The sequence below is a fragment of the Lolium perenne genome, chromosome 2 (assembly GCF_019359855.2).
Source record: "Lolium perenne isolate Kyuss_39 chromosome 2, Kyuss_2.0, whole genome shotgun sequence".
In the NCBI taxonomy this organism is placed as follows: Eukaryota; Viridiplantae; Streptophyta; class Magnoliopsida; order Poales; family Poaceae; genus Lolium; species Lolium perenne.
This window is the reverse complement of record NC_067245.2, coordinates 254,364,442-254,436,530: the sequence shown is the minus strand read 5'-3', so window position 1 is coordinate 254,436,530 and position 72,089 is coordinate 254,364,442. Positions and strand designations below refer to the sequence as shown.

The following is a 72,089-nucleotide window of genomic DNA, read 5'->3' as shown; positions in this document are numbered from 1 at the left end:
TTGTTGAACTTTGTGAAATGCAAAAGTATAAGGATATAGATGGGGATATTATAAAACTGAAATTGTTTCCTTTCTCCCTAAGAGGAAGAGCTAAAGATTGGTTGCTATCTTTGCCTAAAAATAGTATTGATTCATGGACTAAATGTAAAGATGCTTTCATTGGAAAATATTATCCTCCTGCTAAAATTATATCTTTGAGAAGTAGCATTATGAATTTTAAGCAATTGGATAATGAACATGTTGCCCAAGCATGGGAGAGAATGAAATCTTTGGTAAAGAATTGCCCTACCCATGGACTAACTACTTGGATGATAATCCAAACCTTTTATGTAGGATTAAATTTTCTTCAAGGAACCTATTGGATTCAGCTGCTGGAGGTACTTTTATGTCCATCACTTTGGGTGCTGCAACAAAGCTTCTTGATGATATGATGATCAACTACTCTGAATGGCACACTGAAAGAACTCCTCAAGGTAAGAAGGTAAATTCTGTTGAAGAAACCTCTTCTTTGAGTGATAAGATTGATGTTATTATGTCTATGCTTGTTAATGGTAAATCTCATGTTGATCCTAGTAATGTTCCTTTAGCTTCATTGGTTGCTCAAGAAGAGCATGTTGATGTGAACTTCATTAAAAATAATAATTTCAACAACAATTCTTATATGAATAATTTTCGTAACAACAACTATAGGTCATATCCTTCCAATAGTGGTAGTGGTTATGGTAATTCTTATGGTAGATCTGTTTTGCCTAGTGAGGAAAAGATGCTGGAAATTGAAAGAGCTACTATAAGAGCTATATGCAATCACAATATGAGCAAAATCAATTGTTTACTAAAACTATGAATGAACAATCTGCCTTATTGAAAAATATAGGGAATCAACTTGAGAATTTGAATATGGTAATTTCTGGTTTACAAACTAAGCTTTCAAATGCTGAAAATCGAATTTCATACATGTCTGAGTCACAAGCTTCTTGAATTAATAAAATGGCTGCTAAAACTGAGGATAATGATAATAAAATTCTTGCTAAAGCAAATGCTATCCAAGTTCGAATTAATGACAATATTAGAATGTTGGCTGAATTGCATGCTAGGTGGGAAAGAGAAGAAAAACTTGCTAAAGAGAACAATATAGCTAAAGTTTGGACTATTACCACCACTAGTAAAGTTGATGCTTCACATGTTGCTAAATCTTCTACTATCAATGGTAAAATGATTGGTGTTGGCAATGTTTCTACTTCTACTACAAAGCGTGCAAAATTGCCTGAAACTGCTGAAACTGTTTGTGATAAAAGTGCTAAAATTTTTCAAAGTGTTGTGGACAATGGTTCCATTGCTGTAGAACATAATGGTTTTGATTTTGATAATTTTCATATTTCCGAAGTTATTAAGTTCTTGCAAAAACTTGCTAGAAGTCCTAATGCTAGTGCTATAAACTTGGCCTTTACAAAACATATTACAAATGCTCTCATTAAAGCTAGGGAAGAGGAATTAAAACTTGAAGCTTCTATCCCTAGGAAGTTGGAAGATGGTTGGGAGCCCATCATTAAAATGAAGGTCAATGATTTTGATTGTAATGCTTTATGTGATCTTGGTGCAAGTATTTCTGTTATGCCTAAGAAACTTTATGATATGCTTGACTTGCCACCTCTGGAATGTTGTTATTTGGATGTTAATCTTGCGGATAATTCTATAAAGAAACCTTTGGGGAGAATTGACAATGTTCACATTATGGTTAACAATAACCTTGTCCCCGTTGATTTTGTTGTTTTGGATATTGAATGCAATGCATCTTGTCCTATTGTTTTGCGAAGACCCTTTCTTCGAACCGTTGGTGCTATTATTGATATGAAAGAAGGAAATATTAAGTATCAATTCCCTCTTAAGAAAGGTATGGAACACTTCCCTAGAAAGAGAATGAAGATGCCTTTTGATTCTATTATTAGAACAAATTATGATGTTGATGCTTCTTCTCTTGATGTTACTTGATTTACACTTTCTACGCCTAGCTGAAAGGCGTTAAAGAAAAGCGCTTATGGGAGACAACCCATTATTTTATTTCTGCAACTTTTGTTTTATATTTGAGTCAAGGTGCTTGTTACTACTGTAGCAATACCTTTGTATCTTTATTTTATTGCATTGTTGTGCCAAGTAAAGTCTTTGATATAAAAGTTGATACTAGATTTGGATTTCTGCGCAGAAACAGGTTTTTAGCTATCACGAATTTGAGTTGATCTCTCTGTAGGAAACTCGTAAAATGCTGAAAACATTCATGCGTGATCCTCAGATATGTACGCGACTTTCATTCAACTGGAGCTTTTCCATCTGAGCTCGTTAAGTGCCTCGAATTTTTTTTGTCTTTACGGACTGTTCTGTTTTGACAGATTCTGCCTTTTATTTCACATTGTCTCTTTTATTGTGTTTGAGTGGATTTATTTGCTCCATTAAATTTCAGTAGCCTTGGTTAATGTCCAAAAGTGTTGGGAATGATTGTGTCCTTGCTGAACATGTGAATTTTTGATTATGCACTAACCCTCTAATGAGATTGCTTTGAGTCTGGTGTGAAGGAAGTTTTCAAGGATCAAGAGAGGAGGATGATATGATATGATCAAGAAGAGTGAAAAGTCTAAGCTTGGGGATGCCCCCGTGGTTCATCCCTGCATATTTCAAGAAGACTCAAGCGTCTAAGCTTGGGGATGCCCAAGGCATCCCCTTCTTCATCAACAACTTATCAGGTCACCTCTAGTGAAACTATATTTTAATTCCGTCACATCTTATGTACTTTACTTGGAGCGTCTGTGTGCTTTTATTTTCGTTTTATTATTTTCATTCTCTGAATAAAATCGGATCCTAAACATCCTTGTATTGGAGAGAGACACCATCCGCTTTTTCATATGAACACTCGTGTTCTTCGTTTTTCATGTTCATGGCGAAAGCTGAAAGCCGCAGCACTTATTGTTATTTGGTTGGAACCAGAAAATGCTTCATGTGGTAATAATTTGATACTTGGAAATTGTTTTGAGCTCTCAAGTAGATCATGTTTAAGCTCTTGCATCATGTAGTTTAAATCTATTAGTGGAGAACTATTGTAGAGCTTGTTGAAATTTGGTTTGCATGATTGGTCTCTCTAAGGTCTAGATATTTTCTGGTAAAAGTGTTTGAACAACAAGGAAGACAGTGTAGAGTCTTATAATGCTTGCAATATGTTCTTATGTAAGTTTTGCTGTACCGGTTTATACTTGTGTTTGCTTCAAACAACCTTGCTAGCCAAAGCCTTGTACTGAGAGGGAATGCTTCTCGTGCATCCAAAACCTTGAGACAAAACCTATGCCATTTGTGTCCACCATAACTACCTACTATGTGGTATTTTTCCGCCATTCCAAAGTAAATTGCTTGCGTGCTACCTTTTTAAAAAAATTCATTCCCTGTCTTTGCAATACATAGCTCATGGGAAAGTAGCCTAAAAAACTATTGTGGTAATGAATATGTCGCTTATGTATCTTAGTTCTTATAAGTAGCTTGTTGAGCGGTAACCATGTTTCTGGGGACGCCATCAACCTGTCACACCTTTGTTGAATATCATGTGAGTTGCTATGCATGTTCGTCTTGTCTGAAGTAAGGGAGATTTGCCACGAGTTAAATGGTTTGAGTATGCATGTTATTAGAGAAGAACATTGGGCCGCCAACCAAAGCCATGTATCATGGTGGAAGTTTCAGCTTGGACATTAATCCTCAGAATCTCTTATGAGAATATTATTGTTGTTGAATGCTTAAAGCATAAAAGAGGAGTCCATTATCTGTTTTCTATGTTGTCCCGGTATGGATGTCCTTAAGTTGAGATCTATCAAAATCGAGAAATCAAATGCGATTTATCTCCTTGGACCTTTGTACAGGTGGCATAGAGGTACCCCTTTGTGACACTTGGTTGAAACATATGTAATGCAATGATAATCCATGGAAGTCCGAGCTAATTAGGACAAGGTGCGGGCACTATTAGTATTCGATGCATGAGGCTTGCAACTTATAGGAAGTTTTATGCATAACCCATATGAATTATTACTACCGTTGACACAATTGTTTCCATGTTTTCAAAATAAAAATCTCTAGCACATGAGTAATCTCTGCTTCCCTCTGCGAAGGGCCTTTCTTTTACTTTGTGTTGAGTCAGTTTACCTACTCCTTTGTATCTTAGAAGCAAACACTTGTGCCGACTGTGTGCATTGATTCTTACATGTTTACTTATTGCACTCATCATATTACTTTGTGTTGACAATTATCCATGAGATATACATGTTGAAAGTTGAAAGCAACTGCTGAAACTTAAATCTTCCTTTGTGTTGCTTCAAAACCTCTTATTAAGAATCTATTGCTTTATGAGTTAACTCTTATGCAAGACTTTTTGATGCTTGTCTTGAAAGTACTATTCATGAAAAGTTTTTGCTATATGATTCAGTTGTTTAGTCATTATCTTTTTGTTACCAAAACTATATACCATTGCTTTGGGTCACTTCATTCATCTCATATGCTTTACAAATTGTGTTCATCAAGATTATGTTGGTAGCATGCCACTTCAGAAATTATTCATTTTATCGTTTACCTACTCGAGGGCGAGTAGGAACTAAGCTTGGGAATGCTTGATACGTCTCCAACGTATCTATAATTTCTTATGTTCCATGCTTGTTTTATGACAATACCTACATGTTTTACTCACACTTTATAATGTTTTTATGCATCTTCCGGGACTAACCTATTAACAAGATGCCGCAGTGCCAGTTCCTGTTTTCTACTGTTTTTGGTTTCAGAAATCCTACACCGGAAATATTCTCGGAATTGGACAAAACAAAAGCCCACGGTCTTATTTTCCACGGAGTCTTCCAGAACACCGAAGAGGAGACGAAGAGGGGCCACGAGGTGGCCACATCATAGGGGGGTGCGGCCCCACCCCTGGCCACCCCGCCATATGGGGTGGGCCCCTCGGGCGTCCCCCGACTCTGCTTCTCCGCCTATATAATCCTTCCGTCGCGAAAACCCTATCACCGAGAGCCACGATACGAGAAAAGTTCCAGAGACGCCGCCGCCGTCAACCCTACCTCGGGGGTTCAGAAGATCGCCTCCGGCACCCTGCCGGAGAGGGGAATCATCACCGGAGGGCTCTACATCACCATGCCCGCCTCCGGACTGATGCGTGAGTAGTTCATCCTTGGACTATGGGTCCATAGCAGTAGCTAGATGGTTGTCTTCTCCTCTTGTGCTATCATGTTTAGATCTTGTGAGCTGCCTATCATGATCGAGATCATCTATTTGTAATTCTACATGTTGTGTTTGTTGGGATCCGATGAATATGGAATACTATGTCAAGTTGATTATTGATCTATCATATATGTGTTGTTTATGATCTTGCATGCTCTCCGTTGCTAGTAGAGGCTTTGGCCAAGTTGATACTTGTAACTCCAAGAGGGAGTATTTATGCTCGATAGTGGGTTCATGTCTCCATTGAATCTGGGGGAGTGACAGCAACCCCTAAGGTTGTGGATGTGTTGTTGCCACTAGGGATAAAACATCAATGCTTTGTCTAAGGATATTTGTATTGTTTACATTACGCACAATACTTAATGCAATTGTCTGTTGTTTGCAACTTAATACTGGAAGGGGTGCGGATGCTAACCTGAAGGTGAACTTTTTAGGCATAGATGCATGTTGGATGGCGGTCTATGTTCTTTGTCGTAATGCCCTAAGTAAATCTCATAGTAGTCATCATGATATGTATGTGCATTGTTATGCCCTCTCTATTTGTCAATTGCCCAACTGTAATTTGTACACCCAACATGCTATTTATCTTATTGGAGAGACACCACTAGTGAACTGTGGACCCCGGTCCATTCTTTTACATCTGAAATACAATCTACTGCAATCATTGTTCTCTTTTGTTTTCTGCAAGCAAACATAAATCTCCACACCATACGTTTAATCCTTTGTTTTCAGCAAGACGGTGAGATTGACAACCTCACTGTTAAGTTGGGGCAAAGTAGTTTGATTGTGTTGTGCAGGTTCCACGTTGGCGCCAGAATCACTGGTGTTGCGCCGCACTACACTCCTCCACCAACAACCTTCACGTGGCCTTCATCTCCTACTGGTTCGATAACCTTGGTTTCTTACTGAGGGAAAACTCGCTGTTGTGCTCATCATACCTTCCTCTTGGGGTTCCCAACGGACGTGTGCTTTACCGTCACAAGCAGGCTTTTCTGGCGCTGTTACACCCCAGAGATTTCTAACTCCCTACACGCCAGCACCTATCATGATCAAGATCATCTTTATGTAATGCTACATGTTGTGTTTGTTGGGATCCGATGAATATTAAATACTATGGTTGAGATTGATTATATACTTGTCATATGTTATTTGTGATCTTGCATGCTCTCCGTTGCTAGTAGATGCTCTGGTCAAGTATGTGCTTGAGACTCCAAGAGGGAGTATTTATGCTCGATAGTGGGTTCAAGCCTCTAGTAATCTGAGAGAGTGACAATAACTTCTAAGGTTGTAGATGTGTTGTTGCTACTAGGGAGAAAACAACAATGTTTTGTCTAAGGATAATTCTATTGTTTACTTTACACACTTTGCTTTATGCAATAATCTGTTGCTTGCAACTTAATACTGAAAGGGGTGCGGACGCTAACCGGAAGGTGGATTATTAGTCATAGACGCAGTTGGATTATGGTCTATGTACTATGTTGTAATGCCCAAATGAATCTCATAGTAATCATCTTGTCATGTATGGTCTTTATTCTGTCAATTGCCCAGCTGTAACTGATTTACCCAACATGTTATTTATCTTTATGGAGAGACACCTCTAGTGAACTATGGACCCCGGTACTTTCTTTTACACTGATAAATTCATCTACTGGAAACACTGTTATGTTTACTTACTGCAAGCAATGTTCACTTTATTTCACTGCAAACAAACATCTCTTTGCACACTATACGGTTAATCCTTTGTTTTCAGCAAAATCGGTGAGACTGACAACCTCACTGTAAGTTGGGGAAAATTATTCTGGTTATGTTGTGTGCAGGTCCCACGTTGTTGCTGACGCCGGTAGTGCGCCTTGCCAAAAGTTAGCTAGCAACACCTTCAGAAGTGATTTCTTTCTCATACTGGTCGATTAAACCTTGGTTTCTTACTGAGGGAAAACTTGCTTCTGTGCTCATCATACCTTCCTCTTGGGGTTCTGATGCGTGCAATTAACACACGTCCGTTGGGAACCCCAAGAGGAAGGTATGATGCAGACAGTAGCAAGTTTTCCCTCAGAAAGAAACCAAGGTTTATCGAACCAGGAGGAGCCAAGAAGCACGTTGAAGGTTGATGGCGGCGAAGTGTAGTGCGGCGCAATGATGCGTGCAATTAACACACGTCCATTGGGAACCCCAAGAGGAAGGTGTGATGCAGACAGTAGCAAGTTTTCCCTCAGAAAGAAACCAAGGTTTATCGAACCAGGAGGAGCCAAGAAGCACGTTGAAGGTTGATGGCGGCGAAGTATAGTGCAGCGCAACACCAGGGATTCCGGCGCCAACGTGGAACCTGCACAACACAACCAAAGTACTTTGCCCCAACGAAACAGTGAGGTTGTCAATCTCACCGGCTTGCTGTAACAAAGGATTAGATGTATAGTGTGGATGATGATTGTTTGCAGAAAATAGTAAAGAACAAGTATTGCAGTAGATTGTATTCGATGTAAAGAATAGGACCGGGGTCCACAGTTCACTAGAGGTGTCTCTCCCATAAGATAAATAGCATGTTGGGTGAACAAATTACAGTCGGGCAATTGACAAATAGAGAGGACATGACAATGCACATACATGATATGATAAGTATAGTGAAATTTAATTGGGCATTACGACAAAGTACATAGACCGCTATCCAGCATGCATCTATGCCTAAAAAGTCCACCTTCAGGTTATCATCCGAACCCCTTCCAGTATTAAGTTGTAAACAACAAACAATTGCATTAAGTATGGTGCGTAATGTAATCAATAACTACATCCTCGGACATAGCATCAATGTTTTATCCCTAGTGGCAACAGCACATCCACAACCTTAGAGCTTTCACATCACTGTCCTGCATTTAATGGAGGCATGAACCCACTATCGAGCATAAATACTCCCTCTTGGAGTTAAGAGCAAAAACTTGGCCAGAGCCTCTACTAATAACGGAGAGCATGCAAGATCATAAACAACACATAGGTAATAGATTGATAATCAACATAACATAGTATTCTCTATCCATCGGATCCCGACAAACACAACATATAGCATTACAGATAGATGATCTTGATCATGTTAGGCAGCTCACAAGATCCAACAATGAAGCACATAAGGAGAAGACGACCATCTAGCTACTGCTATGGACCCATAATCCAGGGGTGAACTACCTACTCATCACTCCGGAGGCGACCATGGCGGTGAAGAGTCCTCCGGGAGATGATTCCCCTCTCCGGCAGGGTGCCGGAGGCGATCTCCTGAATCCCCCGAGATGGGATTGGCGGCGGCGGCGTCTCAGTAAGGTTTTCCGTATCGTGGCTCTCGGTACTGGGGGTTTCGCGACGGAGGCTTTAAGTAGACGGAAGGGCGGAGTCGGGAGAGTCACGGGGGCTCCACACGCTAGGGCCGCGCGGGCCCCCCTTGGGCCGCGCCGCCCTAGTGTGGCGGCGCCCCGTGGCCCCACTTCATCTCCCCTCCGGTCTTCTGGAAGCTTCGTGTAAAAATAGGCCCCTGGGCGTTGATTTCATCCAATTCCGAGAATATTTCCTTTGTAGGATTTCTGAAACCAAAAATAGCAACTGGATCTTCGGCATCTCGTTAATAGGTTAGTGCCGGAAAATGCATAAATACGACATAAAGTATGCATAAAACATGTAGATATCATCAATAATGTGGCATGGAACATAAGAAATTATCGATACGTCGGAGACGTATCAACATCACCAAGCTTAGTTCCTGCTCGTCCCGAGCAGGTAAACGATAACAAAGATAATTTCTGGAGTGACATGCCATCATAACCTTGATCATACTATTGTAAGCATATGTAATGAATGCAGCGATCAAAACAATGGTAATGACATGAGTAAACAAATGAATCATAAAGCAAAGACTTTTCATGAATAGTACTTCAAGACAAGCATCAATAAGTCTTGCATAAGAGTTAACTCATAAAGCAATAAATCAAAGTAAAGGTATTGAAGCAACACAAAGGAAGATTAAGTTTCAGCGGTTGCTTTCAACTTATAACATGTATATCTCATGGATAGTGTCAATGTGAAGTAATATAACAAGTGCAATATGCAAGTATGTAGGAATCAATGCACAGTTCACACAGGTGTTTTCTTCTTGAGGTGGAGAGAAATAGGTGAACTAACTCAACATAAAAGTAAAAGAAAGGTCCTTCAAAGAGGAAAGCATCGATTGCTATATTTGTGCTAGAGCTTTTATTTTGAAAACATGGAACAATTTTGTCAACGGTACTAATAAAGCATATGTATCATGTAAATTATATCTTACAAGTTGCAAGCCTCATGCATAGTATACTAGTAGTGCCCGCACCTTGTCCTAATTAGCTCGGATTAACACGGATTATCATTGCATAACATATGTTTCAACCAAGTGTCACAAAGGGGTACCTCTATGCCGCCTGTACAAGGGTATAAGGAGAAAGTTCGCATTGGATTTCTCGCTTTTGATCATTCTTCAACTTAGACACCCATACCGGGACAACATAGACAACAGATAATGGACTCCTCTTTTAATGCTTAAGCATTCAACAACAGATAATATTCTCATAAGAGATTGAGGTTTTATGTCCAAACTGAAACTTCCACCATGATTCATGGCTTTAGTTAGCGGCCCAATGTTCTTCTCTAACAGTATGCATACTCAAACCATTTGATTGTGAAAACCGCCCTTACTTCAGACAAGATGAACATGCATAGCAACTCACATGATATTCAACAAAGGTAAAAAGTTGATGGCGTCCCCAGAAAACATGGTTACCGCTCAACAAGCAACTTACTAAGAGATAAAGTGCATAAGTACATATTCAATACCACAATAGTTTTTAAGGCTATTTTGTCCCATGAGCTATATATTGCAAAGGCGAATGATGGAAATTTAAAGGTAGCACTCAAGCAATTTACTTTGGAATGGCGGAGAAATACCATGTAGTAGGTAGGTATGGTGGACACAAATGGCATAGTGGTTGGCTCAAGGATTTTTGGATGCATGAGAAGTATTCTCTCTCGATACAAGGTTTAGGCTAGCAAGGTTATTTGAAACAAACACAAGGATGAACCGGTGCAGCAAAACTCACATAAAAGACATATTGTGAACATTATAAGACTCTACACCGTCTTCCTTGTTGTTCAAAACTCAATACTAGAAATTATCTAGACTTTAGAGAGACCAAATATGCAAACCAAATTTTAGCAAGCTCTATGTATTTCTTCATTAATGGGTGCAAAGTATATGATGCAAGAGCTTAAACATGAGCACAACAATTGCCAAGTATCAAATTATTCAAGACATTTTAGAATTACTACATGTAGCATTTCCCGATTCCAACCATATAACAATTTAACGAAGAAGATTCAACCTTCGCCATGAATACTATGAGTAAAGCCTAAGGACATATTTGTCCATATGCAACAGCGGAGCGTGTCTCTCTCCCACACAATGAATGCTAGGATCCATTTTATTCAAACAAAAACAAAAACAAGAACAAACCGACGCTCCAAGCAAAGCACATAAGATGTGATGGAATAAAAATATAGTTTCAGGGGAGGAACCTGATAATGTTGTCGATGAAGAAGGGGATGCCTTGGGCATCCCCAAGCTTAGACGCTTGAGTCTTCTTAAAATATGCAGGGGTGAACCACCGGGGCATCCCCAAGCTTAGAGCTTTCACTCTCCTTGATCATATTGCATCATTTCCCTCTCTTGATCCTTGAAAACTTCCTCCACACCAAACTCAAAACAACTCATTAGAGGGTTAGTGCACAATAAAAATTTACATGTTCAGAGGTGAAATAATCATTCTTAACACTTCTGGACATTGCACAAAGCTACTGGACATTAATGGATCAAAGAAATTCATCCAACATAGCAAAAGAGGCAATGCGAAATAAAAGGCAGAATCTATCAAAACAGAACAGTTCGTAAAGACGAATTTTAAAGTGGAACCAGACTTGCTCAGATGAAAATTCCCAAATTGAATGAAAGTTGCGTACATATCTGAGGATCACTCACATAAATTGGCATAATTTTCTGTGTTACCTACAGAGAATTAGGCCCAGATTCGTGACAGCAAAGAAATCTGTTTCTGCGCAGTAATCCAAATCTAGTATGAACCTTACTATCAACGACTTTACTTGGCACAACAATGCACACAACTAAGATAAGGAGAGGTTGCTACAGTAGTAAACAACTTCCAAGACTCAAATATAAAATAAAAGTACTGTAGTAAAAACATGGGTTGTCTCCCATAAGCGCTTTTCTTTAACGCCTTTCAGCTAGGCGCAGAAAGTGTGTATCAAGTGTTATCAAGAGATGAAGCATCGACATCATAATTTGTTCTAATAATAGAATCAAAAGGTAACTTCATTCTATTTCTCAATGTTAAGGAAATCGGTAATCGTTAACTGCTCGGCCGGCTTGGGAGTAGAGATTAATCGGAATTCGGACGATTAACTGATTTAATCGGTCGGCTATTAATCGGTGCAACCTACACAAATTATCACTTAAAACAATTTATATAAGAAAAATAATAGTATATGAGCCTCTATATGTCTCTCCCTATTTCTCTAAAGCCTAAAATCCTAGAAAAACTTGTACACTTCTCCTACATGACCTAATCTTTAAGGCCGGGAGTGAATTAGGATCCACTGGCCGAAGCCGCGTTCCTTCCTTCCACTTCTTCTCCTCTGACCACCTACCTAGGGTACGACCCCTCTTACACCTCAACCACCTAACATATTGAAGGCATCCTGCATTTCCTGGACAAGCTCCTCATGGTGATCGAACTCCTATATCTGAGGTCTGGGAAACTATGAGTAACTGGTCTAGGAGGGCAAGAAACTATTTGGCAACAGTGGAACTGAAGCTACTGGAGGCTGCAATCAAGCGGGAGCTTCGTAAAATCTACTTTATTGGGGAGGGGTAGCGCCTGTATTAGCGATATGCATTGAAAATGTTGTAACTTTTTTGACCAAGTGTGGTAGTTAATCGGGAAAATACCTAGTAATCGGACTTTCGGACTGATTAATCGGGCTAAAGGATTAACGCAAGAGATTAATGGTAATCGACACGGTCAAACCCCTAGTAGCGATTAATCGGCCTAGTAATCGTTGAATCGGCCTAGTTTTTGAACAGTGCTATTTCTAGGGAAGTGTTCCATACCTTTCTTGAGAGGAAATTGATATTTAATATTACCTTCCTTCATGTCAATGATAGCTCCAACAGTTCGAAGAAAAGGTCTTCCCAATATAATGGGACAAGATGCATTGCATTCAATATCCAAGACAACAAAATCAACGGGGACAAGGTTATTGTTAACCATAATACGAACATTATCAACTCTCCCCAAAGGTTTTTTTGTAGCATTATCAACAAGATTAACATCCAAATAACAGTTTTTCAATGGTGGCAAGTCAAGCATATTATAAATTTTCTTAGGCATAACAGAAATACTTGCACCAAGATCACATAAAGCATTACAATCAAAGTCATTGACCTTCATCTTAATGATGGGCTCCCAACCATCTTCTAACTTTCTAGGAATAGAGGTTTCGAGTTTTAATTTCTCCTCTCTAGCTTTGATGAGAGCATTTGTAATATGTTTTGTAAAGGCCAAATTTATAGCACTAGCATTGGGACTTTTAGCAAGCTTTTGTAAGAACTTTATAACTTCAGAGATGTGGCAATCATCAAAGTCTAAACCATTATGATCTACAGCAATGGGATCATCATCCCCAATGTTGGAAAAAATTTCAGCAGTTTTATCACAGGCAGTTTCAGCAGTTTTAGCAGTTTCCGGCAGTTTTGCAGGCTTTGCATTAGAAGTAGAAACATTGCCAACACCAATTCTTTTACCATTATTGGTAGGAGTTGCTGCAACATGTGGAGCATTAACATTACTAGTGGTGGTAATAGTCCAAACTTTAGCTACATTATTCTCTTTAGCAAGTTTTTCATTTTCTTCTCTTTCCCACCTAGCATGCAATTCAGCCATTAATCTTATATTCTCATTAACTCTAACTTGGATGGCATTTGCTGTAGTAGCAATTTTATTTTCAATATCCTTATTAGGCATAACTTTCAATTTCAAAAGATCAACATCAGAGGCAAGACTATCAACCTTAGAAGCAAGAATATCAATTTTATTGAGCTTTTCCTCACCAGATTTGTTAAAAGCAGTTTGTGTACTAATAAATTCTTTAAGCATAGCTTCAAGTTCAGGGGGTGTGTTTCTATTATTGTTGTAAGAATTCCCATAAAGAATTACCATAACCGTTACCATTATTATAAGGATATGGTCTATAGTTATTACTAGAATTGTTCCGATAAGCATTGTTGTTGAAATTATTATTTTTAATGAAGTTTACATCAACATGTTCTTCTTGAGAAACCAATGAAGCTAATGGAACATTATTAGGATCAACATTAGTCCTATCATTCACAAGCATATACATAATAGCATCAATCTTATCACTCAAGGAAGAGGTTTCTTCGACAGAATTTACCTTCTTACCTTGTGAAGCTCTTTCCGTGTGCCATTCAGAGTAATTAATCATCATATTATCAAGAAGCTTTGTTGCTTCACCAAGAGTGATGGACATAAAGGTACCTCCAGCAGCTGAATCCAATAGGTTCCGCGAAGAAAAGTTCAGTCCTGCATAAAAGGTTTGGATGATCATCCAAGTAGTCAGTCCATGGGTTGGGCAATTCTTCACCAAAGATTTCATTCTCTCCCATGCTTGAGCAACATGTTCATTATCTAATTGTTTAAAATTCATTATGCTACTCCTCAAATATATAATTTTAGCGGTAGGATAATATCTACCAATAAAAGCATCCTTACATTTAGTCCATGAATCAATACTATTTCTAGGCAGAGATAGCAACCAATCTTTAGCTCTTCCTCTTAATGAGAAAGGAAACAATTTTAATTTTATAATGTCACCATCTACATCCTTATACTTTTGCATTTCACATAGTTCAACGAAATTATTGAGATGGGCAGCAGCATCATCAGAACTAACACCAGAAAATTGCTCTCGCATAACAAGATTCGATAAAAAGCGAGTTTAATTTCAAAGAATTCTGCTGTAGTAGCAGGTGGAGCAATAGGTGTGCATAGGAAATCATTATTATTAGTGTTTCTGAAGTCACACAACTTAGTGTTTTCAGGAGTATTCATTTTAACAGTAGCAAACTAGATAAAGTAAATGCAAGTAACTAATTTTTGTGTGTTTTCGATATAGAGTGCAAGACAGTAAATAAAGTAAAACTAGCAACTAATTTTTTTGTGTTTTGATATAATGCAGCAAACAAAGTAGTAAATAAAGTAAAGCAAGACAAAAACAAAGTAAAGAGATTGGATTGTGGAGACTCCCCTTGCAGCGTGTCTTGATCTCCCCGGCAACGGCGCCAGAAAATGTGCTTGATGCGTGCAATCGATACGTCCGTTGGGAACCCCAAGAGGAGGTGTGATGCAGACAGTAGCAAGTTTTCGCTCAGAAAGAAACCAAGGTTTATCGAACCAGGAGGAGCCAAGAAGCACGTTGAAGGTTGATGGCGGCGAAGTATAGTGTGGCGCAACACCAGGGATTCCGGCGCCAACGTGGAACCTGCACAACACAACCAAAGTACTTTGCCCCAACGAAACAGTGAGGTTGTCAATCTCACCGGCTTGCTGTAACAAAGGATTAGATGTATAGTGTGGATGATGATTGTTTGCAGAAAATAGTAAAGAACAAGTATTGCAGTAGATTGTATTCGATGTAAAGAATAGGACCGGGGTCCACAGTTCACTAGAGGTGTCTCTCCCATAAGATAAATAGCATGTTGGGTGAACAAATTACAGTCGGGCAATTGACAAATAGAGAGGGCATGACAATGCACATACATGATATGATAAGTATAGTGAAATTTAATTGGGCATTACGACAAAGTACATAGACCGCTATCCAGCATGCATCTATGCCTAAAAAGTCCACCTTCAGGTTATCATCCGAACCCCTTCCAGTATTAAGTTGCAAACAACAGACAATTGCATTAAGTATGGTGCATAATGTAATCAATAACTACATCCTCGGACATAGCATCAATGTTTTATCCCTAGTGGCAACAGCACATCCACAACCTTAGAACTTTCTGTCACTGTCCCAGATTTAATGGAGGCATGAACCCACTATCGAGCATAAATACTCCCTCTTGGAGTTAAGAGCAAAAACTTGGCCAGAGCCTCTACTAATAACGGAGAGCATGCAAGATCATAAACAACACATAGGTAATAGATTGATAATCAACATAACATAGTATTCTCTATCCATCGGATCCCGACAAACACAACATATAGCATTACAGATAGATGATCTTGACCATGTTAGGCAGCTCACAAGATCCAACAATGAAGCACATAAGGAGAAGACGACCATCTAGCTACTGCTATGGACCCATAGTCCAGGGGTGAACTACTCACTCATCACTCCGGAGGCGATCATGGCGGTGAAGAGTCCTCCGGGAGATGATTCCCCTCTCCGGCAGGGTGCCGGAGGCGATCTCCTGAATCCCCCGAGATGGGATTGGCGGCGGCGGCGTCTCAGTAAGGTTTTCCGTATCGTGGCTCTCGGTACTGGGGGTTTCGCGACGGAGGCTTTAAGTAGGCGGAAGGGCGGAGTCGGGAGAGTCACGGGGAACCCACACAGCAGGGCCGCGCGGCCAGGGCCCAGGCCGCGCCGCCCTGGCGTGTCGTCGCCCCGTGGCCCCACTTCGTCTCCCCTCCGGTCTTCTGGAAGCTTCGTGCAAAAATAGGACCCTGGGCGTTGATTTCGTCCAATTCCGAGAATATTTCCTTCGTAGCATTTCTGAAACCAAAAACAGCAGAAAACAGCAACTGGCTCTTCGGCATCTCGTTAATAGGTTAGTGCCGGAAAATGCATAAATACGACATAAAGTATGCATAAAACATGTAGATATCATCAATAATGTGGCATGGAACATAAGAAATTATCGATACGTCGGAGACGTATCACGCAACACCAGGGATTCCGGCGCCAACGTGGAACCTGCACAACACAACCAAAGTACTTTGCCCCAACGTAACAGTGAGGTTGTCAATCTCACCGGCTTGCTGTGAACAAAGGATTAACCGTATTGTGTGGAAGATGATTGTTTGCGAAGAACAGTAAAGAACAAGTATTGCAGTAGATTGTATTTCAGATGTAAATAATAGACCGGGGTCCACAGTTCACTAGCGGTGTCTCTCCCATAAGATAAATAGCATGTTGGGTGAACAAATTACAGTTGGGCAATTGACAAATAAAGAAGGCATAACAATGCACATACAAATATCATGATGAGTACTATGAGATTTAATCAGGGCATTACGACAAAGTACATAGACCGCCATCCAGCATGCATCTATGCCTAAAAAGTCCACTTTCAGGTTATCATCCGAACCCCTTCCGGTATTAAGTTGCAAGCAACAGACAATTGCATTAAGTATGGTGCGTAATGTAATCAACACAAATATCCTTAGACAAAGCATCGATGTTTTATCCCTAGTGGCAACAGCACATCCACAACCTTAGAACTTTCTGTCACCTTGTCCCGCATTTAATGGAGGCATGAACCCACTATCGAGCATAAATACTCCCTCTTGGAGTCACAAGTATCAACTTGGCCAGAGCCTCTACTAGCAACGGAGAGCATGCAAGAACATAAACAACATATATGATAGATTGATAATCAACTTGACATAGTATTCAATATTCATCGGATCCCAACAAACACAACATGTAGGATTACAAAGAAACGATCTTGATCATGATAGGCAGCTCACAAGATCGAGCATGATAGCACAATTAGGAGAAGACGACCATCTAGCTACTGCTATGGACCCATGGTCCAGGGGTGGACTACTCACACATCGATCCGGAGGCGATCATGGCGATGAAGAGACCTCCGGGAGATGATTCCCCTCTCCGGCAGGGTGCCGGAGGCGATCTCCTGAATCCCCCGAGATGGGATTGGCGGCGGCGGCGTCTCTGTAAGGTTTTCCGTATCGTGGCTCTCGGTACTGGGGGTTTCGCGACGGAGGCTTTAAGTAGGCAGAAGGGCAGGTCAGGGGGCCACACGAGGGCCCCACACAACAGGCCGGCGAGGCCAAGGCTTGGGCCGCACCGCCTGACGAGGGAATACCTCGGCAATGCCTACGTATTGTAGACTAGGGTTTCGGGAGAGAGCGACGATGGAGATTCCGGGGACGAGATTAGGCACACGACGTACCCAGCTTCGGGTCCCCTCGATGGAGGATCCCTACGTGCTGCTAGCAATCCAGTATATGAGCATATGTATGTTTACAGGGTGCCGCCGTAGCGGAGCTATGTTGTCTATATTCTGTCTATCTGTTGTCCTCTCTATCTCGGGTGCCCTGGCTAGCTTTATATATGCAACCAGCCTAAGGTTTTACAAGAGTCCTAGTCGACTACTTCTTCGGGTTGCCTTGTTGGGCCTTCTCCATATTTGGTCTTCTCCATATTGGGCCGAGCCAGGTATACTAATAATGGGTACCCGAAGGGTATGCCCATGTCAGTAGCCCCCGAGTTTATAGGGAAGTCGAAGACTTGCGTAGAAACTCCAAGCATAATCATCTCCGAAGTCGAAGAAATACAAGGCGAGGTCCATGTCGTAGATCTTGTGTAGCGTAGATGATGTCGACGATTCTTGAAATTATCGGGTGCGCGGCAGCGCTCCCGATGGGAGTAGCCCCCGAGTCTATGGGCAAGTGCTTGCACTTGGGCATAGACTCAAGTTGTACTACTCAATGAAGAACTTAACTATATTTCTGGAAGACTTGATGAAATCCATGTGCTCCCGATGGGAGTAGGCTCCACTCGAGTCGTAGAATCGAGTTGAGTCTACAAACCTTAATTGCCATAGATGCTGTCGAAGTTATCTTTCTATCGGGTGCGCGACCAGCGCTCCCGATGGGAGTAGCCCCCGAGGCTACAGCCAAGTGTTTGCACTTGGGTGTAGGCTCAACTTGCTTTTAATCGACACCACAATTTTTCCTCTTTCTTGTATCTTATCGGGAGGGTGAACAATACTCTCGATAAGAGTAGCCCCCGAGCCTATGAGCAAGTGCTTGCACTTGGGCATAGACTCAAGTTGTACTACTCGATAAACAACTTGGCGCAGCCCCTCTTTTTATCAACTCCAGGCCGTTGCTATTTTTATTTGACATCCATATCTATATTGTACAGGGATACTGGTAATTGGGGCTAGTTCATCTGACGGATCAGGTACTAGTTAACTGCTCTAGTGGCAATCCGCAAAAACCTACTTTAAGATCACGTCCCTGGACATGATCTCGGGATACTGGTGTTAACTCGACAGGTGCCGCTTAAGGTCTTACCATTCTGTCGAGTCCCAGTCATGTTTTATCGGGTATCTAACGCGTCCGTTAGGATTTTTCTTCGTATCTGTTGATACGGATAAAAGTAGCAGAGCGCAGTCTTCGGCGATGCCACGCCCAGCAGAACGGATCTGGGGTCTTACCTTCGCAAATTTGCGGCATTCAGAAATTGATCGCAACTTTGGCGTTCTGAGAATATATTGTCGAGTGCCTTGTTCGGCTGATGCAATGACCCATTTTGCGAGTTCTTCTATATTTTTCTCTCGGGCTTGATGAGACACCCGAATATATTGGTTCTTCTATATTGTCGTCAAGCACATCGCCGATGCTCTTGCTCAGAACAAATGACGAGTCAATGGACCCGAAGATTTGTCCATCCTCTTTTTTTTTTTTTCTACTCCTCTTTTTTTTTTTTTTTTTTTTTTTTTGTTTCTCCTTGATGATAATTTCGTCGAGTTCCTCCCTCAGGAAAATTTCTTCGGGTCCTATTTGAGGACAATTCTTCGGCACCTCCTTGAGTATAATTCTTCGGCACCTCCTTGAATAAAATTTCATTGGGTTCTCTTTTGAAGAAAATTTCGTCGGGTTCTCTCACAATTTTATCGGGTTCCTCCCTGAAGAAGATTTTGTCGGGTGCTATTTTGATTTCGTCGGGTTCCTCCCTGAAGAAGATTTTGTCGGGTTCTCTCTTGAAGAAAATTTCGTCGGGTGCTCTTTTATATACTTTGAAATTTGCTATCTCCTGCACAAATAAACAAACTTTTTCTATCTTTTCATTGACTCTCTTTTTCGCATGCGGTGTTAGATGCTCGGATTTGATGATATGTAAAGTGAATATATGCCGTGCAGCCCCCGAGTGTCGGGTGCGACGAAAGTAAACGATAATCAACTTTGTGCAAAATAAAAGAACACTTAGCTTTTGGACACGACGAAGTCGGTGCATGATGAAGTCTTTGAGTGTAGATAAGGAATCTAGCCAAAGTAGAAACCACCAAATAGCAAAAGTGGATGCCGCGAAATTGTTGATGAAGAAATAGCCGAGCCCCCGAGCACTGCTGGGGTGATGTCATGATTGTTGCTTAGACGCCGTGTCACAGTTGTTACTCGGGGCGAAGTCGTAGTTGAGCCCCCGAGTATTATCCATGTCGCCGAAAGAAGGCCATTAAGGATGAAATACTGAAGATGAAGTCCAAGATGAAGTACTTGAGATGAATCCATATTAAAGATTACATCATCATATATTGAAGATGAATCCGCTGATATCATAGAGGATGAATCTATTGACCCGAAGAATCCAGTAATAACCATAAAGGATGAATCCATTGAGCCGGAGAAAATAGTTCCAGTAATAACCATAGAAGATGAATCCATTGACCCGGAAACGCATCGGGTAATATTATATTAGAGGAAACCAATGGTAACCTTATAAGATGAATCCGACGAAGACAAAATCTAGTAAGCCGAAGAAGATGAATCCATGGAGCCGAAGAATATAATTTCAATAAGCCGAAGAAAATAAATCCACTGCCGAAGAAGATAAATCCACTAAGCCGAAGAAAATAAGTCCACTAAGCCGAAGAGAATAATTCCACTGAACTGGAGAAAATAATTCCACTGAACCGGAGAAGATATATCCATAGCCGAAGAAAATAAATTCACCAAGTAACCGGGTATATTTGTAGTAACGAAGTAATGGCGCAGCACCGGATGTCGGGTAAATTTGCTGTAATGATGGAATGTTGCATCCCCCGAGTATTCGGGTGTGGCGAAAATAATAATTAACTCTCGGAAGAGGAACACTTAGCTTTTTTATCGGGTGCGGCGGAGTCGATGTGAAAGCAGGTCGTCCGACAGATGCAGTCGAAGTGGTGGACGTAGTAGATGTGGCGGATCCTCGATGGATGAGCCCCCGTAGTGAGCGCCATGGCGAACGGGGTCGACGCAACAGCGGAAGTCGAAGTTTTTGTTACGACCTGCAGTTATATTGTAGTGCGCAAAAAACTGTGCGCAAATAATAATACAAGCCAAAAAATATTCACCGTGTAAGTCGTAAAAATAGTAAGATAGCACCTAATTATTTTTGTCGCATGTCGGCGAGATTTTGATGGCGTGTACATGCTGGCGATTCGCTACTTGATTTTCGCCAGGTTCCAGGCTGAGATTGAGTCGCGTAGCGTTGGAGACACGATCTGCTCTTCTGCCGACACGGTTGCTTCAATGTGATCAGTTATGCACCCGACGATTTGACAAATCAAGTGAGTAGATCGGTAGTACTAGTAAAAAAGCTAGACAAACTTATGCGATGCAACGTCTAGTCATGCATGCCTGCTGATCTTCTTTGCAAGTAATATTTAAATCAAAAGAAGCAAAGAAGAAACTGCTTAGCTGATTTGGATTGCTCGTAATGTAGTAGAAAAACCTTCCCCTCCTCGGGACTTGATGCCTTCTCTTGAAATTATCCGACGTCCTCTTTTTTTCTTTTCCTTTGCAGATCCTTGTTAGATGCGTCTACTACTGCTGTCGTTGGACGCATTTATTTGGCACCCGATAGAACCAAAAGCACGTACGCTTTTGGCTTTGGTCCCGACGAGTTGAATAGATATGATCTGGTCTCGAACGACGAATTCCAAGGTCTTCCGCTTAGATGCGATCTGGATGTTTGTTGATGACAACGGATCCCGCCCGGATAACGAAATCCAGTCGCCGCGATTCCCACAGACGGCGCCAATTGACGAGGGAATACCTCGGCAATGCCTACGTATTGTAGACTAGGGTTTCGGGAGAGAGCGACGATGGAGATTCCGGGGACGAGATTAGGCACACGACGTACCCAGCTTCGGGTCCCCTCGGTGGAGGATCCCTACGTGCTGCTAGCAATCCAGTATATGAGCATATGTATGTTTACAGGGTGCCGCCGTAGCGGAGCTATGTTGTCTATATTCTGTCTATCTGTTGTCCTCTCTATCTCGGGTGCCCTGGCTAGCTTTATATATGCAACCAGCCTAAGGTTTTACAAGAGTCCTAGTCGACTACTTCTTCGGGTTGCCTTGTTGGGCCTTCTCCATATTTGGTCTTCTCCATATTGGGCCGAGCCAGATATACTAATAATGGGTACCCGAAGGGTATGCCCATGTCACCGCCCTAGTGTGGCGCCACCTCGTGGCCCCACTTCTTATCCTCTTCGGTCTTCTGGAAGCTTCGTGGAAAAATAGGCCCCTGGGCGTTGATTTCGTCCAATTCCGAGAATATTTCCTTACTAGGATTTCTGAAACCAAAAACAGCAGAAACAAAGAATCGGCTCTTCGGCATCTCGTCAATAGGTTAGTGCCGGAAAATGCATAAATATGACATATAATGTGTATAAAACATGTGAGTATCATCATAAAAGTAGCATGGAACATAAGAAATTATAGATACGTTTGGGACGTATTAAGCATCCCCAAGCTTAGTTCCTACTCGCCCTCGAGTAGGTAAACGATAACAAAGATAATTTCTGAAGTGACATGCTATCATAATCTTGATCATACTATTGTAAAGCACATGAGATGAATGCAGCGATTCGAAGCAATGATGAAGATAATGAGTAAACAAATGAATCATATAGCAAAGACTTTTCATGAATAATACTTTCAAGATAAGCATCAATAAGACTTGCATAACAGTTAACTCATAAGCAATAAATTCAAAGTAAAGGCATTGAAGCAACACAAAGGAAGATATAAGTTTCAGCGGTTGCTTTCAACTTCAACATGTATATCTCATGGATAATTGTCAACACAAAGTAATATAACAAGTGCAATAGGTAAACATGTAAGAATCAATGCACACAGTTTACACAAGTGTTTGCTTCTAAGATAGAAAGAATAGGTAAACTGACTCAACAATAAAGTAGAAGAAAGGCCCTTCGCAGAGGGAAGCATTGATTACTATATTTGTGCTAGAGCTTTTCATTTTGAAAACAAGCAACAATTTTGTCAACGGTAGTAATAAAGCATATGAGTTATGTATAAGACATCTTATAAGTTGCAAGCCTCATGCATAGTATACTAATAGTGCTCGCACCTTGTCCTAATTAGCTTGGGTTAACACGGATTATCATTGCATGACATATGTTTCAACCAAGTGTCACAAAGGGGTACCTCTATGCCGCCTGTACAAGGGTCTAAGGAGAAGGTTCGCATTGGATTTCTCGCTTTTGATCATTCTTCACTTAGACACCCATACCGGGACAACATAGACAACAGATAATGGACTCCTCTTTTAATGTTAAGCATTCAACAACAGTTAATATTCTCATAAGAGATTGAGGTTTTATGTCCAAACTGAAACTTCCACCATGATTCATGGCTTTAGTTAGCGGCCCAATGTTCTTCTCTAACAATATGCATACTCAAACCATTTGATTGTGAAAACCGCCCTTACTTCAGACAAGACGAACATGCATAGCAACTCACATGATATTCAACAAAGGTAAAAAGTTGATGGCGTCCCCAGAAAACATGGTTACCGCTCAACAAGCAACTTACTAAGAAATAAGACACATAAGTACATATTCTTCACCACGATAGTTTTTAAGCTATTTTGTCCCATGAGCTATGTATTGTAAAGGTAAATAATAGAAATTTTAAAGGTAGCACTCAAGTAATGTACTTTGGAATGGCGGAGAAATACCATGTGGTAGGTAGGTATGGTGGACACAAATGGCATAGTATTTGGCTCAAGGATTTGGATGCATGAGAAGAATTCCTCTCAATACAAGGCTAGGCTAGCAAGGTTGTTTGAAGCAAACTCAAGTATAAAACGGTGCAGCAAGACTCACAAATAAACATATTGTAAGCATTATAAGACTTTACATCGTCTCCTTGTTGTTCAAACACCTCAACCAGAAAATATCTAGACTTAGAGAGACCAATCGTGCAAACCAAATTTTAACAAGCTCTATGTAGTTATTCATTAATAGGTGCAAAGTACATGATGCAAGAGCTTCAACATGATCTATATGAGCACAACAATTTCCAAGTATCATATTATTCAAGACATTATACCATTTACCACATGCGGCATTTTCCGTTTCCAACCATATATCAATGAATGAGGTAGTTCAACTTTCGCAATGAACATTAAAGATAAAGCTAAGAACACATGTGTTCATACGAAACAGCAGAGCGTAATATCTCCAATATAAAGAATGCTAGGATCCGACTTTATTCAAACAAAACAAAAACTAAAGCAAACAGACGCTCCAAGCAAAGCACATAAGATGTGACTGAATAAAAATATAGTTTCATTAGAGGAACCTGATAAGTTGTCGATGAAGAAGGGGATGCCTTGGGCATCCCCAAGCTTAGACGCTTGAGTCTTCTTAAAATATGCAGGGATGAACCACGGGGGCATCCCCAAGCTTTGACTTTTCACTTGATCATATTGTATCATCCTCCTCTCTTGACCCTTGAAAACTTCCTCCACACCAAACTCGAAACAAACTCATTAGAGGGTCAGTGCATAATTCATATATTCAGAGGTGACATAATCATTCTTAATACTTCTAGACATTGCACAAAGCTACTGAAAGTTAATGGAACAAATAAATCCATCAAACATAGCAAAACAGGCAATGCGAAATAAAAGGCAGAATCTGTCAAAACGGAACAGTCCATAAAGACGAATTTTAAAATGGCACCAGACTTGCTCAGATGAAAATGCCCAAATTGAATGAAAGTTGCGTACATATCTGAGGATCACGCACGTAAATTGGAAGATTTTTCTGAGTTACCTACAGAGAATTCTTCCCAGATTCGTGACAGCAAGAAATCTATTTCTGCGCAGTAATCCAAATCTACTATTGACTTTACTATCAAAGACTTTACTTGGCACAACAATGCAATAAAATAAAGATAAGGAGAGGTTGCTACAGTAGTAACAACTTCCAAGACTCAAATATAAAACAAAGTACTGTAGTAAAATCATGGGTTGTCTCCCATAAGCGCTTTTCTTTAACGCCTTTCAGCTAGGCGCAGAAAGTGTGAATCAAGTGTTATCAAGAGATGAAGCATCAACATCATAATTTGTTCTAATAATAGAATCATAAGGTAACTTCATTCTCTTTCTAGGGAAGTGTTCCATACCTTTCTTGAGAGAAAATTGATATTTAATATTACCTTCCTTCATATCAATGGTAGCACCAACAGTTCGAAGAAAAGGTCTTCCCAATATAATGGGACAAGATGCATTGCATTCAATATCCAAGACAACAAAATCAATGGGTACAAGGTTATTGTTAACCATAATACGAACATTATCAATCCTCCCCAAAGGTTTCTTTTTAGCATTATCAGCGAGATTAACATCGAAATAACAATTTTTCAATGGTGGCAAGTCAAGCATATCATAGACTTTCTTAGGCATAACGGAAATACTTGCACCAAGATCACATAAAGCATTACAATCAAAATCATTGACCCTCATCTTAATGATGGGCTCCCAACCATCTTCTAACTTCCTAGGAATAGAAGTTTCAAGTTTTAGTTTATCTTCTCTAGCTTTTATGAGAGCATTTGTAATATGTTTTGTAAAGGCCAAATTTATAGCACTAGCATTGGGACTTCTAGCAAGTTTTTGTAAGAACTTTATAACTTCAGAGATGTGACAATCATCAAAGGCAACATATCCTGTGCATCCGTGATATCTGTGTATCCGTGTATCCCTGAGATGCTAGCTAGACGATTAAATCAAGCGGCTCATATTAGCCAGACTAAAGTTTGCATTTAACCGCCCCTCTCCATGTCTCCACCCTGTCCACAATATTAGATTTTTAGAAAACGCCCTCGACGCTGGACTAGATCGTGGCCTCGTTAATGCAATCTCAAGTTCTCGGCGGCAGCCGGTGAACCTCGGCGAACACGGAGCGCATCTCTTCTCCAAATGCATTCGCCGGTGAACCTCTGCGAACACGCCTGCGCCTCCGGATGCATTCGCCGCTTGTCTACGTCGCCTTGCAACCGGTATCGTCGCAGGCCTCGCCTTTGGGGCGAGAGAGCTCTCTAGGGCGTGGTCGCCACCAACGCGTTGGAAAGGCGCCGTCCTCTCGGCTCTCGGTGAGATGGTCCGGCGGTTCCTCCATCTAAAACTATGAAGGATCTCCACGAGATGGTCGCCACCAAATGGAGACACACTAGACGTTGGTGTTGCTGCCTTGTCGGCCGCCGTCTTGAGGAAGGACGAAGCAGTGGAGGTATTTGGGGAAGATGATTCCAGAACTGAAACGACGGAGCAGTGCATAGGACTGAGGGGTTTTTCACAAATTAGCAGGGCTAGCGTAACTTGGCTGCGGGCATGTATCTGCAAATTGGCATTATTTCGGATCGCTGGCGTTGAGTGCAGATCGACTGGCTGAGATTGTTGGGATGCATAGATACAAAAGGTTATCGGATTCACAGGATATGTTGCCATCATCAAAATCTAAATCATTATGAGCTACAGCAATGGGATCATTGTCCCCAATGTTGGAAAAAATTTCAGCAGTTTTATCACAAGCAGTTTCAGCAGTTTTAGCAATTTCAGGTAATTTTGCACGCTTTGCACTAGGAGTAGAAACATTGCCAACACCAATTATTTTACCATTGATAGTAGGAGGTGTAGCAACATGTGAATCATTATCATTAGTAGTGGTGGTAATAGTCCAAACTTTAGCTACATTATTCTCTTTAGCTAGTTTTTCATTTTCTTCTCTATCCCACCTAGCACGTAATTCAGCCATTAATCTTATATTCTCATTAATTCTAACTTGGATGGCATTTGCTGTAGTAGTAATCTTATTATCAATGTCCTTATTGGGCATAACTTTCAATTTTAAAAGATCAACATCAGAGGCAAGTCTATCAACCTTAGAAGCAAGAATATCAATTTTATCAAGCTTTTCCTCAACAGATTTGTTAAAAGTAGTTTGTGTACTAATAAATTCTTTAAGCATGGCTTCAAGACCAGGGGGTACACTCCTATTATTGTTGTAAGAATTCCCATAAGAATTACCATAACCATTACCATTAGCAGAAGGATATGGCCTATAGTTGTTACCAGAATTGTTCCTATAAGCATTGTTGTTGAAATTATTATTTTTAATGAAATTCACATCAACATTTTCTTCTTGAGCAACCAATGAAGCTAAAGGAACATTATTTGGATCAACATTAGATCTACCATTCACAAGCATAGACATAATCACATCAATCTTATCACTCAAGGAGGAGGTTTCTTCAACAGAATTTACCTTCTTACCTTGTGGAGCTCTTTCCGTGTGCCATTCAGAGTAATTTATCATCATATCATCAAGAAGCTTTGTAGCCGCCCCCAAGGTGATGGACATAAAGGTACCTCCAGCAGCTGAATCCAATAGGTTCCGCGAAGAAAAATTTAGTCCTGCATAGAAGGTTTGGATGATCATCCAAGTAGTCAGTCCATGGGTTGGGTAATTCTTTACCAAAGATTTCATTCTCTCCCATGCTTGAGCAACATGTTCATTATCTAATTGCTTAAAATTCATTATGCTACTTCTCAAAGATATAATTTTAGCGGGAGGATAATATCTACCAATAAAAGCATCCTTACATTTAGTCCATGAATCAATACTATTCTTAGGCAAAGATAGCAACCAATCTTTAGCTCTTCCTCTTAATGAGAAAGGAAACAATTTCAATTTTATAATATCACCATCTACATCCTTATACTTTTGCATTTCACACAGTTCAACAAAATTATTAAGATGGGCAGCAGCATCATCAGAACTAACACCAGAAAATTGCTCTCTCATGACAAGATTCAGTAAGGCAGGTTTAATTTCAAAGAATTCTGCTGTAGTAGCAGGTGGAGCAATAGGTGTGCATAGGAAATCATTATTATTAGTGTTTGTGAAGTCACACAACTTAGTGTTTTTAGGAGTATTCATTTTAACAGTAGTAGATAAAGCAAACTAGATAAAATAAATGCAAGTAACTAATATTTTTGTGTTTTTGATATGGAGAACAAGACAGTAAATAAAGTAAAGCTAGCAACTAATTTTTTTGTGTTTTGTTTAAGTGCAGCAAACAAAGTAGTAAATAAAATAAAGCAAGACAAAAACAAAGTAAAGAGATTGGAAGTGGAGACTCCCCTTGCAGCGTGTCTTGATCTCCCCGGCAACGGCGCCAGAAAAAGAGCTTGATGCGTGCAATTAACACACGTCCGTTGGGAACCCCAAGAGGAAGGTGTGATGCAGATAGTAGCAAGTTTTCCCTCAGAAAGAAACCAAGGTTTATCGAACCAGGAGGAGCCAAGAAGCACGTTGAAGGTTGATGGCGGCGAAGTGTAGTGCGGCGCAACACCAGGGATTCCGGCGCCAACGTGGAACCTGCACAACACAACCAAAGTACTTTGCCCCAACGTAACAGTGAGGTTGTCAATCTCACCGGCTTGCTGTGAACAAAGGATTAACCGTATTGTGTGGAAGATGATTGTTTGCGAAGAACAGTAAAGAACAAGTATTGCAGTAGATTGTATTTCAGATGTAAAGAATAGACCGGGGTCCACAGTTCACTAGCGGTGTCTCTCCCATAAGATAAATAGCATGTTGGGTGAACAAATTACAGTTGGGCAATTGACAAATAAAGAAGGCATAACAATGCACATACAAATATCATGATGAGTACTATGAGATTTAATCAGGGCATTACGACAAAGTACATAGACCGCCATCCAGCATGCATCTATGCCTAAAAAGTCCACTTTCAGGTTATCATCCGAACCCCTTCCGGTATTAAGTTGCAAGCAACAGACAATTGCATTAAGTATGGTGCGTAATGTAATCAACACAAATATCCTTAGACAAAGCATCGATGTTTTATCCCTAGTGGCAACAGGACATCCACAACCTTAGAACTTTCTGTCACTGTCCCAGATTTAATGGAGGCATGAACCCACTATCGAGCATAAATACTCTCTCTTGGAGTCACAAGTATCAACTTGGCCAGAGCCTCTACTAGCAACGGAGAGCATGCAAGAACATAAACAACATATATGATAGATTGATAATCAACTTGACATAGTATTCAATATTCATCGGATCCCAACAAACACAACATGTAGGATTACAATGAAACGATCTTGATCATGATAGGCAGCTCACAAGATCGAGCATGATAGCACAATTAGGAGAAGACGACCATCTAGCTACTGCTATGGACCCATGGTCCAGGGGTGGACTACTCACACATCGATCCGGAGGCGATCATGGCGATGAAGAGACCTCCGGGAGATGATTCCCCTCTCCGGCAGGGTGCCGGAGGCGATCTCCTGAATCCCCCGAGATGGGATTGGCGGCGGCGGCGTCTCTGTAAGGTTTTCCGTATCGTGGCTCTCGGTACTTGGGGTTTCGCGACGGAGGCTTTAAGTAGGCGGAAGGGCAGGTCAGGGGGCCACACGAGGGCCCCACACAACAGGCCGGCGCGGCCAAGGCTTGGGCCGCGCTGCCCTAGTGTGGCGCCACCTCGTGGCCCCACTTCTTATCCTCTTCGGTCTTCTGGAAGCTTCGTGGAAAAATAGGCCCCTGGGCGTTGATTTCGTCCAATTCCGAGAATATTTCCTTACTAGGATTTCTGAAACCAAAAACAGCAGAAAACAAAGAATCGGCTCTTCGGCATCTCGTCAATAGGTTAGTGCCGGAAAATGCATAAATATGACATATAATGTGTATAAAACATGTGAGTATCATCATAAAAGTAGCATGGAACATAAGAAATTATAGATACGTTTGGGACGTATCAGGTTCCCCGACGGTGTGCTTTGCACTCATCACAGAGCGTCGCAGAGAGACAGAAACACGAAAACAGAGGCTGCTGCAGAGAAGATTGGAGGGGAAACTCTGTCGGGATCACCGCCGTGGGGATCTCCACCTTCTCCAACGTCTTCATCATCATTAGCATGATCAAGGGGGAGTAGTCCACCTCTGTACTATGGGTTTGTGGCAGTATCTTGATCTATTTCTCTCATGTTCTTCATAGTTCTTAGTGCCATATGAGTTGCTCACATGATTATGCCATATTTATAATACCTATGTGGTGGATCCTTATTCTATGATATTGTGCTATGAGATATGGTCAAATTATATGTAAGATGTATTGATAGATGCATATTATGTACCATGTTCTTAAATATGTGTTCTGATCCAACGTCTATGTAAGAGCATGTGTGGGATGATGTGTGTATTAGATGGAGCAGCATTGTTTTAATGATTGAATAGTGACAACAAATTCATGATCTATTATGGCTTTGCCTTTTCTTTTGCTACCTCACTTGGGATAAAGTGAATGCATGTTTTATGTTGGTCACGTGATAAAAGTGATGATCTTGTTTGGTCAAGGTAGCATATTTCATATTCAAACATCATGTCAAAGTACTTATGGCTATACTCTGTTAATTTTCTTAATAAAAGATTGCATTGAGTTTTCCCTTTCTTGTGGGTATAAGAGAGATGTGTTACATCATCTCTATGTTAGGACGGGATGCCCATATGAATGCGTATATTACTCATATTAGTGTTTTGCATCATCATATATCATTAATGAATTACTATTTGTCCGCTACAACTTAAAAGAGAGAATAGTCAAGTGAACCCATGAACCCCGATTCACTTTTTATCATAAAGAAACACCTTTATATTGCTTTTATCTTGTTTTCTATTTGCTGCACTATTTTAATTCAAAAATACAAAAATATTTACTTTTCTTATTTGCATCTCAAACACCAAAAACAATCAACCCCTACAGTTATTACTTAGTTACTATATTTTATCTATTTTTAATCTTGTGCTTGACAACCACACGGTGGAGTTAGGGACACAAGGCTTTATTTTACTTTGCAGGATTGCTAGAAGAGGAGAGAAGAGAATACTCTTTGCTTAGTTCCCCAAGTGTTCGATTTAAACCCTCGAGTCACCCTTGTGGGGAAAATACTCAGCTGACACAACACTCTGCACTTGGAGTCCCAACATATCAAGATCTGTTTGGCGTTGTTGCTGGGGAGTAATCAAGACACTTCATCAAGGTCACCCGTCATCACATGCATATGAAACATCTCATAAGTGAAAGTTACCATCCGGAATGTTTAACCCACCAGGCCAAGACAAGACTTCAGCAACAATGCTTGCATCATGAGCAGATTCTTCCCAGCTAGCTAGCACATATGTTTCCATGTATCCTATAGACGGAGCTGTCGGCACCCTATATGTGACATGAGTACCATCAATCTATCCAATACAATCATATCAAGAAACGAACATAGAGTCATGACGAAGCCAACATAGTAGTCGTATGATGAAAGAAACTAGAAAATTAGTGCTCACCCTGGGATATGACCACCATTTTTAGTTTTTCTTGATCTTGGTAGGTGTGCGGCCAATTGGTGGTTTGATCAACACTTGCTTGAAGTAGCGAGAAACAATCAACATGAATCTCCTGAATGTGCTATAGATCACTCTAAGCCTCTGGTTATGACCCACAACATGAAAAAAACATGGCGGCTTGGTGTTCCATAGAGGTGTGGATGTTATCTTCAAGTAGGCCCCTATCCTTGAAAGTTTTGACAAGTGCAAAGAAAGGGGCCCTTCTCATCTGAAGCATTTGGACAAACTCTACATCGTTGGGTTGTAGGATCCAAGCCCGACCGCTCTCTTATGCAACATCATGCCTGAATGAAAGCATCGAGTGTTAATGCCTAATGGATAAGCTCGATCTGGTTGTTCTAATCAAAGAGCTTTAACATGAGCAATGGCTAAATCGACCCTACACACTGCTACGAAATCAAATTACGGTGAGGCAGATAGTATAGGAGGACAATGTGTCCTACCTCCACCACGCCACACGAGGGAGACGAGTCGAGGTCGGAAAAGAAGGAGAAGAGCCAGTGCCTTTACTGCACACGACGACGTGGATCCAATGACGGAGACGAAGAAGACGAGCTCATCCAGAGAATGACGAGGGTAAGATGTCGGAGTAGAATGAATCTGTCGACAGGCAGATCTCCTCTTTCCCTCCATCTCCAGTATCGAAAAGGGGGATGGGGATTTTGGTTGTTTGGAGGGACGCGAGCTACAGACATGCCCTTACAACATCTCCAATAGATAATCCATAATATGGGAGGTGACGGAAAAACTAACTTTTACAACACCTGAGCCTAAAAAACCCTCACTAACACGTGATTTATAAGTTTGAGGTGATGTAAATTTTTTAGGGCTGCCACGGTGATTTAACCGTCGCCGGGTAATTTTGGCTAGTTCTCCGCTTCCCCATACCGCCGCTCACCGGCCCCCTCCACCGTTGGCCATTCCGCTGCCGATTATCATCTAAACCCAACACTGAATCGGTGATGTAAAAGTTGTACATCGCCTATTTTGGTACTCCCTCCGTCTCGTTTAACAGGCATGCACGCAGTTGAAGACAAACATTGATCATTGATTTGATCTACAAAATATAAATTTTATGTCTACAAAATATATATCATTAAATTTGTATGCAAAAAGTCTTTACAATGATATAATTTTTGTGACATATATTTCATATTTAAATAATATCAAAGTAATTTCTTAAACCACGTGCGTGCCTATTAAACCTAGACGGAGTGAGTAGTTTCCTTTGATAAGGATGAAATGGACGCGGAAATGGTGAATGGAACCTGGGTGCGCGCGCACCCATTTACGAAAAGTTCAAAAAAATGCTGTTTAAAAGTTTCAAAAAAATGTGAAGTAAATTTTTGCATGTATATATTATGTTGATACTTACTCGTGTGTGTTTTCATGGAAAAATACTATCGTGTGTGACCTACACAAAAATGACAAAATGCAAATTCCTATTCCTGTGAATAGTAGAATTTCTATTCACTATTCTTATTTGGACATTTTGTCATTTTTATGCAGGCCACACACAATGGTATTTTTTCGTGAAAACTCACACGAGTAAGTATCAACATAATATGTACATGCAAAATTTTACTTCACATTTTTTTGAAACTTTTAAATATCATTTTTTTGAACTTTTCGTAAATGGGTGCGCGCGCACCCAGGTTCCAAACGTCCGGGTCGGAAATGGACGGCGCTATCTTGACGAACTTTCAAACGCTTTGAATACCCTTCTCTTGTGCACGGTGCGTTAGTGTTGTGCTTATCCTGATAAGTGTAGTCAGAGTGGTACGCTAGTACAGTACGTACTACAACTCCTAGCCCATAATAATAACTAATACGGCCCCCTTGTTTCCAGAAGTGGCATCAAATACTAACTTGGATACAGAGTACTCGAGCTTAAATGTACGATCTTACGGATATCTTTCTTCTCCGTACGAAGATATGCACAGCAGAGCGGTACTTAAGGCCGTGTTTCCCTAAATGGCATCAAATAACACGGAAGCAGAGTACATATGTGAGCCAAAAGTAGCAATCAAATGTACGATCCTACGGATATCCCTTTTCATTCGTCGCCAGATCTCGTGTGGACCGTGTGAATATGCTCGCATGTGAGCAACCATGGTACTACTACGAGTTTGATCCACGATCTTTTTCATCCATCCCATGGAAGAAATCAAGAACAAAAAACTGTTTGGGAAAAGTTCTGCAGGTGAAGGGGAGTAGTTTTCTTCAGAGAAACGAACTGAAGTTGATCTCTTTTTCTTCTTGCGCGTAGAACTGAACTTCATCAACAGCACTAGTTTCAGGCAACCTTGCATTTCACTGAACTTAGATCACGAAGCTGAAACTTACAGGTAAACATGCATGACATCGTACTACTGAGTACTGACGACGAAGGTAAATACAGAAGAGGCCATAACACAGACAGGGACATGACGACTAGGACAAACAGAGGGGAAACATGCGTCATACTTGAGCAGAAACAAAACCCGGCGTGCATGCATACACGCCGACAGCTACACTAGTCATCTACTACCGCCACATGCGTCCATGTCCGGTACAACCGGAGCGCCTCCTCGCGCCGCCGTCCCCCGCTGGGTCGTCACGCGGCGCTCAACGGAGGACGCGATTGCAGAGACGCGATACATCGGACGGCTGAACGGGCTTCAGCAGGAAGTCCTCCGCTCCTTCCTCCATGCACCTGAGTGACAGATCATAAACGTGGAGGAAATGAGCTGCTGCTATCACTGAACCGGGCTGGGTGTTTGGGCATGCATGGACGATAATGATACTGACCTGGTGATCCTTGTAGGCACGTTCTCCGAGGACATGATCACCACGGGGATCCCCTTGAGCTTGGACGACTCCTGCATGCATGAAGCACATTTACATCATCGATCGTCTCAAACAGGAACAGATAACTACGGAAGATTTCGGCATACATGTAGTACGATTGATTATGGATTTTGACAAGGAGAAATGGTTGCATTGTGTCATGTAGTTTTACCTTGACCTTCTTGAGGAGCTCGTAGCCTGTCATCTCCGGCATCCAGTAGTCTGTGATTATCATGCTCACATTCGCTTCCTGCAACCCAAGAACAAACGTTATGGGCAACACATGCAAAACACTCGCACACAATCGGAAGGGGAGGAGTAAATTAAGGTTCAAGAAAATAACACATACGGAGCCGAGAAGCTCGAGCGCCCTCTTCCCGCTGTCCACGGCGGTCACTGCACACAGCACATCTCTCGTCACAAAACCACGGCAACACAAGAAGAGAAAGGAGGGCTGCCATCTTGTTGATGATTACTCACCGCGAAACTTGGAGCTGCGGAGGATGCCGGAGATGACGGCGCGGTCCACCGAGCTGTCGTCCACAGCAAGGACGTGCGGCAGCGCCGCCGCCGCCGCCGCGCTCCCCTCGCCGCCAAGGCCCTTGCAGCTCATCATCTCTACTACCTAGTACTGTTACCACTCTCGTCTCGTACGTGGAGAGGCTTTTCTGGGAAGTGGCTGGAGATGGCGACTGCTGTGAGCTCAGATGAGGGCGACGACCTCTATATATAGCCCCGGGCACAGGAGATGGATAGAGCTGGGGCAGCGGAAAAAAGGAGAAGACGAGGAGGACGACGTGGGTGGAGCCCGAGGGATATCTCGGCGGCAGAAGGAAGAGAGTGAATCCAAGATACGGGTCGGATCGGATGCGGCGGGGTCGTGACGTCCCCAGGGCGTGACGCACGCACGGCGTGGGCGCAGCGGATCCGGCACCGCCGCGAGCTAGCAGAGCGGCAGCTGTCTGGCACCACGACGGCCGGATATGGACGCAACGCAGCGACAGCGAACAAAATCTTTTGTTGCTGCAAACAGGAGTGCTGCCATTTACTCCTTTCTCGACTAGCTCACCGGCGGCACACACCGTATCTCCTTCTTTAATGAGCTGCTTACAATCCTCCCTTTCCTCTCTTCATCTCCATGCATTTTACTACTACTCCCTTGGAGCGTAAACAATCGCTGTACAGGTGGCGAGCCGTGTTAATTAATTTACTGAATGCAACACCGACGCATGCACGAGAACATTTGAAGCGGCAGTTGATTATTCGGTTTATTTCGAGATACGCCATGATCTTACGGCTAGCTGGCGATAGCCTAACCATGCTTCTGCTACAACGATGGTGTATATGTGAGCATCAAAGAGTCGATTCGCGCCACAATTTACTTCCAAAGTGGAGTTGATATAGTGCATCTTCCAATTCTTGGATGGTAATAATTGGAATAATCGCATGCATGTGAAGGTATTACAAAATTAAATAGACCACCCATCTAAATATAATCAATTTTGGTTTAGAGTGGAGATTGCAAACTGAGCTTGGCTCTCGTGGTTAGATTTCTTCTGGTGGAACCAGCCCGTCCACGTTGAAGTTCTAGGCTTGACACTGGGGTTGCATTGCCTGGATTTATTGTAGGATTTAACCGACACTATTCTTTTCGTGATAGGTGGTATGTCCGTTAGTATCGAGGCGTCCATGATGAATTCGTCAATCTCAAAATATATCGTATCAGTCTGTCGGAGGTGTTCATAGGGTACTGTGTGCGTGGGTGCTTTCATAAGGATGAGTATAAGTGTGTGTTTGTGAGTGGTTGCTTGTACTGTGTTCTCAATTTTTTTAAATTGGAGTGGATATTTAGTCCACCTCGCACTAGTGATCCTTTTTTTATAAAAAAAAAAAGAGAAAACTTGCTTTTAAGTTTCACAAAAAATTGGAAAAAAATCAGAATATGTAAACTATAAATGTGTAAACTACCAATTGGAAATAATGTGTACTATGAGCTACACAAAATGTGAATCTAGTATCACACTTTTCAATCTCCAAAAAATAAAAAATTGTCATTTTTCTACATCCCACAATAAAATTAATTTCATGTTGCGATTTTGCATGCTTGTAGGGTATTGAAAAACTCCACAACTATTTGATCCACCTCGCAAGTGATCATTTTTCTAAAGGAAAAAAACTTATTTCTTAGTATCAAAAAAATTGACAAAATATCAGCAAATGTATATTATAAACGTGTAAACCATCAATTGGAGATAATATGCACTATGAGCTACACAAAAATGACAAAATTACAATCTAACATCAGATTTTCGAATCTCCAAAAAATAATAGATTTTGTCATTTTTCTGTAGCGCATAATAAAATGAATTTCACATTGCGATTTTGCATGCTTTTAGGGAATTGACAAAGTCTAAAGTTATTTGGTCCACCTCGCACTAGTGATCCTTTTTTTAAAAGAAAAAACTTATTTCTGAGTTTCAATTTTTTTTTTGAAAAAAATATCAGCAAATGTGTATATTATAAACGTATAAACTTTCAATTGGAAATAATGTGTATTCTGAGCTCTACACATAATTGACAAAATGTGCATCTAGTATCACATTTTCGAATCTCCAAAAGATAATAGATTTTGTAGTTTTTTCTATAGCCCATAATACAAATGAATTTTGCATGGTTCTAGGGTATATATTTTACAAATTCCATAGTTATTTGGTCCACCTCGCACTAGTTATCCTTTTCCTAAAGGAAAAAAGTTATTACTGTGTTTAAAAAAATTGGAAAAGATATCAACATATGTATACTATGAACGTGTAAACTATCAACTGAAATAATGTGTATTATGAGCTACACAAAAATGAAAAAATGTGGATCTAGTATAACATTTTCAAATCTCTATAAAATGAATTTTGCATTGCGATTTTACATGCTTTAAGGGTATATCATTGACAAAGTCCAGAGTTATTTGTTCCACCTCACATTAGTGATCATTTTTTTAAAGCATAAGAATTATTTCCGAGTTTCAAAAAAAATAAAATAAAATCAGAAAATGTATACTATAAACGTGTAAACAATTAATTGGAAATAATGTGTACTATGAGCTACAAAAAATGACAAAATATTGACTTAGTATCACATTTTTTATTCTCCAAAAAATAATAGATTTTGTCATTTTTCTATAGCCCGTAATAAAATGAATTTCACATTGCGATTTTGCTTGCTTGTAGGGTATATCATTGACAAAGATCATAATTGTTTCCAAAAAAATAAAATTTTAAATATGATTTTTTATTTTTTATATAGAGGGATCTCTTGAGCTCACATGCAACGAACTTTTCGATTTAGCTGGATGAAAAGAAGGAAAAAAAACATCTATTTTAAGCCCAGAACTCGTAGAGTTTCGGCAAAATTAACCCCGAACTTCAAATTCCTGTTGTTTGTATCCTAAGCTATTTAATCTCGGTCAAAATTGAACCTTGAAGGTTTTCAGGATTTTTTCAGGTGTGCTAAATAGTTCCAGGGTTTCATTTAGACCAGGATTGAATAGTTCAAGATTCAAGCGACACAGATTTAAAGTTTAGGGTTCAGCGTTTGAACTTTAAAGTAGACTTTTTTTATCCTGAATAGAAATCAAAAGCATGCAGCTACAGTGTGTCCATATGGGTCACTCTCCTGAAAATGTACTCAACCGGCATAACACGTCCAGGTTTTACTTCCTGTCTAGGCTATTTTCGGGTGGCATGCATCACGCCTATGCATTCCGGAATTGCCAGCAGAACCCCCCAGAGACACTCCTGTACTCCTCCGTTCGTCGTCACCATCCCGTCCGGAGAATAGCCCCGCGACTGCGCGCCATTAAACTTGACATCTCTTGCACCGGATTTGGCCATCCGATTTATGGTCTCTCTCTTGTCTGACGCGTGACCGCTCCGCTGCGACGACCGGCCGCCTGGCTACACGCTACGGCACGCAGGCATGGGGCCGATAGATCGTCTGCCATGGCGATCTTGGGGAGATTGTGGGCGAGTTCCGAGGAAGATCTTCCCCGCCACTCGCCATCTCCATCTATCATGACGTATGCTCAACCGCCTATACCAGCACAGTAGCTCTCTCTGCCGACGGGACGCTGGACAGTGGACGCGAGTGATGTAGAGCTGCTTTTCTTTGGTCAAAGAGTGAGGGCATCTCCAGCGGCGCGATGCATTTCGGACGTCGAAACGGACGCGTCGTGTCCGTTTGCGTCGGGCGAAATAGTCGAAATCGTCCGGGCGTCCGTTTGCGTCGGGGTGGCTCTAGCGGCGCGACGCATAATTTTTTTTCCATTCACGCAACCATAATTTACATTAATAAAAAAACATAAAAAAGCCATAAAGGCGTGCTAAAAGTTGCTGCTGCCTACTGGTCATCGTCGCTGACGAGGTTAATGAACTCCGGCGTCGGCCATGGAAGCTCGTACGCCGGCGGTGGAGGAGGTACCGCCGCATGGGTAGGAGGCTGTGGCCATGGATCCCACGCCGCAGCAGCAGGCGAAGCGCGGTCGTTGGAGCGTGTCGGCGTTGCCGGAGGAGTCGCCGGCCTCCCCTGCGCGAGCGCTGACTCCCGCAGCTGGATTGCGAGCTCCTCCCACAAAGCGAGCTCGTTGAGCTCGTCCTGCGCGCTGTTGGCCAGTGCCATGGCAATGGCCTCATCCTCGGAAAGGTCCGGCGGCTGGGTCTCCGGATCCCACGCCGGCCCGCCGTCGTCGTGGTCGTAGTCGACCATGTCGACGTCCTCGTCCGCGTCCTCGTCCTCGTCCGCGTCCTCCTGGTCGTTCTCTTCTTCTTCTGCGGCGATCTCTCGCTCGAAGAAGTCCACGTCGCCGAGGTAGCCAGCGTGGCGGCGCGCGTCGAACTCCCACGTCCCGAATGAAATCCAGTTGTAGGAGTTCAGCGCGTACGCCTGATCCTCCCGCAGATCCGGCGGCAAGATCGCTCGGCGGTGGCGCACCTCGTCCCGCCGCTCTCGGCCCTCGCGCGGCACGGGTGGGACCGGCACGCGCCGCGAGTTCAGGTACCAGCCCCCTCCCGGCAAGTTCGCGTCCGACCATGGCACAGGCCGGTTTTCCTCCCATAGCTGCCGCGCGAGGTCAACTCGGACGTACCGGCCGACTCGTGCCTTTTTGCCGGAACGCGAGCCGCTAGCCTCCTGGTCGTTCTTCGTCTTGCGGAACGGCCAGCATTTCTTTCCCATGGCGTCGGTGGGGTGGATACTGTGGGATTTGGCAATGGTTTGGTCGTGGAAATGGCCGCCGGCAGCGTCGATTTAAAAGGCTTCGACGCCATATCGCCTTCAATGGCCTGCCAGTGCAACGTCTACTAGCTGCGCACGCTCGCGGAAGCCGAGGCACGCCATTAACACGGCCCTGAAAAGGCTGCAGCGCGCCGCCCGGAAGTAATGCCGCGGAAGACGAAGCAGTTGTGCTGCTGCCAAGCGGGTCCGTGCGAGGACCGAGCGGACACTTTGCGCGTCCGCGCAGCGTCCGCAGAGACGCAAACCTAACGCATATTTGGGCCAGGTTTGCGTCTCTGCGGACGGCCCGGTCACTTTGCGTCGCGCCGTTGGAGGTGGTGCACGACGCATTTTCGGTCACGGCGGACACAAACGGTCGCTCACCGTCGCGTCGCTAGGAAATCGAGTCATGGCGGCGACAGGAGAGAACTGCCCTTGCAAAGTTGCAATAGTGCTGCTGGCAGATGGTGTATACGGGCAGGCCTAGAGCTCGTAGACACACTTGATGGAGCATCTTCAGGATTGCACGAGTAATTTCGCGCTTTGGCACAGTCGCAGGTATAATGGCTATGCACTGCTCAGCTCTGATTCGTGCTGGTGAACGGTGCAAATGCGTTGACTTTTGGAGTTTGACTTTTTACTCTGTGAGGCAGGCCCTCTCTAGACGGGTCTGCGTGAGGCAGGCCCCCTCTAGACGGCGATCGTACACGATCTGACTCTCGAGGCAATGCTCAATTGCTGACGCGCGCGCGCGGCTAGTCTTTTGCGTCGTGCAGTGGATTTTGCCTCAACAAGTCCAATCCATCCTTCTTTTTTTAACCTGGATGACTGATGGACTGACGGGTCAGCACGCCTCGCCGCTCATAGATCGTGCAAGCCAGAGGAGCATCACCACGCCAACTAAAACAACTCTATTCGACCCGTCACTTCGCAGCTGGCCTGTAACTCCTGCTTCCACTTGGACCATACTATACTACCAAGTTTGCCAAATTACTGAACATAATAAGAACAAAGAACTACCACAGTTTTGGCAAAACTAAAAACGCCCAAGAAATAAAAAAAAAAACACTTTTGATACATTCTGGTGGGGGCTTAGCGTGTGTTTGGCTCGATGGACAATTATGTATGCGATGGATGATCGGATTTTTGTGGATGGACAATCCATTACTTCATATCAGGGCATCTCAAGTGGCCCGACGTAAAACGGACGCGAAAAGTGACCACATGCGCTCGTTTGTGTTGGCTCGCGGACACCGAGATGGTCGCTATGCCACGGTTCGGGGGCAGCCCAACGGCCTGACGCATTTTAGTTTAATTTTTTCATTGCTTTTGACGGGTGCGCAATTTAAAACATTGCAAAATAAGGAAACCTAACTAGTCGGTTGTGATGGTCCTTGCCTTCTTCGCTGCGAAAAAAGAACACCCAATCACCTAAACTTGTCTTTTCGACCGTCCGAGCCTTTTTCACTGCGATAGAAGATCATCCAAAAACTTGCACTCGTGAAAAACTAAACAGACAAAAAATCTGACTTGAAAAGGAAAGAGTAGGGAAAAATGAAAGAAAAATAGGGGAAAACGCATGAAAAATACCACAGAAAGAAAAATAGAAAAGAAAGATGGAATAAAGCACGTAGAGAAGCAAAAGGCAAAGAATATGTGACGTGCCCATACACTCAGCGAACGAAAAGAAAACACAAAGTAGGAGAGCACCGGACAGCTAGCTAGATTAGACCAAACAAGGGAGGTCATGTCCACCGATCTGGTGGGCATGAAAGGACCACCGCACACCCCAGCGCGGGGATGTTGGGCCAGCCCAATTTGTTTTTCCTTTTTTTCTCTTGTTTTTTCTTTCCATTTCTTCTATGTTACTTTTTAAATTTGAATAATTTTGAATCTGAACAAATTATGAATCTGAACAATTTTTTAATATGAATATTTCCAAATTTGAACAATTTTTAATTTGAACATTTTCAGATATGAAAGTTTTTTCACATTTGAAGATTTTTCAAAATCTGAATTTTTTTATTTTTTGAAAATATGAATATTTTTCAAATTTGAAATTTTTTTAAGATTGAATGTTTTCATAAAACAAAAATAAAAACATTGAACAAGTGAAAATATGTATGTTTTTTGAACATTTTAAAAATCTGACATTTTCCAAAATTTAACATTTTTATATCTTGAAAAAGGTAACATAAAGAGCAAAGCAAACAAAAACAAAAAAGGACAAAAAAACAAAAAGCAAAAAGCAAAAAACGGACAGTACCTAAGGGCGTGTTTGGCAGGCTGTGAGGGCCTTTTTTGCATGGGCTGAGACGTGGAACGGACCGTTTGGTTACATGCAAGCCGCCGTGCATTTGCACGAACCGTGTTTTAAAGCACCCTGATGGTGCTCGTCGTAACGCATACTTCACACTATTGGGGAACCCCAAGAGGAGGTATGATGAGCACAACAATAAGTTTTTTCTCAGTAAGAAACCAAGGTTTAATCAACCAGTAGGAGAAATGCATGACTTCTGAAGGTGTTGCTAGCTGACTAGTGGCAGAGCGCACTACCGGCGTCAGCAACAACGTGAAACCTGCACACAACACAACCAAAATACTTTGCCCTTTACAGTGAGGTTCTCAATCTCACCGATTTTAGTGAACACAAAGGATTAAACGTATCGAGTAAAAATATATGTTTGTAGTTATTAAAGAGAACAGTGCTTGCAGAAAGTAAACAGAACATGATTGCAGTAGATAAATTTGTCAGTGTAAAAGAAAGAACTGGGGTCCACATTTCACTAGAGGTGTCTCTCCATAAAGATAAATAACATGCTGGGTGAACAAATTACAGCTGGGCAATTGATAGAATACCGGCTATACATGAAAAAATGATTACTATGAGATTCGTTTCGGCATTATGACATAATACATAGACTGTAATCCAACTGCGTCTATGACTAATAATCCATCTTCCGGTTATCGTCCGAACCCCTTGCAGTATTAAGTTGCAATCAACAGAGTATTGCATTAAGTAATGTGTGTAAAGTAAACAATAGAATTACTCTCGGATAAAAATTGTTGTTTTCTCCCTAGTAGCAATAGCGCATCTACAATTAATCTTAGAAGTTATTGTTACTGTTCCAGAAAACTAGAGGCATGAACCTACTATCAAGTATAAATACTCTCTCTTGGAGTCATAAGCATTTAATTACTTGGCCAAAGTATCTACTAGCAACGGATAGCATGCAAAATCACAAATAACATATGACAAAAATATATAATCGATCTTAACATAGTATTCAATATTCATCGGATCCCAGCAAACACAACATGTAGCATTACATAAGGATGATCTTGATCATGTAGGGCAGCTCACAAGATCTAAACATGAGGCACAAATTAGAGAAGACAATCATCTAGCTACTGCTATGGACCCATAGTCCAGGGATGAACTACTCACGCATCACTTTGGAGGCGAGCATGGCGGTGTAGATGCCTCCGGCGATGATCTCCCCCTCCGAGAGGGTGCCAGGAAGAGCTTTAGAACCCTCCCTAGTTAGGGTCTGCGATGGCAGCCGCGACGGAACTTTTCGTGGATGGAGGCTCGGGCGTTTAGGTTTTTCTCGAGATCGTGAATAAATAGGCGGAAGGGCGAGGTCGATGGAGGCCAGGGGGGTCCACACCACCCCTTGGCGTGGGCCCAGGCTTGGCCGCGCCAAGGCATGACATGGCCCCCTGTGGCTCCTCTTCGACCCCACTATGGACTCTATCTTCGTTACGGAAAATATTGACTTCAGCTTTTGGTTCGTCCAATTTCGAGAAGATTTCCTGTACAACTTTTCTGAATTACAAAACAGCAGAAAACAAGGAACTAACACTATTGCATCTTGTTAATAGGTTAGTGCCAGAAAATGTATAAAAATGCAACGAAGTATGATCAAAACATATACAAATTGGTGTAAAACAAGCATGGAGCATAAAAAAATTGTAGATACGTTTGCAACATATCAGCATCCCCAAGCTTAACTCATGCTTGTCCTCATAGTAGGTAAGTGATAACAAAATAACTTTTGAGGTGACATGAAGCCAACACAATTTTGATCAAGCATTTTAAAGCATTGTAAGCTGGGATCAAAGTACTCTAAACATAGGCATGATAGATATAATTCTAACAATAGAACTTAGCAACTATGTTATAACATGAGAAGTAACTCAACAAAGGATCATGAATAATTGTGCATTCAAAGCAATGTTTGTTTACGAGCATAGAGAAAGCATAGCAAAGTGGTACTCAACATGTCCTTTATGGAGTAGCAAAATATAAATTCTAGGACACCTTTAGAGTTCAAAGGGTGACTAGATACAAGTAATTTAAGAACAAACAATGTCATAATCATGAATCAATCAATAATAATTTTGGGACTGTGCACATTATACTCAGAATGATAACTATGCTCTCTTAATTGGTGCATAAGTAGAAGATGAAGACTCAACATAAAAGTAAAAGAAAGACTCTTTGCAGAGTAAACAAGATTAACAAGTTTTACAAAACTTCCAAAAAGTATGGTACTCATTAGCTTTGAGCTCTCACTGCCCCTATCAAAAGCATCTTTAATGGTTAAAGTTAATGTGAGGGCAAATATGAGTTATATGCTTAACAAATCACAAGTTGAAAATTTCATGCCCCTTGAATATGAGTACCTAAACCTCATGCTACTCAACTTAGGTCCCAAATAAGTTCTTATCATTGTAAGTATACATGTATCATTGATAACGCCAACGGGGTATCTCCTGCCCCATGATATGGAAGTACTCCTGCATAGGAGCAATCCCATGCCAAAATAACAAGACAACCAGACAATGAGCATTTTAGCAATCCATTTATTTACTATGGGTATAGCTTTTTATTAAAGATGCTTCATAGAATGCCCACTATGGTTCGCTGTAAATTTCCACCATGAATGATGCACGGGTTAGATTAGCGGCCCAGGTGTTTCTCTAACATATATGCAAACTCCATGGACTTACAAGTTTCCATTTTATTTTGCACCGCTAGGCATCCATAAACAAAAGAACATGACATCAACTAAATATGAATAATTGCAATGTCGAAAGCGTTCCCCATGAAAGTATGATTGTGGTAACTCCCAACTCGCAATTTACAAACATATAAATAAAAGCATGATGAATATACTTGGAATAGCAATAATGCTAATAGGTAGATATGGTGGACACAATTGGCAAACTTTGGTTTTTAGTGGTTGGATGCATGAGTAGAGTTCATACTCAGTACAAGCGGAGGCTAGCAAAAGACTGGGAGCGACCAATTAAAAGAGCGATAATGGCCATAATCATGCATAGTGACAAAACATTATTAATCAAAACATAAAGTGATATTAGAAGTCAAAAACTAAATGATCATAGAGGTTTTAGTTGACTGGTTGTAGTCATAACATGATATAAACATGTGCCAGGTCAACCCAATAAAGCATCAAAGGAGAATACCACAACATTATGTTTTGTATGAATGGAAACAACACGTGATTCTTTCAATGGCACATTATGCAGTCTCAGATATTTGAGACAAGTCATGCTACAACAATAAATACTAAGCATATGACAAGCATAACATCCAACATGACATGCCAAAGTCTAGACAAGCTTCCTTTTACATCACTATAAGCATGAAACATTTTACTCGTCTCCAACACCAATCTACTTATTTGAAATATCTCTCAGAGATGAAAAATAATATGGACCAGAGAGATAATCATACATAAATAAAGAATACTGACAAGCTTTGAACAAAATTTGAGTGAAAAAACTAGAGCTAAACGACGTACTAGCAAACTAGAACACTCGCAGAACAATAAGAGCAAAAACTAGAGCGTTCTATGTAATTAAAACGAAGCGTGTCTCTCTCCAAAAAAAATATGTCATGATCCAACCATACGCTACAACAAACGAAACAAAACTAAAAACAAAAACAAAGATGCTCCAAGAACAACACATAGCGTATGAAGCAATAAAAAATATAGCGCATAGAAAAATGACCTGTTGCTTTGTTGATGAAGAGGGGATGCCTTAGGCATACCAAGCTTTGACGCTTGTACCTCTTGGATATTTCATGGGGTTACATGGGCATCCTCAAGTTTGAGATTTTTTCTATTCTTCATCTCATTACATCATTCTCGTCTCCCTACACTTGAAAATTTCTTTCATACAATTCTTTATTAGCAGCATTAGTATAATCAATATAACAAATTCATTTGGGTTCAGTTATAACATATATCAAACATGTATTGAAGCATTAGATACTGTAGCAACCTCTTCAAAAACTTCTTTGATCAAAATAACTCAAAAAGAAAGAGATTAAGAGGCAAATGCAAATAGTGGCAAAAATCTTTCAAAACAGAACAACAGGTAAAGATCGATTTTTTATAAAATCTTCTGTTGCTCAAATCGAAAAGTGGTCATCTAAAGAAAGTTAGATAATAACCTGGGGCATATGCTCAAAAATTCACAGCTCAAAATTCCGCTCTGGCTGTGAATACGAATTTTTATGGTGACAACACAGAATCTGTTTTCAGGACAACACACTACAAGAAAAGTTGCCATGGCCGACGAAGTTGAAGTCGCGCCGTGGTTGCTGGTGTACCATGGCCGACGATTTTGGGTCCCTCCGTGGTGCATGTCAAAACTTTTTTTTTCTCGTTTTTGAGGCCACCTAGCCCGACGAAAGCGGCCAAAACGTCGCGTATGGTGGCCCGGGACGTGGTGCATCTCGAAATCTCGGGTTCGCCGGCCGAGTCAACGCAAATCCGCACCGCCGAGGGATGTAGGGCCCAGATGGCAGCCTCTCTGGCATTGTTTTTTTTCTCGATCGCGCCATCTCGTTCAACGTTCTCCGATCGAGCCGTTTACGATGCAGGATCATGGGTCCCGCATGTCATCCTCTATGAACCAAAATTCTTTCTATTCTTGGATTTTTTTTGACCCCCTGATTTCTGGCTACTTCCTTTTTCTTTTGATCCCTTGCCGCCTTGGAAACGTTGAGACCGCTGCTGCTAAATGGGACCCGCATGTCATCCTCTATGTGCAATCAACTTTCTTTTCTTGGAGGTTTTTTTGGCACCTCATATTTGGTCACTTGCCTTTTTTTCGATCCCCTGCCGCCTCTCAAACGGTGATACCGCTGCTGCTAAATGGGACCCGCATGTCATCCTCTATGTACTATAAAACTTTCTTTTCTTGGATTTTTTTTGGCACCTCATATTTGGTCACTTGCCTTTTTCTTTCGATCCCCTGCCGCCTCTCAAACGGTGATACCGCTGCTGCTAAATGGGACCCGCATGTCATCCTCTATGTACTATAAAACTTTCTTTTCTTGAATTATTTTTGGCTCCTGATATTTGGTCACTTGCCTTTTTCTTTTGATCCCCTGCCGCCTCTCAAACAGTGAGACCGCTGCAGCTAAATGGGACCCGCATGTCATCCTCTATGAGCAATCAACTTTCTTTTCTTGGAGTTTTTTTTGGCACCTCATATTTGGGCACTTGCCTTTTTCTTTCGATCTCATGCCACGTTTGAAACGTTGAGGAACCTGCAGGCTCATGGGACCCGCATGTCATCCTCTATGTACTATAAAAGTTCATTTTCTTGGTTTTTTTCACCCTCTGATTTTTGGCAATTTATATTTTCTTTTGAACCCTCGCCGCCTCTCAAACGGTGATACCGCTTGCTAAATGGGACCCGCATGTCATCCTCTATGTACTATAAAACTTTCTTTTCTTGAATTATTTTTGGCTCCTCATATTTGGTCACTTGCCTTTTTCTTTCGATCTCATGCCACGTTTGAAACGTTGAGGAACCCATGGCTCATGGGACCCGCATGTCATCCTCTATGTGCTATAAAAGTTTATTTTCTTTATTTTTTTTCACCCTCTAATTTTTGGCTATTTCCTTTTTCTTTTGATCCCATGCCGCCTTGGAAACGTTGGGTAAGCTGCTGACTCATGGGACCCGCATGTCATCCTCTATGTACAATCAACTTTCTTTTTCTTTTGATCTCAAGCCGCATTTGAAACGTTGAGACCGCTGCTGCTAAATGGGACCCGCATGTCATCCTCTACGTACAATAAAGTTTCTTTTTTTGGATTATCTTTGGCTCCTGATATTTTGTCACTTGCATTTTTCTTTCGATCTCATGCCGCCTTTGAAACGTTGAGTAAGCTGCTGGCTCATGGGTCCCGCATGTCATCCTCTACGAACAATAAAAGTTTCCTTTCTTGGAGTTATTTTTTACCCCTAATTTCTGGCTATTTGCCTTTTTCTTTTGATCTCCTGCCCCCTCTGAAACGATGAGGACGCTGTTGGCAGGTCGGTCCCACATGTCATCCTCTATGAACAATAAAAGTTTCCTTTGATGGATTTATTTTGAACCCCTAATTAATTTCTAGATATTTCCCCTGCCGCCTTGGAATCGTTGAGGATGCTGCTGCCTCATGGGTCCCGCATGTCATCCTCTTAGAACGGTAAATGTTTATTTTCTTGGATTTTGTTGACCAAACGATTTTTGGCTTATTTTTTCTTTCGATCACGTGCAGCCTTTAAAACTTTGAGTACGCTGCTGGCTCACGGGTCCCACATGTCAACCTCTATGAACAATAAACGCTGAGGATGCTGCTGCCTCATGGGTCCCGCATGTCATCCTCTCAGAACGAAAATGTTTCTTTTCTTGGATTTTTTACCAACAGATTTATGGTTTATTTTTTCTTTCCATCCCCTGCCGCCTTTAAAACGTTGACGACGCTGTTGGCTCATGGGTCCCCGATGTCAGACTCCCCGTACAAGAAACATATGATATCTTGATTATTTTGCAGACAATAAACAATGTATTGCGCTCTGAGCTATTTCAAACGGATAATTAAATCTTTATTTTTACATAAACAAACTTATATGTTGAATCTCCTTGTTTTTTTGTCTTTGCGAAGCATAGGACTTTCCTGTTTTTTTAGAAAATTCGGAACTTTCCTGTTTTGGAGTGGGCTAAAATTGTACGAGTCAAAAGGCCAAGCAGGATAGTTCGAAGGCCCAGATGTCCAGATGCAGCCCAATTGAAATCTTTCTTCTTGGATTTTTTTCACCCCCTTATTTCTGGCTACTTTATTTTTCTTTTGGTTCTGTGCCGCCTTGGAAACGTTGAGACCGCTGCTGCAAAATGGGACCCGCATGTCATCCTCTACGTACAATAAAATTTCTTTTCTTGGATTATTTTTGGCTCCTGATATTTGGTCACTTGCCTTTTTCTTTCGATCCCGTGCAGCCTCTCAAACGGTGATACCACTGCTGCTAATTGGGACCCGCATGTCATCCTCTATGTACAATCAAGTTTCTTTTTTTGAATTATTTTTGGCTCCTGATATTTGGTCACTTGCCTTTTTCTTTCGATCTCATGCCACGTTTGAAACGTTGAGGAACCTGGCTCATGGGACCCGCCAGACATCCTCTATGGACTATAACAGTTCAGTTTCTTTGTTTTTGTTCACCCTCTGAATTTTGGCTATTTCCTTTTTCTTTGGATCCCCCGCCGCCTTGGAAACGTTGAGTAAGCTGCTAGCTCATGGGACCCGCATGTCATCCTCTATGTCCATCAACTTTATTTTCTTGGATTTTTTTGACCCCTAATTTCCGGCTACTTTCTTTTTCTTTTGATCTCAAGCCGCATTTGAAACGTTGGGACTCGCTGCAAAATGGGACCCGCATGTCATCCTCTATGTAAATAAAGTTTCTTTTCTTGGATTATCTTGGGCTCCTGATATTTTGTCACTTGCCTTTTTCTTTCGATCTCATGCCGCCTTTGAAACGTTAAGTAAGCTGCTGGCTCATGGGTCCCGCATGTCATCCTCTACGAACAATAAAAGTTTCCTTTCTTGGAGTTATTTTTACCCCTAATTTCTGGCTATTTGCCTTTTTCTTTTGATCTCCTGCCCCCTTTGAAACGATGAGGACGTCATATGTTGGCGGTCGGTCCCACATGTCATCCTCTATGAACAATAAAACTTTCCTTTGATGGATTTATTTTGAACCCCTAATTAATTTCTGGCTATTTCCTTTTTTTTCTTTGATCCCCTGCCGCCTTGGAAACGTTGAGGATGCTGCTGCCTCATCGGTCCCGCATGTCATCCTCTCAGAACGATAAATGTTTTATTTTCTTGGATTTTTTTACCAACTGATATTTGGTTTATTTTTATTTTCGATCCCCTGCCGCCTTTGAAACGTTGACGACGCTGCTGGCTCATGGGTCCCTGATGTCAGCCTCCCCGTACAAGAAACATGTGATATCTTGATTATTTTGCAGACAATAAACAGTGTATTTCGCTCTGAGCTATTGCAAACGGATAAATTAAATCTTTATTTTTACAACTTATATCTTGAATCTCCTTGTTTTTTGTTTTGGCGAAGCATAGGACTTTCCTGTTTTTTTTGAGAAAAATCCGAACTTTCATGTTCTGGAGTGGGCTGAAATTGTACGAGTCAAAAGGCCCAGAAGGATAGTTCGAAGGCCCAGATGTCCAGATGCAGCCCAATTGAAATCTTTCTTTTCTTGGATTTTTTTCACCCCCTGATTTCTAGCTACTTCATTTTTCTTTTGGTCCTGTGCCGCCTTGGAAACGTTGAGACCGCTGCTGCAAAATGGGACCCACATGTCATCCTCTATGTACAATAAAGTTTCTTTTCTTGGATTATTTTTGGCTCCTGATATTTGGTCACTTGCCTTTTTCTTTCGATCTCATGCCACGTTTGAAACGTTGAGGAATCTGCTGACTCATGGGACCCGCATGTCATCCTCTATGTACAATCAATTTTCTTTTCTTGGAGTTTTTTTACCCCCTAATTTCTGGCTACTTTCTTTTTCTTTTGATCTCAAGCCGCATTTGAAACGTTGGGACAGCATGTCATCCTCTATGTACAATAAAAGTTTCTTTTCTTGGATTATTTTTCACCCTCTGATTTTTGGTCACTTGCCTTTTTCTTTCGATCTCATGCCGCCCTTGAAAACGTTGAGGAACCTGCTGGCCCATGGGACCCGCATGTCATCCTCTATGTACTACAAAAGTTTCTTTTCTTGGATTTTTTTACCCTCTGATCTTTGGCTATTTCCTTTTTCTTTTCATCCCCTACCGCCTTGGAAACGTTAGTAAGTCGCTTCGGTGGGACCCGCATGTCATCCTCTATGTACAATCAAGTCTCTTTTCTTGGATTTTTACCCCCTTATTTTTGTCACTTGCCTTTTTCTTTCGATCTCATGCAGCCTCTCGAAACGTTGAGGAAGCTGCTGGCTCATGGGACCCACATGTCATCCTTGATACTATAAAAGTTTCTTTTCTTGGATTTTTTCACCCTCTTATTTTTGGCTGTTTCCTTTTTCTTTTGATCCCTGCCGCCTTGGAAACATTGATTAAGTCACGACACAAGGGGCCCGCATGTCATCCTCTATGTACAATCAACTTGCAAGATCTTGGGGCGGAAGAGCTTGTATAAGTGGGACCCATATGTCATCCTCTATGTACAATAAAAGTTTATTTTTCTTGGATTATTTTTTGCTCCTGGTATTTGGTCTCTTTCCTTTTTCTTTCGATCTCATGCCGCCTCTGAAACGTTGAGTAAGGTGCTGGGTCATGGGACCCGCATGCCATCCTCTATGTACAATCAACTATCTTTTCTGGGAGTTTTTTTTACCCCTAATTTATGGCTCCTCTTTTTCTTTTGATCTCAAGCCGCATTTGAAACGTTGACACCGCTTCTGCAAAATGGGACCCGCATGTCATCTTTTATGTACAATAAATTTTCTTTTCTTGGATTATTTTTGGCTCCTGATAATTGGACACTTCTCTTTTTCTTTCGATCTCATGCCCCTTTGAAACGTTGAGGAAGCTGCTAGCGCATGGGTCCCGCATGTCATACTCTATGAACAATAAAAGTTTCCTTCCTTGGAGTTATTTTGACCGCTAATTTCTGGCTACTTCCTTTTTCTTTTGATCCCCTGCCGCCTTGGAAACGTTGAGTAAGCTGCTGACACAAGGGGTCCGCATGTCATCCTCTATGTACAATCAACTTGCAAGATCATGGAGCGAAAGAGCTTGTATAAGTGGGACCCATATGTCATCCTCTATGTACAATAAAAGTTTCTTTTCTTGGATTATTTTTTGCTCATGATATTTGGTCACTTTCCTTTTTCTTTCTATCTCATGCCGCCACTGAAACGTTGAGTAAGGTGCTGGCTCATGGGACTGTACAATAAAGTTTCATTTCTTAGATTTTTTTTACCCACTGATTTTTGCTAACTTGCCTTTTTCTTTTCGATCATATGCCGCCTTTGAAATTGAGGTTGCCGCTGGCTCATGGGTCCCACATGTCAGCCTCTATGAACAATAAACCTTTCCTTTGTTGGATTTATTTTTTACCCCTAATTTCTCGGCTATTTGCCTTTTCTTTTGATCCCTCGCGGCCTTTGAAACGATGAGGACGCTGTGGCAGGTCGGTCCCACATGTCATCCTCTATTAAGAATAAAAGTTTCCTTTTTGGATTTATTTTTGACCCTAATTTCTGGCTATTTGCCTTTTTCTTCGATCCCTGCCGACTTCGAAATGATGAGGATGCGGTGGCGGATCGGTCCCACATGTCAGCCTCTATGAACTATAAATGTTTCCTTTGTAGGATTTATTTTTTACCCCTATTTTCGGGCTACTTGCCTTTTTCTTTGAAACGTTGAGGACGCTACTGTCTCATGGGTCCCACATGGCATCCTCTCTGAACGATAAACCTTCATTTCTTGTTAACGACAGGTTTATCAGTATTATTTTCATGGAGACTAATACAAGCTCTTTGGCTCCAAGATCTTGCAAGTTGATAGATTAAATCAAGGAATTATTAGGATATGTTTTAAATTTCAAATCCACTTTATGAATTTTTAAAAATACCGTTATCCATGTGGGTATGGAGCGATCAAGGATTTTCATATTGGGCATGAGCTTGAGTTTCAAAAATTGGAACCCTATAATTCAAAATAAATAAAAACAACTTTTATGTAGAATCTCCGTGTATTTTTATTTGCCAATCATAGGATCTGTGTTTCATTAGAAAAGGGCCGAAATTGCATGAGCGTAAAGGCCCATTTGTAGTTATTGGGCTTCGACAGCCGGATCAAGTAGACCGATAACAATTACCATGTAGATGTTCCTTGGCAACCCAAAAGTGAAATATTGGGCCCAACAGGGGAAGGTTGAACAGTACTTTTTTCTATTGGGAAGGTGGTACATGGGGTTATCCTGACAAAAAAAATGGAACATGGGTTACTGAAGGTTGCCCATTTGTGCCTAATATGTTTGTCAGCAGGAGCTTTACCTTCCGCCGCCGCCGCCGCCATGCCTCGTCGCGGGTCGAGCTACCGGTACGGCGGCGTCTCGAGCTCGGGGTACCGCAGCGTCCGCGCGCGCCCCAAATTATGGTACTTCCTCCTCGGGACGACACCTACGATAGGCTCGGCTGGCCTTGGGGCATTTACCCCTAGCCTCTTCCATGCTCAAGTTTTTGAAATGTTTCTGGCTCTGTTCAACACTGGATCAAATTTGTCAACATGACCATTCTTATGGAGTAGCAACGAGTTGAATCTCTCAAAACTCTTTAAGTTCTGCAATATAATGACTAATTGGTACTACCTTATACAAAATGATTACATATCCTTATTTTGGAAGCAAGCAATCACACACTTATAGTTTGCTAGTCAGCTGCACGTAACGTTAAAAATCGGCAATTATAATGAATAAACCTGTAATTTTCACTTAAAATGCATTAAGGAGCATCAAATTTGACAAATCAAACCATGTCGTACTGAAAATTGACATGTCTTTCTCATGCAGAAATGTAAAATTATCCATGCATGTGCGTTTATACAGGTTAAGTTTTGCACGTATTATTTTTTGTAACTTTTCTGACTACCTTCAAAGCTCCAATCCTTCTTCATCATCTTTGTTGTACCGCACTGATGCAAGTGAATGCGAGCTGCTCGCCAGACGCGACTTCGTGTCCGATATGTGTACTATGCCTTCTCCATCTAGTGCTAGTTACGCCTCTGTGCTAATTAATTCAGCACAAACCTCTGTCATTGCATTGTGACTCACCTCGACCATTGGAGCCCAATCACAAGAGCGAGCTCAGTCTCAACCAGAGAGGCATGTGTCTCATGGTTAGCTATCTACAACTTGCTGTCTTACTAAAACCGTGCCTATCATAGAGATCACCTCGCTGGTGTAGCAATGGCTGCAAGTAACTGCTAGCATGAGCGAAGGGGATAAGGAAGAAAAGATTTAAAAAATGGGTTGGGGCCAACAAGCAGGAAAGCTATCTACTAGCTTTATGGATGTTTCTGGAATTGGGTAGAAAATAGTAGATGACACTGTAGCAGCGAATCCCAGAGACCAAGGCCGTTGGATGATGTCTAATGAACGGCAGAACAAAATCGGCGAAATTAGCTTGAATTTTGATAATAAATCTTGGGCATTTTCCCTCGAACATGATTTATCAACTTTGGGTAGTCTCTGGACTAGTCTCCCTCGTCCACCAATTATTATCATACTACTGCGGAAAGTTGAGGGCAGTCCCTAGTCCCGAGCACTTCGCCCACTTCCCCTGGCCTCATCCCAGAGATCTCACACCAACCACCTCACCGTCGACTAGCCGCCGCCCACAGCCCTCCGAAGAATCCCCAATGGCGGCGACGCCCCTACTAGAGCGCTCCTCACGCGAGCGCATCATCGAGTCTGGCCCACATGTCTTCCGTGCCTGCCGTGTGTCGGCAAGCACGACCGACTTCTCCATCGGCGAGCCGCCGGCCGTGGGCGAGGGCGAGGCGTCCCCGTACACTATGACAGTGCACATCTTCTTCTCGAGGACGTACGAGCTCAGGAGGATGGCCGGCCCCCTCCCTGCCCCACTGGATGAGGACGATATCACCACTACACCCTGCGAAGAGGTGGTGCTGGATCTTGGCTTGCCTCCGAGGGAGCTACGTAGTGGGGGCAATGTCGTGCGAACTATGCGCGAGATTCTTGCCCGTGTATGGCTGCTCAAGAACCTGAACCTCACGGAGGAGGAGTGGGACATCATCATGCCTTACGATTTTATGCACCTGATGTGGCAGCAGGCGTGTCGTCGGCTCGGTGGCCTCCACTTCGACCTCACCCTTAGGGTGGACCACCGGCTCATCGTCAACTTGCCGGCGCTGCAGGACAGTTGGGTCCTAGTTCCGCCGGAGGACGGCCACTGCAGCATATGCATGTTGGGGCTGTCGCAGCGCACAACGGTGCGTCTCCGGGGATGCAAACACCCGTTCCATAGGAAGTGCATCTTCTCCTGGTTTGTAACGAACGCCAGCTGCCCTATCTGCCGCGATAAAGTGCTGACCCATCTTATTTTTGATTTGTAGCATAGTATGAATAAAACCCCTGTATGATAGGGATGCCATGCCAACTTGAATCCTATGTCAAGAGAAATTCTATTTGATTGTGGTTATAAGATATTCTGCATTAGTTTGATCAAGTATTATCATTCTATTTTCCTATGGGATATGACCCTATGAATCAAACAGCATGGGATTACTTCCACACAATTAAGTTTGACCAACTTTTAGTAGGACAACAAACATAAATAATTAGTCATCATGGGATTACAATCCAACAGATAATTGTCTTCAGGACTCATACATTTTCCAAATAGAAAAATCAAAACAAATCATGGTTCTTCATCTCACAGCATGATACAGAGACAAGAGTCTAATCATCATCATCATCATCATCATCACCTCCGTCTTCATTCTGATATTCGTGCATGGTCTCATCCTGCTCGTCGTGTCCATTCTCCTCCTGAGATTCACCAGGTAGCTTCAGTTTATCCATCTCTTTGTCGACTATGCTAACCTCAACAGTGAAATCTACTTCTCCATCATGTGCAGGGATACCTGTATCCAACGAGGTTTCATCAATGTCAGCAACTTTAGTTTGGATACAACCAGCGAAATCATCTTGCTGGGCACCAATTATTGGATCCGCATTCTCATCCAAATCATATATGTTCCTTGCCACAAACTTTTGCACATCGCCATCCTTTTCTAGATCTGTCTTCCAAGAAAAGTACCTTGGCCGCTTGAGGTACCAAAATATAAGGATCATCCTTGTACCACTGAGCAGTAGTATTAACTGATATGAAATACCCATCATTTCTGGCACCTTTGCCCTTGTTTGGATCTTGGTTGTACCAATAACACTTAAATAGAACCACAGATCGGACAGTAACCTTATCACTATAGAACAACTGAATAACCTCTTCTATGTGACCATAATGGTCAAATGACTCTGATCTCTTCTTTCTGGTTGTCAAGTGATCTCCACTGGTTGTGATGCCACTATTTCGTGTCTTCAAATGTTGTTCACGCTCATAGGAGCTGTAATGGACACCATTGGCATTGCAAGCTGCAGCTACCAACACCCTCTTATCTGGACCACGTGATAGGACAAGGAGATCAGCACTAACAGTGCCTGGATTCTCCGCATGGAGTTTCGAGATCTACGATTACAAAATAGACAAGAGGTCATCTCATGTGAAAACACATAGACAAGTCAGAGTGCAATTGAACATCTTACATATTTCTCAAACCAGTCCTGAAACCCACTCCCACGTGCCGATAGCTTTCCATTCGTTTCCATGTACAACCTGCAAAACATAGCCAAGTCAGCTGAATATATTTCATTTTGATACAAGTTCATAGTATATGCGAGGAACTGCGTATTTCGTGTGCATAGTACTCACTTAACATATTCATCAGCCTCTGTAGCATTATTCAGCACATACCAAGACAGCTGTTCAAATTCAGACTGCTCTAATGTTTTTTCGGTCCTCTTTCCTATTAGCTCAACACCATGATTAAAAACAGATCCTCCAACTTCCAAAATTCTGCGACCCCGGTTGAATCTGGTCTCAATATCAGGAATATATCTTGAGGCAAATGTATATGCTTCAGCAGCAATATACGCCACTGCAATGCAAGCCTCCGGTCTAGCTTTGTTCCTAACTGTATTCTTGAAAGTGCACAGTCGACGTTCTATAGGGTACATCCATCCATACTGTACCGGACCTCTTAAAAGTGCCTCATCAGGTAGATGAACAGCCAAATGCACCATCACATCAAAGAAGGCTGGAGGATATATCAGCTCCAGCTTGCACAGGATTACTGCTATGTCTGTCGTGGATGTAACCACGGCAGATGCTACAGGGGGTAGCACTTCATTGATGCGAGGGGAAGGGAACATTGCCATCTACGGGTCGAGGTGCAAGAGACGCAAGGGTTTTACCCAGGTTCAGCCCCTCCGGAGAGTAAAAGGCCTACGTCCTGCTAGATCTTTATTGCTCAGTGGAGAATTACAATGGGGGGCTCACTGGTGGCTACGCCGAGAGCTTACAGGGGGAGATTGGATCTCGAGTAAGGTGTCCTCTAGGGTTTAAGCTCGGGGGTTTATATAAGCACCCCCGGCCTAGGGTTACATGGAGATAACTCCGAATCATATCAGTTGCTACTAATCCGGGATCCGCTATCCCTCTCGCAAGTAATCTTCTTGTCCAGCCGTGTGGACCTCCTCCTTGGGATCACGGCCCAGTCGCCTTAGGGCCCAGTCGCTTAGGCGACTGGCGATCCACCCAAGCCTCTATCTTCATGGCGACTGGGACTGGCGACCCACCCCCTATGGGCATATCCCCATCAGTAGTCCCCAAGCGCGGTGGTGATGAAGCGCGGATCTGGAACAAGTCTTGGAGAGGCGCGGTGATGGATCAAGATGAGTCGCCGCCGGGCTTCCAAAGATAAAGTCGCGGGTGCGGTGGCAGTCTCAGTCGCCATAACTTGATCGATCGATCGGCGTGTGACAGTCGGCTCTAGCCAGTCGCCGTTTGCCAGTCGACGCGTAGTCACCATAGAGACGCGTGGAGAGGCCAACGGCTAGATTTCACGTTGACCGAGGCGCACACCGTCTGCATGTTGTTGACCGTTGGGCTCGACGTGACCGCTAACGGCTAGTTTAACGGCTATTCAGCCGGTGACGGCGCAGATCTCGACCGTTGATTGCGGGGCGGCGATTCCGGGACAATTCAACGAACAGATCTCATCCTCAATCTGAGCGAGTGCGGGCGGTATAAAGGGTCGCCCCTAGGATTAGGGTTCAACACTCCTCCGCATTCATCCCCCATCTTCTCTTCATCTCATCTTCATTCCACACTCCACACGCATCCATGGCGGCGAAGGGTTGGGGCAAGTCGAAGGTCACGCGGGAGTCTCTCCTCCCGTACGTCGCCTCCGGAGTCATCCCGGAGTTCAACCAGGAGCGATGGCGGGTTCCGCCGGGAAACGAGACGGAGCCCCTCCCACGGCCTGGGGAATTCGTGATCTTCATGAGCTTCCTCGATCGCGGGTTCGCTCTCCCCACCTCCGATTTCCTCCGGCAGTTGCTGGCCTTCTACAGCATCAAGGTTTCCGACCTCGGGCCGCACAGCGTCCAGCAGATTTCTCTGTTCGTGGCGCTGTGCGAATGCTACTTGGGCTGTCCGCCCTACTTCCCGCTGTGGGTGTCCATCTTCCACGGGCGGGCGACTCGGGCCAGCAAGAACAGCGAAGCACTCATCCCGAACGGGGGGATCACCTTCCAGGTGAAGTCCGGGGAAAGCTTCATCGACATGGCGCTCCCCAAGAAGGCGCAGTCGCTGTGGCGTCGTTTCTGGTTCTACGCCAAGGAGTACACTCCCCCGGGCGAGGTATGCATTCCCCAATACAGTTCCGAGCCGAGCGTCCCGCGGCGCCTCAATGTCCGGTCGCTGCCGCGCGAGCAGGAGAAGGTGGTGAAGGATATGCGCCAAGCGATCCAGGCGCTAAAAGATGACGGCCTGACGGCGGTCGACATGTACAACTGTTGGCTTGGCCGGCGGCTGATCCCCCTGCGGTGCCGAGCTCACCCCATGTGGGAGTACCGGGGACAGAACGACCGCACCCGGTCGACGGCGACCGAGTGGGACGAGGGCGAGTACCGGAAGGCGCTCGCTAAGATCACCACTGCCACCTTTACTTCCTTCGAGGACTGCTTGCAGCCCTACACCGAAGACACCCCAGCGCCTCGGGTAATGCTTCGCATGGCGACTTCGCACGGCTTAGCCGCGCTTCTTCCTTTCTGACTTGTTCCTTTGATTCGATTGCAGCGTTGGCAGAAGATCGCGGACCACCTCCCTCCTCTCGCCGGAAAGGAACCACCGGAGAGGACCGCAGGCGAGGAGGACGAGGTCGCCGAGGAGGAGGAGCGCACCGAGTCGGACTCGGAGCCGCGGGACGTCATCAGACTCCCGCGCGGGGCGAAGCGGGGTGCCGAGTCCTCGGCCCAGGGCGCGGCTGAAGAGGAGGCGACCTCCCGTCCGGACGACAAGGCGGAGCCCTCCAAGGAAGGGGCCGAGCCGCTATCGAAGCGATCGCGCCCCACTCTCTGGAAGGGTCCATGAGGCTTCAGCGTCCCTTGAAGGACGCGATCGATGCGGGAGCTCGGGCCGGTCCGGGCGTAAAAGCGATTCCCACGGTGAAGTAAGTATTTCTTGTCGAATTTATCCTTCCTGCGACTGGACTGAGTGTCGACTCACCTCGCCTCTCTGTAGGTCCAAGAAGAAGACCTTGGCGAAGCCGCCCGCGGCCGGGGTGGCGGCCACGAGGGCGGCCGAGGCAAAGAAGAAAGCCGCGGAGAGGAAGGCGGCGCCCGTCCGACCTTGGGGTGCGGGGTCGGCTCCAGAAGAGCCCGCCGCCGGGAGTCAAGCGGAGAAGGAGAGCACTAGCCACGTCGAGCCCACCGCCAACGTTGTTCCACAACCCAGCATGGCTCGCGGGGGCATGACGAGAGCGGCGACGGGTCCGGACGTAGCTCCGCCTGTGGTGGAGGAGGAGTCGACCGACATTGGATCGACCGAGGGCGAAGGCACCCGAAGTTGAAGAGGACATCGTCGAGGAGGGCGGCCTGTCGGAGCCACTGAAAGAGAGACGGTCCAACGCCGCCAGGGACCGCGCCCCGCCCAGTGACACCGACACGCGGACGGGCGAGGTTCCGTCGATCGAGGCGGTGATGCGAGCGGACGGGCGACCGAGTCGCGTCATCCGCCGCCGTCTTCATTGACCTTCACCGAGCTCCACACGGCGCTTGGCGAGGCGCATGTGGTAAGTGTCGCTGAACACGTGGCCTAGTCACCCCCAGTCCCGAGGGTCGACTTGGTCTGAAAGGGCGAGTCGAGTCTCTATTGCTTTTTGTTTGTTGACCTTGGCATTTTTTTTTTGTTTTCGTAGGCGGAGATTAAGCGGCTGACCGCGCTTGTGGAGGAGGCGGCGCAAGAACCGGAAGCTGATTGCCCCGGGCGATAAGTCATGCCCACTCGCCGTCCTCATTCAGTGTCACTGGCCCGGGCGTTCGTTCTCACCGTTTCCTTTTCTTGTAGCAGAGGCGCAGGCAAAGGCTCTTGCCGAGGCTCGGGAAGGGTTCGTCAAGGAGTCCTTCTACCGTGAAGCCGAGTTCCGGGCGCAGCAGGCCGAAGAGGCCCGGAAAAGGGGCGGAGGTGGCGGCGGAATTGACGAAGGTCCTGGAGCAGAAGGGCCGGGAGCTGGAGGACGTCATCACCGAATACAAGGTGAAGCTGGAGGCCGCGACTGATGCGCGGGACTCTGCACGTGGGGCTGCCGCGTCTCTGCGGGAGGAGGTGGCGGCCTTGAAGCAGCAGCACGCCAAAGAACTTGCTGCGGAGAAGGAGGCGTCCGAGGGCATCGTCCTGGCGGTGCAGGCCGAGAAGACCAACTTCGAGGCTTTCGTCAGGGAGATGTCGCGGCAGATTCTTGGTAAGTTCTTGTTGTCGCACTTCTTGTTTTATTTGCCGGGGGTTTGAGTATCTGAACACGGCGAGTCGGCCTCGGGGGTCAGTCCCCGAGCGTGGCGAGTTGGCCTCGGGGGCCAGTCCCTGAGCGTGGCGAGTCGGTCTCGGGGGCCAGTCCCCGAGCGTGGCGAGTCGGCCTCGGGGGCCAGTCCCCGAGCGTGGCGAGTCGGCCTCGGGGGCCAGTCCCCGAGCGTGGCGAGTCGGCGTTGAAGGGGAAGTTCTCATTTTTCCCTTTTCCTTGTGTTGTTGACTGCAGGTACGTGCGACTTCGTGGAGACGGCGACTCCACGGGAATGCCTGTCGACCGCGACCGCGCGTATCATCGCCTGCGCGGGGGAGATACTTGCCGCGCTCCAGTACCTGAGCCCGCGGGAGGTGATTCCGCGGGACACGCCATCCGTCTTCAAGGCCGTGTCCAACATTCCGGCTGTTGTTGACTGGCTTCGTCGCTCTTCCTGCCGCGTTGGCATTACCATGGCTCTGAGCATGGTGCTGGCGCATTACTCTGAAGGGTTCGACGTGGAGGAGGTCACCGCTGGCTTCCCTCGGAGGCGGGAGTTCGATGTTGCCGAAGTGCTGCGGCTGATGGATGCGGTGCGCCCCTTCGCCGACCGAGCATCGGCGACCGCGGACTTGGAGACTCATATCCCCAGCCAAGCGGCTCCTGGTGACGCGGAGAAGGAGCCGGGCCCGGTGGACTACCCCGCGGAGCGCCTCTTCCATGCTGCTGCCGCCGGCTCGCTGTCTACATATCCGGTCGTGGTGTACACGCCGAAATTTCGTCACGGCGATGACGGCGTCGAGCCTGTCGTAGAGGGGGCTCCGGGGTCGTCCTCGTAGTTTCCTGAGTACCTGTGTAAGAAGTAGCTAGATTTCCCGCGAGCGGGTGTTAGTTGTAAATAGAATGATGACTTTTGCTTAAATGTGATTCGGTGGTTGCTTTTGCATTATTTGAGACGGCGATGCATTGGAGTTGGTTCCGACTATCCATGGCCTTCAGGTCAGTCGCCTTGCGACCCCAATGAAGGCTATCGACTTGATCGTTTTCCTTTTCGAGCTGGGCGTCCCCGATACAGATGCGTAGTCATTATAGTACGAATAGCAGCCTCATGGGTGGAGTAGTGGTGTGGTGTAGTTTGCGCTGTTCGGATGTAGCGCGCCACTCGTCGTGGCTCGGTGAGCCAGTCGCTAGGCGACTCCAAAGGGGATCATTGCGGGCGTATTTTCCTTGGCGAGCCGCGGGTCCGTTTTGCGGGGTCCCTAGTCGAAGTACTTAGCCACGCAATTCGCCAACCTAAGGTAGAGGAGGGCATTGGTGTGCTTTATAACGTAGCACAAGGCGGTCGCCGAGGCCCGTGGGGCTGGCCGAGCGTGCGGCCCTGCTGTGGGTTCCAGTCGCCGTTTTCACCCGATGGCGTGAGAGATGGTGGGTGACCGGGCCTGGTGTTGCGCCTCGGTCACGCCGCCATCCCGTGTTAGCCCGGCTACTTGGCCGATCGTGGACTTCTCTCTTCCAGCAGCGGCGACCGGAGGTCTCTCAGTTCCTAGTCGCTTGTCGCGGCGACTAAGCCGGTATGTCCCGGGATGAGAGATGACGATATTTGGCGGGTGAAGGAGAGGTAGTCGGAGCTTGAGATCAAAAAATGGTCGGCGATTTTTATTACCCTCTGAATTTTCGGATTACATTTTTCCCTTAGGTATAGAACCGCCGGAGGAGGTTGATGTTCCAGGGGCGCTCCACCTCTTTAGTGAGCGGCTCGCCTTTGTCGTCCTTGCGGACGTCGATGAGGTAGTAGGAGTCGTTGCCGAGTACGCGGCTGACGGCGAATGGTCCTTCCCAGGGCGGGGACAGCTTGTGCATCCCTTTCTTGTCCTGGATTAGCCGGAGTACCAGATCGCCGACTTGGAAGGAGCGACTCCGAACGCGGCGACTGTGGTAGCGACGGAGGTCCTGCTGGTAAATGGCGGTTCTGGAGAGTGCGAGGTCTCTGGCCTCGTCGAGGAGATCGATGTCATCTTGGCGAGCTCGCTCGTTGTCTTCTTCGGCGTAATTGGCGACCCGAGGTGAGTCGTAGGCGATGTCCGTGGGCATGACGGCTTCGGCGCCATATACCAGGAAGAAAGGCGTGAAGCCGGTTGACCTGTTAGGCGTTGTGCGGATGCCCCATAGTACTGAAGAGAGCTCCTCTGCCCAGCAGCCGGCTGCGCGCTCTAGGGGCACGACCAGGCGTGGTTTGAGTCCGTGCAGGATGCTCTGGTTTGCTCTTTCTGCTTGGCCGTTCGACTCGGGGTGGGCGACTGAGGCGAGATCGAGTCGGATGCCCTTTTCTTCGCAAAAGTCAGCCATCTCCCCTTTGGCGAAGTTGGTGCCGTTGTCGGTTATGATACTGTGAGGGTAGCCGTACCGATAGATGAGCTCGCGTAGGAACTTTGTGGCCGTCTTCCCGTCGCACTTCTTTATGGGCTTTGCTTCCACCCATTTGGTGAACTTGTCCACCGCTACCAGGAGGTGAGTATATCCGCCGGGGGCCGTTTTGAATTTTCCCACCATGTCCATGCCCCATACGGCGAAGGGCCAGGTGAGGGGGATGGTCTTCAATGCCGATCCTGGCATGTGCGGCGCTTGCATGCTTTTGGCACCCGGCGCATGAACGGACAAGGGCGATTGCGTCTTCGTGGGCTGTTGGCCAGTAGAAGCCGTGACGAAAGGCCTTGGCGACGATTGACCGCGCGCCTGCGTGGTGGCCGCAGTCCCCTGCGTGGATGTCGCGCAGAATGTTGCGCCCTTCCGCCGTGGTGACGCATCGTTGGAACACTCCCGAGACACTGCGCTTGTATAGCTCATTGTTGATGATGGTGAAGGACTTGCATCTGCGCACGATGGCGCGTGCTTTGGTTTCATCCATCGGCAGTGCCTGGCTCTCGAGGTAGCTTATGTATGGCTCGGTCCAATCGGTGCGTCGACGGCGAGTGCGACTAAGGCGGAGTCGGGAGCAGGTGGCTCGGCAATGTCCAGCTCGCGCGCGGCGCGCACCGAGGGGTCGCAGAGGATGTCCACGCCGACGCCGGAGGAGGTTGAAGTCGCTTGGACCCGATTCGGCTAGCGCGTCGGCTTCTTCGTTCTTGCGCTGTCAACCCACTCGACGACGTGACCGGCGAAGCTAGCGCCGGCTTGGTCGACGGCGCGTTTGTATGCGATCATGTTGGCGTCCGTGGCGTCGCAGGTGCCGGAAGTTTGGCTGGCGACTAGGTCGGAATCGCCGAGGCAGCGCAGCCGTGTTGCGCCCATCTCTTTTGCGACTCGCATGCCGTGCAGGAGCGCCTCGTACTCGGCCATGTTGTTGGTGCATGGCTCGAATCTGAGTTGCAGGACGTACTTCACTGTGTCGCCCTTTGGTGATGTGAGGACGACTCCCGCGCCTGCTCCTTCGAGGTTTTAGAACCGTCGAAGTGCAACGTCCAATGTTTGAGGTCCGCGGGGAGCTTGGCTGCTGGGCCTCTTCCCAGTCGGCGAGGAAGTCGGCGAGTGCTTGAGATTTGATGGCGTGGCGTGACTCGTAGGTGATGTTGTGGACGCCGAGCTCGACTGCCCACTTGGCGATCCGGCCAGTTGCGTCGCGGTTGCGGATGATGTCGGCGAGTGGTGTTGAGGCGACTACCTTGATGGGGTGCTCGTGGAAGTAAGGGGCCGGTCGCCGCCGGGCCTGAGGACGGCGTACACCAGCTTCTGGTAGTGTGGATACCGTTGCTTGGATTCGATTAAGGCTTCGCTGATGTAGTAGACCGGGCGTTGTACCAGTTGCTCCCTTCCTTCCTCCTTCCGTTCGACGACCATGACTGCACTTATAGCGCGGTTCGACGCGGCGACGTATAGGAGCATGGTTTCTTTGGCAGCGGGGCCGCGAGGATAGGGGCATTCGAGAGGGCGTCTTTGGAGTTCCTCTAGGGCCCGCTGCGCCTCGTCTGTCCACCGGAATGATTCCGACTTCTTGAGCAAGCGGTATAGTGGCATGGCCTTGTCTCCGAGCCGGGGTATGAAGCGGCGAGGCGGCGACTCGACCGGCGAGTTTTGCGCGTCGACTAGGCATGCTGGCTGCTTGGTGCGCATGACCGCCAGTGTCTTCTCCGGGTTAGGTTCGATGCCTCGCTTGGAGACGACGTAGCCTAGCAGCTGTCCTGATGGAACCCCGAAGGTGCACTTCAAAGGGTTGAGCTTGATCTTGTACCGCCGTAAGTTGGCGAATGTTTCGGCGAGGTCGCTGACGAGGTCGGTCTGTCGAGTCGATTTGACCACCACATCGTCGATGTAGACATGCACGTTGCGGCCGATCTGGCTTTCTAAGCAGCTGTTCATGCACCGCTGGTACGTTGCTCCGGCGTTCTTGAGGCCGAAGGTCATGGACGTGTAGCGATGGCGCCTAGGGGTGTGATGAATGCAGTCTTCTCTTGGTCTTCCTTGGCCATCTTTATTTGATTGTACCCGGAGTATGCATCAAGGAAGCATAGCGACTCGGACCCGGCGACCGCGTCGATAATCTGGTCGATTCGCGGTAGGACGAATGGGTCCTTGGGGCACGCGCTGTTGAGGCTTGTGTAATCGATACACATTCGCCACGTCTTGTTCTTCTTTAGCACTAGGACTGGGTTTGCCAGCCATTTCGGGTGCTTGATTTCTATGATGAAGCCGGCAGCGAGCAGCCGGTTTACTTCTTCGGCGATTGCGCGTCGCCGTTCTTCTCCCACGGGGCGCATTGCCTGCCTAACGGGTCGCGCGGTGGGATCGACATGTAATTTGTGCTCAGCAAGTTCTCTCGGGACACCTGGCATGTCAGATGGTTTCCATGCAAAGATATCTCGATTCTCACGGAGGAACTTGATGAGCGCGCTTTCCTATTGGGCGGACAGGCCCGTCCCAATGGTAACTTGCCTACTTGGATCGTTTTCTACAAGATCTACTTGGCGGGTGCCTGCTGCGGCCTTGAAGGTTGCTGCGGACGAGTCGAGCTCGGTTGGCTTCTCCAGGATGGCGGGGTCGTTGCGGTCGACTGGGTACTTGGCGAGCTCGGCGGAGTTGTCTTGTTCGTCGGCGATGACGGCGTCGGCGAGCTTGGCGCTGTCGTCCTCACATTCCAATGCCATCTCCGGGTCGCCATGGACGGTGATGACGCCTCGAGGCCCTGGCATCTTCATCATGTTGTACGCGTAGTGTGGGGTCGCCATGAAGCGGGCGAACGCTTGTCGGCCGAGTACGCAATGGTAAGAGCTTTTGAAGTTCACCACCTCGAACGTTATCCGCTCGGTACGGTAGTTCACGGGCGTGCCGAAGGTGACTGGCAGCGTCACCTTGCCGATCGGGAAGGCCTTCCGCCCGGGGACGATGCCGTGGAACGTGACCTTGGTGTTCTCAAGGCGTGAGTCCGGCAGGCCAAGCCGCTGGAAGGTGTCGTAGTACATGATGTTGATGGAGCTTCCCCCGTCCATCAGGGTTTTTGGTAGCCAGTAGTCGGCGACCTTGGGCCTGACGACTAGCGCCACTCGCCCGGGGTACTCGATGCGGGGGGCGTGATCTTCGCGGCTCCAGGTGATGCTTTGCTCGGACCAGTTGAGCCACCGGGGTACGTCGGAAAGTATGACTGCGTGTACCGCCACTGCCCTTGCGAGGACCTTCCTGTCCCGCCTGTCGCCGACCCCGGTGAAGGTGTGGAGCGAGCCGGCGCTGCGACCGAAGCCCTCTCCCTTGTGCTGGTCTTGGTCCTTGGCGCGCTCCTTGTGCTGGTTGCCGCCGTCGTTTTCCTTGGCGCGGCGAGCTCTTTCTATCTGCTTCAGGGAGTAGCAATTTCCCGTCGTGTGGTTGGCGGGCTTGCCCTCCATGGTGCGTCTAGGAGGCTGCGGGCGTCGAAGCGCTTGGGCTGAGGCCGATCCTCCCGAGGTGGACGAGTGTCGCGCCGAAACGATTTTGGCTCGCGCTGCTCGTAATCGGTGGTAGCAACTAGCTCGTTGTGTCCTCCCTCTCCGCGGCGCTTGCCGTTGTTGGACCGGCCGGCGAAACGGTAGTCGCCACGCCGAGGCTCCGTGTGCGCAGGGCGGCGATTGCGTCGTTGACCGTACTCGTCGTCCGAGTCGACTGTAGGGTCTTCATCGGCGTAGCGGGTGGCGATGTCGAAGAGCTCGGAGATTGAGATATTGTCCCTGCTGACGCGACGGAGCTTGGCGCTTAGTGGTTCGTACCGGCAGCAGCGTCGGAAGCAGTAGATTGCCGTGTCCGTGCTGATGCCGCTGGAGGTCGTCCACATGTCCTGCCAGCGCTGCACCCACCGGCGGGTCGACTCGCGCGGGCCTTGGACGCAGCGATCTAGGTCTTCTATGGTTGTGGCACGGGTGTATGCGCTGGCGAAGTGCTGGATGAACGCGGCGCGGGCTTCTTCCCAGGAGTCGATGCTGTTGACGGTGAGGGTGTTGAACCAATGGCGATTGACGCCGTCCATCATGAGGGGCAGGTATCGCGCTGCGAGTAACTCGGAGTGGCCCTGGATCCCCATTGCCATGGCGTACGAGTCGATCCAGACAGTGGGGTCAATGCTTGTATCGTACTTCTCGATGTCGCGGGGTCCTTTGAACCCCACAGGGTACGGCTCGCCTCTAATCATCGGCCCGAAGCAAGCGGGGCCGATTCGGGTGAACGCGCTCTGGCGCGGGGCTTCATCGGCGTGGCGGTCGTTCAATCGATTGCGCGCCCGCCATTCTTGGTCGTTGACGATGTGGGTTCGGGCGTCGACTGGCTGCCCGTTAGCGGCGACCATCACCCGCGCGGGGCGCGGCTCGACTCGGTTGTTAGACGAGTGGGCCGCGCGCGGTGCTGGCGGCGGGCCGTTGTTGGCGTTGACGATTGCGCGGTTTGCCGCGTCTGACGACGCCGCGCGACTGGCGGATGTGCGCGAATAGAGTCGCCCCTGCGAGTCGGCTGCGGCGTGCTGCTGCTCCAATGCCTTGGCTACCAAAGCCTTGGCGTGCTGGACGAGGATCGCGCCGTCTCCCGTTTCGGGGATTCTTGCGAGGACGGCCTGCGCAGCTGCCACGTTGTCGGCTGGAGACGAGTGCAGTGGTAGGCCGTTGGCGTCGACCTCTGCCCGAGGAACTTCGGGTGGTGGTGGTGGGGGTGGCGGTGGTGCTCCGCGCGCTGCTCTATCTGCAGCAGCCCGACTTCCTTCCGGGATGTCAGGGTTTTGGACTCGGGCGACCCGGATTTCTCCGTCTGGGTCGTCGAAGTTAAGGCGTCTTGTTGGGAAAGTCGCTCGCGCGGGCGCGCTCCATGCGCCGGCGGTTTCGCTGCTGACGATAGTGGGACACGGCCCTTACTTCATCTTGCTCGAGGCGGAATTTCTGCCTTTCGGCGAGCTCCTTTTTCCTCTGCTCCTCGAGGGCCGCCCGGTGCGCCTCGATCTCGGTCGCGGTGGCGGTTGCGGGGAGGGGAGTGGTGAAGGCGTCGACTGGGATCTCTCCTTCACCCCCTGCCATGAAGACTGCGGTCGGGTAGCGGTAACGCGGGGCCTCGACAGAGTCCGAGTCGTAATCGCTGCCGAAGAGGGAGAGGATGGAGTCGTCCTCGAAGCCACCTTCGAAGTCGCTCGGGTGGGAGACCAGGGAGATAGAGTCCTTGGTCGATGCTGTGGCGATGGAGCGGGCAGTCGGGGACGCAGCGGTGGATCCCGCAACCGACGTTGTAGCGATGATGTCGGTGAAGTCGGCGTCGATCGCAGCGATGATGGATTTGATGGCCGGGATGGTGTCGGCGGAATCGGCGGCGGAGCGGTGTCGGCGGAGTCGGTGGCTGCCGAGGCAACGGTGGAGTTAGCGGTCGGTGCCACGACCGCCGACTCGGCATCGTCTCCCGGGGCCGCCTCAGCCTCCGCGTATACCTCGCCGGTGACCGGGCGAGTAGCGGTGAGGAGCTGCCGGGCGCGAAGGGGTCGTGGTGAGCGATCGGGGCGAGGCTCGAGAGGGATCGGCGCCGGCGAGCCCAACGAAGAGGTTGATGGAGCCGATCGGCACCATCCAGGCGTGTGTGAGAGGTGACGAGGCGGGCCGGTAGGTGCTTGGCTGGATGTGGAAGAAATTGCCGGTGGCGATCATCCTGCCGGACGCAACCGGCCGCCGAACTGGCGAGTAGGGCCTCGCCGTAGCTCGAAGGCTTGATGTCCCATGCCCCACGGTGGGCGCCACTGTCGTGGATGTAACCACGGCAGATGCTACAGGGGGTAGCACTTCATTGATGCGAGGGGAAGGGAACATTGCCATCTACGGGTCGAGGTGCAAGAGACGCAAGGGTTTTACCCAGGTTCAGCCCCTCCGGAGAGTAAAAGGCCTACGTCCTGCTAGATCTTTATTGCTCAGTGGAGAATTACAATGGGGGGGCTCAGTCGGCGGCTACGCCGAGAGCTTACAGGGGGAGATTGGATCTCGAGTAAGGTGTCCTCTAGGGTTTAAGCTCGGGGGTTTATATAAGCACCCCCGGCCTAGGGTTACATGGAGATAACTCCGAATCATATCAGTTGCTACTAATCCGGGATCCGCTATCCCTCTCGCAAGTAATCTTCTTGTCCAGCCGTGTGGACCTCCTCCTTGGGATCACGGCCCAGTCGCCTTAGGGCCCAGTCGCTTAGGCGACTGGCGATCCACCCAAGCCTCTATCTTCATGGCGACTGGGACTGGCGACCCACCCCCTATGGGCATATCCCCATCAATGTCCACCTTAAGACGTTCTACAACAGCTCTACTTAGAGTTTTACTACATATTTCCCTAAAGAACCTTCCCAACTCTGCAATCACGTTGTACATATTTGGCTTCACTAAATCTTTAATGCCAATAGCTAAAAGCCTTTGCAGCAGGATATGACAATCGTGAGTTTTCAACCCTTGGAGCTTGTTTCCTTCAGCATTGAGACAATTTGCAATGTTGGAAGCAAATCCGAACGGGAACATCACACCTCGGAGGTACTCACAAAATAATCTCCTTTTAGGCATCGGCAATGTGAATTCCGCGCCTCGAAATTTATAATGTTTTTCCTTGCCTTTGTTCACTTTGTCATTACGATCCAGTTGCAAGTGCCTGTTAACATTCAATGTTGCACAATCAATCCTAGCATTTGAGCTATCTTTTGTCTTGGATGGAATGTTGAGTAATGTGCCGACAATGCTGTCACATATATTCTTCTCCATGTGCATGATATCAATATTATGCCGAAGCTTCTTACCAGCCCAATACGGCAAGTCCCAAAGAGTGGTCCTGCGCTTATAAAATATTCTCGGTCTATCATTTTCCATTTCCTTCCTCTTGGTACATGCTGCTATTTCACCTCCCATCTTCCTTTTGGTAGCTGCTAGACTCAGTTCATCTCCTCTCTTCTTCCTTTTTCTATCTGCTACTACTGCTGCTGCATCTTCTGTATCCTTCTCTGCTGTACCTGCTGTGGCGGCTGGTGGTTTTCCTGGTTTAACATTTCTGACCGCTTCTAGGTGCCCCTCCAACTCGTGACTCTTAAAGTGCTGCGGTTTAGTCTTTTTACAGGCCTGATCACCAATAAATTGCAATTTTTTTCTATTTTTTCGGAAACTGTGATCTAATGGAAGGAAACGGCGATGGCCCATATAGCATATCTTGTTTATTATCCTCACTGCCAGCTGATCAGTATCACAGTGAACACATGCATTATAACCTGATGTTACTCTGCATGACATAGTGCCCAAAGCTGGATAATCATGGGTGCAATACAGTACAGCAGCACGTAATAGAAAATTTTGTTCTTTAGGTTGACACACATCCCGTGTAGGGACACCCTCCCATAATGTTTGCAAGTCTCTAATAAGAGGTTGCATGAACACATCAAAATCCTTCCCTGTGAGATTTGGGACCTGGGATGAGTAAGGCCATCATACGATTCGGCGATCGGTGCATGTCCAGGGAGCCTGGTTGTAAGGTGTAACTAGTACGGCCACATGCTATACGAGTTGCTCATGTTGCCAAATGGGTTGAATCCATACGTAGCAAGGCCAAGTCTCGGGTTCCTTGGATCTGCGGCAAAATCTGGATGATCCAGGTCGAATTGCTTCCATTCATCGCCATCAGCAGGATGCCTCAGTAAATCAGGGTCGGGCGTGAGAATCTCTTTGTGCCATCTTGTTTCCCGAGATGTTTGTTCTGAAGCAAACAACCTCTGCAATCTTTGTACAAGTGGAAAGTATCTCAGAACCTTCCAAGGAATCTTTTTCTTACCACCAGCTCCATCATGTTTCCATCTTGATTCCTTACATCTTTGGACATTCATCGAGGTCATTATACTCCATCCAAAACAGTGCACGATTATTTTTGCAAAAATCAATCTTCTCATATCCAAGTCCCAGTACCTTGATGTCTTGCTTCACCTCATAAAAGTATTTTGGCAGTCCAGCCCTGTGGAGTGCATCGCTGTATGTCTTCGCAACTGCATTGAACGCTTTATTGGTAATCCCCTGGTATGACTTGTCATGAAGTAATTTCACAATTAATTCGAATCTTGACACAACAGAACCAAGGGCCACTAAGCGCTTAGCATCTTCTATCAGGTCATGGAAAAGAGGCTTTTTGTGATAACCATGGGGCTGTTGGCTTGCATATGGATACAGATCCCGTAACAAATTAGCAGTAGCCTCATCCTGGACGAGATCTTCAGGCTGATAACCATCAGAATAAAGAGGATCAATAATGTCAGGCTGATCATAGTGTTCACCATGGTTAATCCACCTGATATATGTCTGGTCCATCCCATAAACGAATAAATGATCTGAGACTACATGTTGAGGCTTGGACCCAATATTCAAACATACGCGGCATGGACAAATCACTTCCTTTGTCTTGTCGCCGTCAGTAAAATCACTAACGTGCTTCATGAAGTCTTCAATACCACTCAAATATGTTGGTGTGTTTAATGAGTGAAATAATATCCAAGTTCTGTCCATCTGTTGAGGAGATAGATGGTCAGAGAAGCGATAAGCTATTTCAACAAACAGGTCACCTACGAATGTAAGCAAACATACCTGAGCAAACAGGTCAAATATAAAACTATAAATGCTACATTATTTGAGCCGATTTCAGCAAACGAACTGAGTGCAAAACTACGGCTACCTAGCGAACAGATTTTTTTTAGGCTGACCACTGGGTTTCCCCACTTTGTATTTTTTTAATAAAAAGAGGGAAATATGTACAAAAGTTGCTGGAGAGCAGCAACTAAAAGGATCATAGATCCCAAACAGCAAAATATATATAAAATGTTCTACCCATGATATGATTTCCTCTTTGCCTTATGAACAAGGAGAGCAATTTCATCCTTGAATCTCTTGTGCCATCTGTAAATGCTTGGGGGGGAGGGGCGAACATATCTATCGAAAGCAATACAATACCAACACATTCTTTCTTCTTTTTTGCCGTAATTCCGTCGATCTATTAGCAGTGCAAAGAAGCCAAAAGTAATAAGATTACATACAGGTTCATAGACCACCAGGGCCGTACACAGAGAATACGGAGGGCACGAGCAAAACAAGAAATAGAGGCCCTCAACATGATCATTGGCAACTAAAATGATTTTATATATACTACTCACTCCATTTCAATAAACAATGCACCCTTGTTTTTCGTATTTTATCTTCGAAAAATATTAATCTATATCTCTCTATTTAAAAATGATGTTTCAATTTTATGTAGATATACATGTATTTAGATGAGTTTAGTTTGCGAGATACATGCAAGTTTTGATGAAGTTGAAACATATTTTTCAGGATGAAGTATATAAAAAATTGATATAAAACTGGTATCATTAGAAAGTATTTTCCAACACGATTCTAACAATGCTGCTTATGTATTATATGATCG

At 45.1% G+C, this 72,089-nt stretch overlaps 2 protein-coding genes across 3 annotated transcripts; one reads left to right on the top strand and one right to left on the bottom strand.

Moving 5' to 3' along the window:
* Positions 1-33,382: 33,382 nt before the first annotated feature.
* Positions 33,383-35,012, bottom strand: LOC127330590 (two-component response regulator ORR5). 2 transcript variants are annotated; one of them, XM_051356750.2, is made up of 5 exons: positions 34,420-35,012; positions 34,289-34,335; positions 34,112-34,189; positions 33,901-33,971; positions 33,383-33,805 (listed from the first exon to the last, which is right to left on the bottom strand). In XM_051356750.2, exons 1-5 carry the CDS (start codon positions 34,553-34,555, stop codon positions 33,718-33,720), a joined length of 420 nt encoding a protein of 139 aa, XP_051212710.1. In that variant the 5' UTR covers positions 34,556-35,012; the 3' UTR covers positions 33,383-33,717. The 2 variants fall into 2 exon arrangements, with proteins under 2 accessions (XP_051212710.1, XP_051212709.1); XM_051356749.2 differs by having other exon boundaries at positions 34,112-34,335.
* A 23,767-nt stretch (positions 35,013-58,779) lies between these two features.
* On the top strand, positions 58,780-61,271 carry LOC127335644 (uncharacterized). Its single transcript, XM_071825654.1, has 4 exons — positions 58,780-58,862; positions 59,845-60,152; positions 60,444-60,781; positions 61,245-61,271. Exons 1-4 carry the CDS (start codon positions 58,780-58,782, stop codon positions 61,269-61,271), a joined length of 756 nt encoding a protein of 251 aa, XP_071681755.1.
* The last annotated feature ends 10,818 nt before the right edge of the window (positions 61,272-72,089 follow it).

Excerpts from the sequence above, each read along its gene's own strand:
- LOC127330590 (XM_051356749.2), bottom strand. The coding sequence starts at position 34,555 with ATGATGAGCTGCAAGGGCCTTGGCGGCGAGGGGAGCGCGGCGGCGGCG. Across the intron at positions 34,336-34,419 it reads CCGCAGCTCCAAGTTTCGCG|TGACCGCCGTGGACAGCGGG; the intron begins GTGAGTAATCAT and ends TGCTGTGTGCAG. Across the intron at positions 33,806-33,900 it reads GTGCCTACAAGGATCACCAG|GTGCATGGAGGAAGGAGCGG; the intron begins GTCAGTATCATT and ends TCTGTCACTCAG.
- LOC127335644 (XM_071825654.1), top strand. The coding sequence starts at position 58,780 with ATGAGGCTTCAGCGTCCCTTGAAGGACGCGATCGATGCGGGAGCTCGG. Across the intron at positions 58,863-59,844 it reads AAAGCGATTCCCACGGTGAA|CAGGCCGAAGAGGCCCGGAA; the intron begins GTAAGTATTTCT and ends TTCCGGGCGCAG. Across the intron at positions 60,782-61,244 it reads TGCTGCGGCTGATGGATGCG|CTGGGCGTCCCCGATACAGA; the intron begins GTGCGCCCCTTC and ends TTCCTTTTCGAG.